The sequence below is a fragment of the Bos mutus genome, chromosome 17, assembly GCF_027580195.1.
Source record: "Bos mutus isolate GX-2022 chromosome 17, NWIPB_WYAK_1.1, whole genome shotgun sequence".
Classification (NCBI taxonomy): domain Eukaryota; kingdom Metazoa; phylum Chordata; class Mammalia; order Artiodactyla; family Bovidae; genus Bos; species Bos mutus.
The window spans coordinates 28,696,774-28,768,862 of NC_091633.1; the positions used below are offsets into that span (position 1 = coordinate 28,696,774).

General features: G+C 38.9%; 1 long non-coding RNA gene across 1 annotated transcript; it reads right to left on the minus strand.

Annotated features, from left to right (window-relative positions):
- Positions 1 to 11,253: 11,253 nt before the first annotated feature.
- Positions 11,254 to 49,619, minus strand: LOC138991441 (uncharacterized). Its single transcript, XR_011467385.1, has 4 exons — positions 49,486 to 49,619; positions 45,341 to 45,460; positions 20,461 to 20,779; positions 11,254 to 12,471 (listed from the first exon to the last, which is right to left on the minus strand). It is a non-coding gene; the product is annotated as an uncharacterized lncRNA (long non-coding RNA).
- Positions 49,620 to 72,089: the final 22,470 nt, after the last annotated feature.

The following is a 72,089-nucleotide window of genomic DNA, read 5'->3' on the forward strand; positions in this document are numbered from 1 at the left end:
TTGGAAGGAATGATGCTAAAGCTGAAACTCCAGTACTTTGGCCACATCATGCGAAGAGTTGACTCGTTGGAAAAGACTCTGATGCTGGGAAGGATTGAGGGCAGGAGGAGAAGGGGATAACAGAGGATGAGATGGCTGGATGGCATCACTGACTCGATGGACGTGAGTCTGGGTGAACTCCGGGAGTTGGTGATGGACAGGGAGACCTGGCGTGCTGTGATTCATGGGGTTGCAAAGAGTCTGACATGACTGAGCGACTGAACTGAACTGAACTGTAGAAGCCAAATTGGGATCATAAGGTGATAAGTCAGAAAACGAACAGTCAATGGGATGTATGTAACAGAGCATAAAAACGGAGAGCCTGGCTTCTGGATGTCTTTGCTGAGCAGCTGAACCAGAGCCAGCCAGCAGCCACCTACCTTGGACAACTCATTACATGGCAAAAGTAAATCACAATCTGTTGAAGTCACTAGTAATAAGGTATCCGTTATGTATTAGGTATCTACACACTTGAAGCAAGTGTGACCTGAGTATGATTATCCACATTACTGGATAATTTTCACATAGGTAAGCTTAAATGGTATGGAATATTTCAGAGCAGATTCACCACAGCTTTTTTTTGTTTGTTTGTTTTTGGTTTATCTGCTTTTAGTGTACTGGAGGTCTTTATATTTTATAGAAAAGAGGGAACACCTCTGTGCATTACTGGTTTCCTGGCCTTAAATCTTTAGGTAACATCACTGACCGCACAATTGCACTCATCTCACACGCTAGTAAAGTAATGCTCAAAATTCTCCAAGCCAGGCTTCAGCAATACGTGAACTGTGAACTTCCTGATGTTCAAGCTGGTTTTAGAAAAGGCAGAGGAACCAGAGATCAAATTGCCAACATCCTCTGGATCATGAAAAAAGCAAGAAAGTTCCAGAAAAACATCTATTTCTGCTTTATTGACTATGCCAAAGCCTTTGACTTTGATCATAATAAACTGTGGAAAATTCTGAAAGAGATGGGAATACCAGACCACCTGACCTGCCTCTTGAGAAATTTGTATGCAGGTCAGGAAGCAACAGTTAGAACTGGACATGAAACAACAGACTGGTTGCAAACAGAAAAAGGAGTATGTCAAGGCTGTATATTGTCACCCTGCTTATTTAACTTCTATGCAGAGTATATCATGAGAAACGCTGGGCTGGAAGAAGCTCAAGCTGGAATCAAGATTGCCGGGAGAAATATCAATAACCTCAGATATGCAGATGACACCACCCTTATGGCAGAAAGTGAAGAGGAACTCAAAAGCCTCTTGATGAAAGTGAAAGAGGAGAGTGAAAAAGTTGGCTTAAAGCTCAACATTCAGAAAACGAAGATAATGGCATCGGGTCCCATCACTTCATGGGAATTAGATGGGGAAACAGTGGAAACAGTGTCAGACTTTATTTTTGGGGGCTCCAAAATCACTGCAGATGGTGACTGCAGCCATGGAAGTAAAAGACACTTACTCCTTGGAAGGAAAGTTATGACCGACCTAGATAGCATATTGAAAAACAGAGACATTACTTTGCCAACAAAGGTTCGTCTAGTCAAGGCTATGGTTTTTCCTGTGGTCATGTATGGATGTGAGAGTTGGACTGTGAAGAAAGCTGAACTCTGAAGAACTGATGGTTTTGAATGGTGGTGTTGGAGAAGACTCTTGAGAGTCCCTTGGACTGCAAGGAGATCCAACCAGTCCATTCTTAAGGAGATCAGTCCTGGGATTTCTTTGGAAGGAATGATGCTAAAGCTGAAACTTCAGTACTTTGAACACCTCATGTGAAGAGTTGACTCATTGGAAAAGACTCTGATGCTGGGAGGGACTGGGGGCAGGAGGAGAAGGGGACGACAGAGGATGAGATGGCTGGATGGCATCACTGACTTGATGAACGTGAGTCTAAGTGAGCTTCGGGAGATGGTGATGGACAGGGAGGCCTGGCGTGCTGTGATTCATGGGGTCACAAAGAGTCGGACATGACTGAACGACTGAACTGAACTGACTGAACATCACTGAATTTGCTAGTGTAAGAATTTGTGGTGTAATTTGCTAGTGTAGGGCTTTCCATACATTTAAGGTAGATAGTTTTATTCAGTATTACTGAAGAAAAAATAAACACTTTCAGGGTTATTAAATAATTTGCTTAAGTCCACAAAGAATATCCAGGACTTAAAGCCAAGCTTTCAGGTTCTGATTGTTTCATCTTTCCATAACATGTACCCCTCTACAGTAAGTCCTAGGGAGTAGCTCATGGAGACACTCAGCTACAGGAGATGTTAAACATGAAATGCTCTTAAAACTTTCCACTTTTCTGTAACTGTGTTTCTCTTTTGCTTATCTCTTAGCCTCCATCTGTCAAACATTTTCTGCTAAGGTCTCCAGGGGATCCAGCCAAGACCTCACTGCTCAGGGTCATCTGATAGATTGCATCTCTCAGAGTATTCATCTTTGGCAGTAGTTAAACTCTGACCACAGAACTCTAGACCACAGGTCTCTGAAATCATTTGAAGGGATCCATGAGATCAAAACTATTTCTATAGCTTATTTGCCTTTTTCACTATGGTTTATCTACAGTGATGGTGTAAAAGCAGTGATAGGTAAACTGACATCTTAGTACAAAGCAAAGCATTGACACCAACATATATTAGTATTCACTGTACATTTTAGTGCCACAAGTTAACTGTTTTTTTTAGAAAAGGTCGGCTTCATTTAAGAGTGTCCTTGATGAAGCAATAAACATTTGATTAAATTTCAATCCTCGAGGGCAAGTTTTTTTTTTTTTTTTTCCTAACATTCTGGATGACAAAATGGCAAGGTCCCATAAAAAACTGCCTGCATACCAAAGTAGAATGATTTTCTTTAGAAAAAGCCCTTGTGTGATTAAGTTGTAAGCTGAACTAGCTGCTTCTTTATTAGTAACACATTTTTACCTGGCAGAATACCTGTCAGAATAACTGACAAACTCTGGCTATTCACACTTGGGTGTTTGACAGATATTTTTGTGAAAATGAGTCAAGTGAACTAAACAGTATTGTTGTCAATGATAAAGATTTTAAGCAAAAACTAGAGTTTTTGAAAACTCAGAACCTGAGAGCTTGGCATCCTCTTAATTGTTAAAGACTTTTCTGATGAGATTGATGATGATATTAGTGACCATGATGTTCTGATATTGTATATTGAATTTGGAAGATCCTTATAAGTTAGCAACCAGTGTTTTTCAAATGATCAGTACATATATTGAATTATGAAATAAAGCAAAAGAGAAGATCCATTCAAATTACAACGTAAAACAATGGATTTTAATGGATCAGAATACAAAAGTTACTAATATGACAAACTCCATATTGCAGTGGCCTTTAAAAAATGCAGGTTGCTAAGTTTTGGCATAGTATCAAAAAGAATATCCACAATTATCTGAAAGGACTATTAAAATACTCTGTTTCTTTCCAACTAAACCTGAGAGAGGTCAGATTCTCTTCAAGTGCTTCAACTAAACAGCACATTAAAATAGATGGAGTACAGAAGTAAATATGAGAACACGGCTATAATCAGATCAGTCAGACACTGAAGACATTTATGAAATGTAAAGCAATTCCACACTTCTCAGCAATGTTTTGTTTGGAAAATGTATTTTTCATAAAATATGTTATTTGTCAATACTTACCATGTTTGTTATTATTTAAAACACATTAAGAAATATTTTTCATGGCTGGCTGCATGAAATTAAAAGATGCTTGCTCCTTGGAAGAAAAGTTATGATCAACCTAGACAGCATATTAAAAGGCAGAGACATTACTTTGCCAACAAAGGTCCGTCTAATCAACGCTATGTTTTTTCCAGTAGTCACGTATGGATGTGAGAGTTGGACTATAAAGAAAGCTGAGCACTGAAGAATTGATGTTTTTGAACTGTGGTGTTAGGGAAGACTCTTGAGAGTCCCTGGACTGCAAGGAGATCCAACCAGTCCATCCCAAAGGAAATCAGTCCTGAATATTCATTGGAAGGACTGATGCTGAAGTTGAAACTCCAGTACTTTGGCCACCTGATGCGAAGTACTGACTCATTTGAAAAGATCCTGATGCTGAAAAAGATTGATTGCAGGAGGAGAAGGGGATGACAGGATGAAATGGTTGGATGGCATCACTGACTCAATGGACATGAGTTTGAGTAAACTCTGGGAGTTGGCAATGGACAGGGAGGCCTGGCATGCTGCAGTCCATGGGATCTCAAAGAGTCAGACATGGCTGAGCGACTAAACTGAACTAAACTGAAGAAATATTTTTAAATTACCTCATTTTTAATTTCTAACATTGTCTCTGTGTATACCCTACATAAACAAAAGTCTTTGGGTTTCTCAAAATTTTTTAAGAGTATAAAAGATTTCTGAGATCAAAATCTTAAAAAACTTGGTCTAGTATATTTGTTCTCCAGGTAACTTGTGTTTTTACTGCCTCCTTTTACTTTTTTTAATCCAAAGTAGAGAATTTTAGCAGTCTTTCAGATATGACTGTGAACACAAGGGAAGTAGTTTTTATTAAAGAATGTTTTAATGCCTCACTGAAGCATCTTTTTCTGCAGAAGCATAAAATCATCCTTTGGAACAGGGCCTTCCTCATCCTCCACTTTTGAACTAAACCTCAGATGAGTAAAGAATCTGACAGGATTGGCCTGTTTCTCTTATAACTTCCAAAAAAGAGATGATAGAAAAGCTAGAGCTGGACTTATATCTACAAATAGAAAGAGACTTAGAGAACTCAGTCCCATTCATTTGCTTTGTAAATACAGTATTCGAAGCCCAAAAGTGCTGTGTGACTCCTACAAAGATACACGACAGTTTGGCACATCGCAAACTAGAGCCCAGGTTCCTTGACACTGTGTCTCTTTCTATTGTAATTCATATTTGCAAAATGACTTTTAAAAAAATTGTGTTTTTGCTTTTCTACATTATGATGGGGTTGACCTTAATCTCATCTCAATTTGATGATTTCACCCTTCACATGATTTCTTGTGGGTAGGATACGACACAATTACTGGTAGTACAGCATACATTCCAGAGCTATTGTTAACTTGAAGTGATGAGTAAGTACAGGATGACCTTTGCTAATCAAATATAGAAACAGAAGACGCTCCTAGATTGTGGGAGTATTTACGCACATCTACATGCCTACAGGTCTGCACAAGCTTTGGGAGTCCCCATGAGTCCACATCAGTGCTTAACTCAAGGAACTTGTGGCTTGACTTAACTTTTCTGTGTCCTTCCTTATTTCTGCCCCATGACGTGGTTGAGACTAAAACGTATTTTCTCTACAGAAGCTATGTCACATGCAGAAAGCTATGTTCCATATTACATGTTTGGAAGTCATACAATCTTTATCACTGAGAATATTTAAGGTGCTGAAGAGCAAACTAATTTAATTAAAATAAGAATAATCACACCAACTGGATTTCTTCATAAATAGGTTTATTTTTGCTGTCTTGTGACCATATATTAAGCCCATAACTTGGAACAAATTCTCACAGAAGCATGCAATTGATCATAAAGTAAATAAACAAGAAAGTGTGAACAGAAATAAAGTATATATAAAGCCACAAATGAGGAAAAACAACTCAGAAGTGTATGTTCCAGTATTTATGAGGCCCTAGCAGCAGCCACAGAGAAGGCGATGGCACCCCACTCCAGTACTCTTGCCTGGAAAATCCCACGGATGGAGGAGCCTAGTAGGCTGCAGTCCATGGGGTCACTAAGAGTCAGACACGACTGAGTGACTTCCCTTTCACTTTTCACTTTCATGCATTGGAGAAGGAAATGGCAACCCACTCCAGTGTTCTTGCCTGGAGAATCCCAGGGACAGGGGAGCCTGATGGGCTTCCGTCTATGGGGTCACACAGAGTTGGACACGACTGAAGCGATTTAGCAGCAGCAGCAGCCATGCACACATGCAGCTGAATATAACCACCAAGGAATGGAGTATGCAGCACTATGTGATGTGAAGTTTAGACAACCACCTTTTTAGTTTTATTGGTCTGGACTATCCAATAGTTTAATTCAGAGACAGATTTGCTTTAAGAATCAAAAATACCAGTATCTGGTGTGTGTGTGGGTGAGGTGGTAGTGGGGTGTGTGGTATGTACACTAGAAAATAGCCAGCATGTCACCATATGGTCTCACAACTCAGTTATTTTGAAGAGTTGGGAAAAAAAATCTTGGAACATTCAGGTAGTCAAATGATCTTCTTACACTGCATCTGATAAATTACTTGATGCTATTGTGGGCTTAACCATATAAAAATAACTGGTGCCCCTCCTGCCTTTACTTGCCAACACACAAATACCCATAGAAACTCAATATTATCCTAGGATGAAAACCAACACATTTTCTCTAAGATTATTTGTATTACTTATATGGCCAAATTTTTTTTTTTTGATAAATATCCTTGGTTATTTTTAGTGATCGGCAAGCTCATTCTGTTCTCTGAAAGAATATTTTCTTCAGAGCTCTGCTATCTCTGTTCGATGGATTCCTCATACATTGGAAAGAGGCAATAACATTTTTTCCCCAAAGTAGAGTTTAATAAAGTTAGTATGTCTGGACTCTATTGTAAAGGTATCAATTATCCAAAAGATGAATGAGATTTTTTTTATAAGGCAGTCTCCTCTACAGCCAAAGATAGAATTATAGAAAGGCTTTGAGTATAAGTTGTTAATGTTTCTTTTAAAAATAAAAATTTTAAAGCCGTAAGAATCTTTTTTTTTAAATTCAATTTAATTTTTTTTTACTTTACTTGATGTATGGTTTTGCCATACATCAACATGCATCCACCACGGGTGTACACGTGTTCCCAATCCTGAACCCCCCTCCCACCTCCCTCCGCATACCATCCCTCTGGGTCATCCCAGTGCACCAGCCCCAAGCTTCCTGTATCCTGCATCGAACCTTGACTGGCTATCTTAATGAACACATTTTTTAATTATTTAGGACAAAGATGATAAATAGAAAAGCCTACTCTGATGATATGTTCTTTCCATGCTCATTTATCTGAACACCTCAGCAGAACTGCCAATAATTATATATGTCTATATTTAATATTAATTAAGATGTCTGACCTTTGGGCCAGAAAATGAAAAGAGCTGCTCCATTAGGCTGCTGCTTCAAAGGCTATGTTCTTTCAACCTATGATAGCATTGTTTTGGGTCTTTAAAACTCTCCAACACTTCAATAAACTTGAAGGTAAAAACAATGTTAAAATGAACTATAAAATTTTTATCCTTTGTCACTCACTCATTTGAGCATTTATTGTCCACTTACAGTGTGATAATTACTCTTTTAAGCATTGACATTGATATTTATTTATTGGCTGAGCTGCTAAGCAGGTGGGATCTTGGTTCCACAACCAGGGATCAAACCCAGATCCTGGCAGTGAAAGCCCTGAGTCCTAACCACTGGACCACCAGGGAATTCCCTGATACCTATATATGTATTTTTAAAAGGTATGGCCTCTGCCTTCGAGAGGCTTACAGTCCAGTAAAATTCAGAAGCCTCAGTGGCTAGGGAATTAGCTCCTCAGATGGCTTTGTCAGTGTCTGTGTGTGTGGTATTGTGAATTCTGCCTGGAATGTGTCTAGGGTCAGTTGGGAAGAGCAGGTTGAAGGAAGGTAAAGAGGACTGAACGAATGCATTTATTTCAGTTTTACAAGGTCTGGCCCTCACAATGGTCTCCCCACTGTCTTTGCCCTAAAGTTGGTTAGAAGAAGCCAAAAAGCAGGGAATAAAAGTACATTAAAAAAAATAGCTACAAGAAAGAAATGCATAGCATAATTGCAGGAAGAGGCATTGTCAGGGCACAATTTGAGAAAATATAATTTCAGTCCTGAAGTGATTGCCTTCAGAAGAGCAAGACAACCTACCCATTAAAGATCTTTGACATGAGAAAAACTGAAGTCCTCTGAGGAGAGTTGAATGGTATCTGATATTTTGATTTACTGTTTGAAAGCCGTTTTAACCATAGGAAACAGGTCCCAGAGTAGGCCTACCAAGGACTGGAGTATGACGATTACTAAATGGGAGAGTTGTGTGAATACTGGTCACTGATGTCATCTTGCTCTGAGCCCCTGCTGCATGGTAGCTTCCAGAACCTGGTGTATGTTTCTTCCTCCCAGCCCCCACCCTGGCCACCCCTTCCTTTGTCTTGTCAGTCATCCTTTATGCAATTGTTTAGGTAAAATGAGCTGCTTGGACACTCTCTCAAAGGATTCTGGATGTGGTAAGAACTCTGCTTGGATGATCGATCCTTATATGCTAAAATCCATATATGATTCATATATGATCAATCACATATATGCTAAAATCTTCGTGCAGTGACATCATAGGGCAAGAAACAGATAAACATGAAGATCCCCACTAAACTTCCAGTCCTTGCCTAAAATTAAGAGGATAGTGATAGCAGTGGTGGTGGCCAAGGAGAAGAGAAAATGGGAAACAATGTTTTAAAAAGAAGAAAACATTTCTTGGAGAACACATGTTTATTCAAGGGAAGCTCAGTTTTCAGTTTGGATTCCAAGCAAAAAATTTCTCATTCCCCTGATGATTATGGAATAATCCTCAACACTCTGCCCTCATACAGCATTGCAACACAGAAGCCGTGTTCTTAGGGGCCTGGGGAGTCTGTGATCTGGGATCCCCATCTGCTGGGCTTTGGGGAATACAGAACTCTTTGAAATGTGAATTTTGTGTGTGTAATGTATATTTTGTACTGAAAAGGTTTATAGCTTTTATTAACAGCTCAAGAGACTCTCTGACTCCAAAAAGTTTAAAGTCGCTGTTGCTTATGAAGCACTCTTCATCAAAAAATACAGATACAAAGCAAAGATTCATTACAGCTAAAGACTGTTGCAATACCCCCCAACTAGACATTTTCAGAATACAATTTCTACAGAAATGTCTGGATTAAGAGAAGCTGCTCACAAGGTGACTTTTAAACAATACATGAGCAACTCCTTAGATTCATGAGCTCCTAAGCAGGAATTATTCATAGTTACCCACCAGCAACACACATGAGGGGCTTCCCAGGTGGCGCAGTGGTAAAGAATCCACTTGCCAGTGCAGGAGATGCAAGAGATGTGCGCTTGATCCCTGGGTTGGGAAGATCCCCTGGAGAAGGACATGGCAGCCCACTCCAGTATTCTTGCCTGGAAAATTCCATGGACAGGGGAGCCTGGTGGGCTACAGTCCATGTGGTCACAAAGAGTTGGACACAACTTCTATCTGGGTGCTATTTCTCATTTATGTAAGGGACAAGAAAACCAGGTAAAATTCTACAAAATTCTTGCCCTAAATAATTATACCTAGAAAATATTTCTGTCATTTTAACCGAAAATATCATCCTTTGTATGCATGGCTGTTTTGTGGGAAATTACTTTCAATGAACTGGTTTAAAAATTAAAATATTAATGTGATATATTAAGGGAAAATATGTCAATATTTTAGTTGTGGATAGTATTATAGAAGTATAGTTTGTCACAGAAACTATCCACTTCCATCAAAATAGTCTAAGGAAACAGGTGTAGAATAGATTATATTCCATTTAAAACATTGCTTGCTTTATTGTTTTTAAATAGGCTTATGTGAAACTGTGCCTGCTGGGAAAAAAATGAAATCCGAATGATTCATACACCCAAAGGTCATTGATCTAAAAATATAGGTCCTGTGAAATGGATAAACATATTCTACTTAGTGGAAGTCATCGAGTGAGAGGATTTTAGAATCCTTCCAAACCATTTAAGTCTCTGAGGTTGTTAATTAATTTATTAGGAACAGAGAAGACAGCCACTGTCTAGGGCAGTGTGTCCATGGGGAGCAGAGCAGATGAAAAGTGATCCTACTGAGGGGGGACAGAGATCAAGGGGCTTCCCTTCTCACAGAAGGAAGGGAGAAGCATCTGTGCAAAGGCACGGGAGAGCCAAGCCTTGCTACCTGGGGTTCTCTGTGAAGGTGGACTTAGCAGGTGATCAGGAAATGCTGTGGATGATGTGCTGGGAGGATGCACTTTTGGAGCAGAAAACCAACTGGTGGAAGTAGGCCAGCATGTGTTGCCATCAGGACAGCAAACATGGTCTCTAATGGGAATGAGAGAGTTGAGTGTTCCTCCTGTAGATGCTTCTACAGTTATTATGGACAAGGATGCTGCTGCTGAAGGAACGGGGGCTTCTTGTGCGGAGGGAGGTAACAAGAATGTGCCAGTTTGTCTCTTAAAAATTTTTACTTTGTAACTGAGCCCTAAGCAGGAGATGTTCTCTGATAAATATCAGAGCAAATACTAGGTATGTATTTCAGAGTTTGGATGGCTGCCTTGCTGTGGACGCTAGCAGGGTAAATCTCTTTTACAGGGATGCTTCATTGTGAGAAAACTGTCTTTGGATAATACTGCTTATTGGTGAATAAGTACACATAATAACGTGGAGTTACTTCCTCAGGATTGGTTCCAAAACTCCTGCGGATACCAGAATACAAGACCTTTATGTAAAATGACCCCTGATATCCGGGGTTCCATATATGCGGATTCAACCAACCAAGGACTGTGAAAATGGAGGGCCGATAGTATATGTGTGGGTTTGCACACACACACTCGCGTACAAAGACCCACATGGAGATCTCACTTCACTGAGAAGTTTATTCACATTAAAATTGGGAAAATGACCTTCTCAAGTTCAAGCATGACCTGGTCCAGGGCTCAACACTAGTCTGACAAAAAATCCTATCATGTCATTGAAAAGATAACTGTGAAATATATATTTAAAATGTTATTATTTCTTTTGTAATAGAGTCTTTCCACAGGGTTGATATCTTAAGTCTATGAGGTAAATCTCCAATTAGTAGATGAGAATGTTATGTATTATAGTAACTAATTTTCCCAATGTCATACAGTTAGTAAACTGCAGGGTAGGAAATTTAATTCAAGTCTTCTGAATCTAATAGTTTACTATGAGTATAACAAAATATTGATTTAGTAAAGTTTTATTTTTATAAATTCAGCAATTTTTAAGTAAAATTTTATCATCTCAAGTTAATATAAGTAAACTTGTATTTAGGTATTTAAACTTATATATAGGTATTTAAAATTCACCTCATTTTCTTAGGCACATAGAACAAAGGAAAACAACTATTTTAAAATTGATTTTATTTAAATTCTAGCCAAAGTTTTCTTTGCAAGACATGTGAGGTCTATGAAATTGCAGATGCCCAAAATAGCTTTTCATTTATGAAGACATAAATATAAAATATTTACAGTCACAAGTGTATATGTTCTCTCATGTGTAATTGTGTTTATGAGTGTATGTTTCTGCTCCCTATGATACACTTAATCAGTCAATAGCACATCATCTCTGAGTTGTTAATATTACAGAACTTGTAATGAGTAGAATTCAAGAAATGCATTCTAACTGAGACTACCAGAGGATAATATCTGAAATACCTAATTAACAAATACAAATCTCTAAAATGCTCAGTAATAGGAAATTTGTCTTCAATGTTGAATTCTTTTAGTCTAAAAATGAGTCTAATTTAATTAGTTTTAGAATAAGCATCAGATCAGATCAGATCAGTCGCTCAGTCGTGTCCGACTCTTTGCGACCCCATGAATCGCAGCACGCCAGGCCTCCCTGTCCATCACCAACTCCCGGAGTTCACTGAGACTCACGTCCATCGAGTCAGTGATGCCATCCAGCCATCTCATCCTCTGTCGTCCCCTTCTCCTCCTGCCCCCAATCCCCTCCAGCATCAGAGTCTTTTCCAATGAGTCAACTCTTCGCATGAGGTGGCCAAAGTACTGGAGTTTCAGCTTTAGCATCATTCCTTCCAAAGAAATCCCAGGGCTGATCTCCTTCAGAATGGACTGGTTGGATCTCCTTGCAGTCCAAGGGACTCTCAAGAGTCTTCTCCAACACCACAGTTTAAAAGCATCAATTCTTCAGCACTCAGCCTTCTTCACAGTCCAACTCTCACATCCATACATGACCACAGGAAAAAACCATAGCCTTGACTAGACGAACCTTTGTTGGCAATGTAATGTCTCTGCTTTTGAATATGCTATCTAGGTTGATCATAACTTTCCTTCCAAGGAGTAAGTGTCTTTTACTTCCATGGCTGCAGTCACCATCTGCAGTGATTTTTGAGCCCAGAAAAATAAAGTCTGACACTGTTTCCACTGTTTCCCCATCTATTTCCCATGAAGTGATGGGACCGGATGCCATGATCTTCGTTTTCTGAACGTTGAGCTTTAAGCCAACATTTTCACTCTCCTCTTTTACTTTCATCAAGAGGCTTTTGAGTTCCTCTTCACTTTCTGCCATAAGGGTGGTGTCATCTGCATATCTGAGGTTATCGATATTTCTCCCGGCAATCTTGATTCCAGCTTGTGTTTCTTCCAGTCCAGCGTTTCTCATGATGTACTCTGCATATAAAAATAAGCATAGAGATAACTTTGAATGTATTAAAGGAAACATTGCTTACATAATCATTGCTGTGAGTGGACTCCTTCAAGGTATACAGTCAATGGGAAAAGTGGACAAGTAAACCTGAATCTACTTATCTTTTGGTTCAGTGCTCTGTGAAGAGCCTTGGCAGCATGGGGGAAAGACATTCACACCCAATCAGCTGTCATGAAAAGTTGTCTGATCTGGGTTGTGAAGTTGAGGGTTTCCTTCCTAGAGGAAAGAAGAAGGAGGGAAAAAGCTGTGACTGAGGCAGAGGGAAATATCATAGCTATCATGAAGGCATCATGGAGCCTGGTGAGTCTGGGGAAAACAAGTTGGTTATGGTCATATCATCGGTTGATCAATGAGGAGGAGCAGATGCTAGGTGATGTGGAAAGTAGACAGATCTAGTGTGCTAGGAGAAGGAATTTGAATTTATTTTCTATTTATGGGGAAGTAAGACAAAAGCTGATAATTCTCATCCAAAATCTCTTTCTTTTGGGGTCATTCCCTCTCTCAGAACAGAGTGAGGCCATGTGACTGAGTTCTAGTGAATGGAAAGAGCAGAGATGGATGTCTGTCCTCTGGATGTGTCCAATCTCTCTTCTTGTAGAAGTGTTGGACATTATGTGTTGAAGGTGTGAAGACCTCTGTCAGCCTAATTGCTATCATTAGCACTTGATCTAAGCTATTATGTTACCAGTGCTTGGTCACTACAATGAGTTCTAGATATTACAGAAGTTTGGACAACCCTAAATAAACTGAGTACACTGGAATATTTCAATTTTGGAACTATAACTTTGGCCGCAAGGGGAGGGAATCATTTAGGAGACTACTATAATAGACTTGAGAACCTGGACTCAAAAAGACAAAGTGTTTATCTGATGGACAAAAAGTTTCCCACCCCAGCTGCTATCTCTTCCACCTGTCCCTTCCTCCTTCACTTCTTTTTAAATCTGGGAGATATGATGATATATAAATGCCACACAAAAAGTCAATGGCAGTTAAGATAAATGGAAAACTCACAAACTCAAGATCTTTAGCAGGTAAATTTGTAAGAGCTTGTGATCGATTTGATACGGTAGATGAATTACACAAAGACAGCTAGAATGAGGGTTTCCCTGGTGGTCCAGTGGTTAAAAACCTGTCTGCCAATGCAGGGGACATGGGTTTGATCCCTGGTCTGGGAAGATCTCACATGCCTCAGGGCAACTAAATTCATGCTCTGCAACAAGAGAAGCTACTGCAATGAGAGGCCTGTGCACCTCAGTGAAGAGTAGCCCCTGTTCACTGTGGGTAGAGAAAGCCCAAGTGAAGCAATGAAGACCCAGAGTAGTCAAAAATAAATAAATGAAAGAAAGAAAGAAAGAAATCTATATGACCCACAAGTATAGCTCATGTAAGTGATTAGATACCATGTAGGAAATTTAGAAAAGGAACATGACTAAGGAACAGTAAATAAATATTAAGCACATTGACTTTGATTTGGCTGTAAACCACTGAATAACTGAGGAAGACATGTCTAAAAGGTAAGTCAGTTTGGAGTTTAGCCAAGAGGTCTGGGCTGTTGGTAACTTTGCATGGTCACGTTTGTGTGAAGCAATGAAAACTGGGTGAGGGAATGGCACAAGCCCTCGAGCTGGTGATGGGAAATTTTGATTTAAAGATGGACAGAAGGAAAACAGATGCCCTCAGGGAGTAAAAGGAGTGGTCAGAGGGATGGGATAAAAAACAAAATAGCAGGGGATGAATCACCAAATCTAAAGCAAAAGAGCATTTCAAGTTCCAAAATTCCAAAAGCAATTCGGATAAGGACAAAAAATAGTTCATTAGATAATGCATCAAGAAGGTCATTGTTGACTTTACAAAGAGCAGTTGGCAAGAAATGCTGGTGACAGAAGTCTGATCCCAGTAGACTAGGCCACGGCTGGATGAAGGACAGCACAGGACAGACAGCGCCCCCCTCCCCCCGAAAAGCTGATGACTGGATGATAACCATAGAGGGAGGTCAAGTCAAGACAGAGATTAGTGTTTTTTCACTTTGAATGGAGAAGCCTTTATCATATTTACACTGCAAAAGATAAGAACAGTTTTGCAGATCTGGAAGGAGAGATGACACATGATTGAAGTCTCTAAGGCCAGGCCGGAGAAAGTATGTAGCTTTGACTTGGGCGGAAGTGTTCCTTCTCCATCTACTGAGGGGAGGAAAAGTAAGAACTGAAGTTTATGCACATTATGTAGCAAGACTTTCAAGAGGGGCCTCATTTGAAGGTATCTCTGGGATAAAATAAAATGAATAAAGTGAAAATTAAATGATACAGAAAAGGAAACTGTGAGAGAGAAGTGATGGGGTGGTAGGTCTGGACATTCTGGTCATAATTTGAGAGAACATTCTGGTCATAATTTGAAAGAAAGCACACTGGCAAGGGCATAATGGAATTTGCTGGGTTGCCCTGAGGACTCCGATGCGGCTGGACACCATGGCTTTGTAAGGGCACCTACTCTTGTGTGATTTTCTCCAGGCAGCAGGATAGCTGGAGACATACTACTGAACACCCAAGGTAATAGTTTCAATCCAGAGTGAGGTTTCCAGGGCTTTTTAGATGAATAAACAAGGCAGCAGAAGAGGCAAGTAATGGTGAGTGGAATCTCTGCTAAAATGTCGTGTCCAACTCTTTGCCACCCCACTGACTATAGCCTGCAAGCCCCCTCTGTTCAAGGGATTTCTCAGGCAAGAATACTGGAATGGGCTGCCATTTCTTTCTCTAGGGGACTTTCCTAACCCAGGGACCGAATCTGCATCTTCTGTGTCTCCTGCATTGGCAGACAAATTCTTTACCACTGGAAAGCCTTGTAGTTTATAATGTTGGCTAGTAATTTGCTTTAGATTGTGTTACACATAGTGTGGACATAATGGGTTGGCACACAGTGTGGAAATGCAGTACCAGAGGGACAAAATAAAAGCTTGTTTTAATCACTGACTTTTAGTCCATAAAATTTTATTTGAAGCATAAAGGATTTGCCAATGTATTTTATTGCAGCAGTCTTTAAGTGGGCATTTGGTACTGCCCTAAACTCAGAGTTATGTGTCTAACAACTTCTCCAAAGATGACAGTAATTCCATCCTGATGTGCTGGTTTGCCTTCCTATAAAAACAGCCTAAGTTCCTGAACTTGAAATGGTGATAACATATTTTTGCTTTTCACATGTCATGGGTTTTATTTAGCTTCATCTTGCTCTCAGGAAAGGACAGAGTACCCAAGGGAATACATATCTTTTTGAAAAATTTTCTCTTGGCTTTCTTAGCTGACCTACTGCTCATGATGCAAAATCATTCTATCTGATATAAAATTGTCAGAGTGTAAAATGTCATGATAGAAAGGAGCATGGTGCTAAATTTAAACTGGAAAAGGACTTTATCATCGAAGAGAGATTCTATTTTGTGCTCTTAGTAATAATGGGGAGTGACACGTCTTTGCCACTAGCTGGCTTTTCTGTGTTGCTTCTGTTGCCAATAGCCACACTGCTCTATGGTGATCTTAATGGATGGTGACACATATTGTTGATTATGTTGACATAAATTCTTCTAACGCCCCTTCTTTATGAATAGAAGATGGGGTGGGGATGTTTCTTGTTGTTTTAACTATGTGCCAAACCAAATATCACTTATATTCTTAATGATTTATGTTAGAGTCTATTCACTTGCATGGTATGACTGTTTAGTGTTTCGTGTGTTTATAAATCTCTTAGTTGGATATACCTATGTGTATATGTACATCGGTTTGTGTTCTTTGCAGCTAAAGTCCTAACATTAACTAATTATTTACCACAGTCAATAAAAATAACTGAGCAGTTATTGAGCACTGCTGGACCAGTTGCATCACTAAGTCAGATGCATACGATAGAAACACATTTAAACTTTATTGACATGGAAGCTAAGGCTCGGTCACCTCTCAAAGTAGGTATATTAGGTTCAGAGCTGACCCTAAAATCCACGTTTTAAACATGTACTCAATTATTCTTCTTAAATTGTTCTCAAACTAGCTGGTAGGATTGACTGCAGATAATTGAGCAAAGAAAATGACTCCCTTTCCCCAAGTTGTATATATTTGAATTTTGTAATCTGTGATATTAGGTAACAAAACTTGGTTAACACTTGCCTGCACCAAATTATACAGTTAACCTTGCCTTGGGGAAAATAGCTGTAAGTGCAAGTATAATTTAAAGCTATGTTCTTCTCATTTTTATTTACTTATTATTTCTTGTTGGCTGCCCTGGGTCTTGGTTGCTGCGTGAGGACTTTCTTTATTGCAGCGAGCGGGGTCCGCTCCCTAGTTGTGGTATGTGGTCTTCTCACCGTGGGGCTTCCTTGTTGCAGAGCCCAGCCTCCGTAGCCATGGTGCCTGGCCTTAGTCGCCCTGTTGCATGTGGAGTCTTCCAGATCAGGAATCAAAACTATGTTCTCTGCATTGGCAGGTGGATTCTTTACTACTGGACCGCCAAGGAAGTCCTCTCATTTTTAAATAGATTATTTAATTTAGTTATATGCATCATCTTCATTTGCCTTTTATTTATGATGCATGGTCAAAGATTAAAGAATTTACATGAGAATCAAAAGTCAACAATAATTTAATATTGTCTAGTCAGTTTAACTGTTATGTTGAAGGCTATTGTGTGGGGTTTTAAGATCTTCAAGAGAAGTTACTTTCTAAAAGGGAAATAACGGTAAGAGATAATGCCTACGCTATCAGGTTGATAAAGGGAAATGTTCCCCAGTATACTATGATTTTAAACTATATACTAATTAAGATTTGGAAATGTAGAAAAATAAGGTGATTTAGTTTATAGCCTTCTGACTGGAATGTCTAGGGACATCAGTCAGAAACAATGTTCTGCAAAAAAGAAGAAAAACACTTTTTTCATATGAGGCACTGGACATGTTTGGGTTTTGTTGTTGATTTCATAATCTCAAAGTTCTGTGAACAAGATATTATTGCTCCCATTTTAGGTGAGGAAATTGAGGTTTGAAAAGATTTTGTTCAAGATTACAGAGCAATAACATAATTTGACTCTAAGGTCATGTTTTCAATCCCATGTCCATGCTACCTTCCATGGATTATATAAAAATTAAAAAAAAAACATTTATTGAAATATAGTTGACTTACAATGTTATGTTAGTTTCCAGTGCATAGCAAAGTGATTCCATTATACATATATATATATATATTTATTATTTTTCAGTCTTTTCTTCCATGTAAGTTATTATAGAATATTGAATAGAGTTTCCTGTGCTATTCAATAGGTCCCTGTCATTTATTTATTTTACATACAGTAGTTAGTGTATGTATGTTACTCCCAAGCTCCTAATTTTATCCTAAAATTTACCTTGTTATCATGGATTTGAGAAGTCATGAAAGAGCTTTGATTACCAAGCTCATCAAAATCTATATCAGTAAGGATTTTTATTGTGCTTTCAGAGCTGTCCATCAAAAAGTGTTTTAGTTTGTTTAGTAGTCGTACCCTTGTCACCTTAAAAGTGTTTGCATATATTTTGATGAACCTGATAAAAATTGCTCTTTCATAATTCCATGGTAACAAAGTAATTTTTGATAATTTCATTATCTACTCTCCTTATTAGATGAAGGATGCATGAATCATTTATAAGAGTAAGAATTGGGACTGGATTTATCTAACAATGTTTTATGAATGTGGATCAAACACGTTGGTTTTTCTTTGCCTATTGCCCCTTTGTTAGACAACAATATGTTTCTTTACCGCAAAGCTAAACACCACCTTCTAAACCACCGTGACCATCAAGGATCGCACTGCCCTGTAAGGCTAACTTGCACTGGTCCTTCGACCTTTAACTTCTCTGTCTTTTTAACTCAACGGGTCACATAAATAAATATTGAAAATAGGTTATCATTCATTTTTGTTGGTCAAAAACCAGCTTGAAGGTGTGTGAGAAAGAAGAGTGTGGAGAATTATGCTTGAAGTCAGAGGAACAGGAATCAAACTGTGCCGGACGTGGGTCTCTTCAGATTCAGTTATTTTAGTCATCAGCTCCTCTGAACCAGAATGTCCCAGGACACTGTGAGAAGTTCTTGCTTCTCCACCTAAACGTGTTATTATAGGAACTGAGTATCCTTTAAAAATTGTCATTGAATTTCCTGTTGAAAGTTGACAAATTCCATAAAAAGTATTAAATGCTCTTGCTTATCAAAGTGCCCATTCCTCTGCTAGACAAAATAAGTCTCCAACTCAAATAAAGTTTGAGATGACATTGAAGAGAACTTTTCTAAAATGACCTTAATGATGTGTGGCATTGATTTACTTTCATTCTCCAATTATAAATAAATTGCAAATTTTTTCTCGATAATGGAAGGAAAATAGTAAAGAAAAACAACTGAGTTATACATGCTGGTCCATTTTTATTTCATTTAAGCTGCTGCTGCTAAGTCACTTTAGTTGTGTCTGACTCTGTGCGACCCCATAGATGGCAGCCCACCAAGCTTCCCCGTCCCTGGGATTCTCCAGGCAAGAATACTGGAATGGGTCGCCATTTCCTTTTCCAATGCATGAAAGTGAAAAGTGAAAGTGAAGTCGCTCAGTCGTGTCCGACTCTTATCTACCCCATGGACTGCAGCCCAACATGTTCCTCCATCCATGGGATTTTCCAGGCAAAAGTACTGGAGTGGGGTGCCATTGCCTTCTCCATTTAATGAAGGGCAAATTGGATGGAAAGCAGAGTAAGTTTCTTAAGAATTATCATCCCTAAAGTGACAAGACAGAGTATTTTCACTCTGATCATCATTATGGTCTCTGCTGCAGGGAAGGCTGCAGTGCATCCTGGTGAGAACTCACCAGCTCCCGCACATGCTCACTGTATCATCCTGGCTAAGTTTCTTTTAACATCTCTATGCCTCACTCTCCTTGTCTGTCAGCAAGAAAAATACCAGAGATGCGATTTTTATATGAGTAAACGTTACGGGTTAAATGTTTGTGTTATTGATATATTGGACCCCATTCCCCCTAAGTGAATGTCTTAGGGTATGGGGCTGTTGGGAGGTGATTAGGGTTAGGTGAGGTCTTGAGGATGAAGCTCTCAGGAATGGCATCAGTGCCTTTCTGTTAGGACAGACGAAGAGAGTTGAATTCTTCACTTTCTGCCGTGGGAGGTTAGGAGGAGTCCATCTGTGATCTGGAAGAGGGTCCTCACACAACTCAACCACACTGGCTCTCTGACTGCGGTTTATAAGGCACACAGCTATGCACTTTGTTACAGCGAGCCAGAACTTAACTAAGACAAATGTTTTAGTGTCCTGAATGTGCTCAGGACAGCGCTTGGCACAGAAGGACTGTGCACTGAGTGTGAGATTTTAGCAGCTTTGTTGTTGTTGTTTTTTTCTTAGTAGCTAAGTTGTGTCTGACTCCTTCTGCGATCTCACGGACTGTAGCCCACCAAGTTCCTCTGTCCAGGAAATTCTCCAGGCAAGAATACTGGAATGGGTAGCCATTCCCTTCTTCAGGGGATCTTCCCAGCCAGGGCTCGAACCAGAGTCTCCTGCACTGGCAGATGGATTCTTTACCACCGAGCCACCAGGAAAGTCCATTAATAACTTTTTATCAATAGCAGCTTTACTTCACTGGGAAAAGTACAGAATTTGCCTTTCATTTCCACTTGTCTAGTCATACCATTTTCCTGGAATCAAGTGAGATAAGATGAGCTTTTGTTGTGGCTCCATTTTGCTCAAATCATCTCCTCTGCTGGCCACACCCTCTCTAGCCTCAAGGGCCCCCCTCCCCTCTACTTCCCTGTGAGGCTGTTACCTCACTTTTCCAAAGACCACTTCAAACACACCTCCTCTGTGTCATTCTCACTATTGCTTATTGCAAGGTTGTGTTAATTTCTGTGTTGCTGTAACAAATTGCTAGGAAGTTGGTGGCTTAAGACAACAGAAATTTACCTTCTCACAGTTCTGCAGGCCAGAAGTTCAAAATCAAGGTGTCAGGAAAACTGTGCTCCTTCCAGAAGCTCCAGGGAGAACAAGTCCCTGGTTCAAGAGCTTCTGGTGGTCCTGGTGTTCTGAGGGTCATAGCAGCATGTCTCGAGTCTTCAAGACCAGTATCTTCAAGTCTCTCTCTGTTGGTCATCACATTAGCTCTCTCTTCCTCTGTGTAATCTCCCTCTGGTTCTCACTTGTGATGGTTGAAGACCCACTCAGTTCAAGATAATCTCCCCAAATCGAGATTGTTGGCTTAATCACTTCTGCAAGGCCCTTCTTCCTGGTAAGGCAAGGTTTACACATTCCATTGATCAGTATCTGGTATTTTTATTTTGGGTGGCCATTTTTTGGACTACTGCACAGTGATCCCTTCTTTGAATATGCAAATGTGTTGATATTTTTCTAATAGCACTAATATCATTAAGAAATAATTATATGTCTCACATGTGTAGTTACCTGTTGCCTTGTTTTTGATGTATTCTAAATCTGCTTTTATTATATTCAAGTGCTAGGCCTTAGGTTTGCCAAACCAAGAAGACCAGATTCTTACATGCAAAGAGCTTGTAGCCTAGTTGGAGAGATGGACAAGTGAAGAAATAATTGCAAACAAATGTGAGGGTGCTAAATACGCAGAAAAATCAGAGAGCGGCAGTCCCCTGGGGTCATGTACCTGTTCAGAGCACGTGGGCCTAAAATTGCTTCGAATATAGAGGTTATATCCAATTCATATATTTCTGAACACTAATTACTAGAATCTTGATTGAGGACTTTCAATATTACTAACCTGAAATGTGCACGATATGTAATTAAAAACCTTTTAGTGACTGTGACCCTAATTCTTTGAGGTATTATGCAGAATAAAGGCCTCTACACTGTCTCCTTTTCTTTAAAAACATAATTCCATTTGACTACAATTTCTTGTTCTTTGCTAAGATGATAGGGAAGCATCTTATATCTTGGTCTATTGACTTATTTATCTCCCTCCATTTTGAAATAATTGCATCCTCAAAGGAAAGTAGGATTGTCTTACAATCTTTGCTCAACCTTCTGAACTAACCCTTAAGCTAATATCTAAGTGGCATGAAAGAGCTTTGATCTCTTCATTCTGATCCTCTGGTGATTGGCCCTCTGATGTGGAGGAATAAGTGTAGTTGCTCCTCTCATGATCCACCTTTTAGGATTTTTTTCCTCCAAGGGCCTCAAGGACATTGACTTTAGGTCAGAAGTGTTGCAGAGTTATGAAAGTTACAGTCTGGTTACAACTACATGTTCACTTATGACAATTTTTTCTTCCAATAATTTATTCCCACCTGTGTAAACAACAAGGATGATCTTTTTATTTGTGTGGTTTAGTCTTAATAGAATTATTACATCCTGATTTTCATTACATTTTATAATACTTCTACTCCCTTCACTCAAAAGCATCTTCTGTTCTGTGTGTCTCCCTGATAAAAAATTCTCACTTTAGCCTAGATAACCATAACTACAGTAAACTGGCTTGTTTGAACATACAGAAAAATTTTCTATGACATTTAGTAAAGAGAGTAAAGAAGACTTTATTCAAGAGGGGCTCCTGAACTAGACAGCAGGCTCAGCTTCTGAATAAATAAAAGTAGGAATTCATAGCCAGGAAACAGGGTGAGGGGTAATGAGCAGAAAATCACTAAAAGGAAGCAGGAAATTCTGGGGGGATGAACCAGCCTGAAAGGATTCCTGCTGAAGGTGGGTTAGAGTAATCAGCTGTCCAAGGTGGGGATGAGGAATTTGATCTGACATGTAGGGTGGTCAGATATCAACAGTGGATGATTCTGGCTGAACTGACCTAGTGGGATCCTTGCTAAAATTGGACCCTACAAGGATGGAGACAGGAGCCCCAGGGAGACTTTGGGTGAGCAGACATCTCAGAGGGGTAAGATGAGAATTTGATCCAAAAGACATTGTCTTTTCTGAACATTCATGAGGACATTAAAAATATATGAGAAAATCTTTCACCATCCCATCCTGGAAGGTAACTTATGCCTGCAGATACTATGTGTTTCATGCACTGCAGCCAGCAGTTATTGCCATTCTTGAGTTAGATATAAGGACACTGAGGTTCATATTTGTAATTTATAAATATATGACATCATTAGGGCTTCCCCAGTGGCTCAACAGTAAAGAATCCACCTGCAATGCTGGAGATGCAGGAGACATGGGTTCAATGTCTGGGTGGGGAAGATTCCCTGGAGGAGGGCATGGCAACCCACTCCAGTATTTCTGCCTGAAGAATCCCATGGACAGAGCAGCCTAGTGGGCTACAGTCCACAGGGTCATGAAGAGTTGGACACGATAGAAGTGACTGAGTACAGCATGTGACATCATTACTTTCTGGTAAATATATGTAAAGTAACATTTAAGTGAAACAACAACAACAAAAAAGAACACTGGGGCTCAGAAAAGCTAGGTAGACTTTCCAAGACCCAACAGCTAGGCAGTGCTGAAATGAACTAGTTTAGGATGACCTGGGATCACAGTGCATAATTACAATGGAGAAACTGGGAGTTGGAGAAGGTAACCACATGGAGCAGGTCATCTGCTGTGATGGAAGGGACCTGGGGCTACAGTGGTCTGGCTCCACCCTCTTCCTGCCCCCAGCTTCCTACAACAACTTCCACTGGCCTAATCCATCAGGAAGGTAGGGGACAAAGGAGCTTTTCGATGCAGTCCACATGGGACATGGCCCAGAGTGGAGAAGAGGGAGCTGATATAGGGGAGCAAACAGGAGTTATCCATTTGAGGGGTGACAAAGTTAGGGTAACCTGTGTTCTGGGTTCAGTGTTTGTATGTTAAAGCCCTCATATCCAGTAGCTCAGGATGTGGCCATATTGGGAGACAGATGTTTAAAGAGGCAAAGTACTTTTAAGAATGTGGCGATTAGGTTGGACCTAATCTAATTTGACTGGTATCCTCAGAAGAACTTTGAACACAGATAAGAATAGAGGGATTATGACATGAAGATTCAGGGGGAAGATAGCCATTTGCACACTGTGGAGAGAGGCCTGGAGCAGGTCTTTCCCTGATGGCCCAAGGTAGGAGCCAACTGCGATGCCTCAATCTCAGACTCCAGGCTGTGATAAAGGGAAGTTATTCTGTTTACTTCACTCAGGCTGTGGTACTTTGCTGTATCAGTCCTCAGTTCAGTTCAATTCAGTTCAGTCACTCAGTCACGTCCAACTCTTTGCGACCCCATGATTCACAGCACGCCAGGCCTCCCTGTCCATCACCAACTCCCAGAGTTCACACAGACTCATGTTCATCAAGTCAGTGATGCCATCAAGCCATCTCATCCTCTGCCATCCCCTTCTGCTCTTGCCCCCAATCCCTCCCAGCATCAGAGTCTGTTCCAATGAGTCAACTATTTGCATGAGGTGGCCAAAGTACTGGAGTTTCAGCTTTAGCATCATTCCTTCCAAAGAAATCCCAGGGCTGATCTCCTTCAGAATGGACTGGTTGGATCTCCTTGCAGTCCAAGGGACTCTCAAGAGTCTTCTCCAACACCACAGTTCAAAAGCATCAATTCTTTGGCACTCAGCCTTCTTCACAGTCCAACTCTCACATCCATACATGACCACTGGAAAAACCATAGCCTTGACTAGACAGACCTTTGTTGACAAAGTAATGTCTCTGCTTTTGAATATGCTGTCCAGGTTGGCCATAACTTTCCTTCCAAGGAGTAAGCGTCTTTTAACTTCATGGCTGCAGTCACCATCTGCAGTGATTTTGGAGCCCCCCAAAATAAAGTCTGACACTGTTTCTACTGTTTCCCCATCTATTTCCCATGAAGTGATGGGACCGGATGCCATGATCTTCATTTTCTAAATGTTGAGTTTTAAGCCAACTTTTTCACTCTCCTCTTTCACTTTCACCAAGAGGCTTTTTAGTTCCTCTTCACTTTCTGCCATAAGGGTGGTGTCATCTGCATATCTGAGGTTATTGATATTTCTCCTGGCAATCTTGATTCCAGCTTGTGCTTCTTCCAGCCCAGCGTTTCTCATAATGTACTCTGCATAGAAGTTAAATAAGCAGGGTGATAATATACAGCCTTGATATACTCCTTTTCCTATTTGGAACCAGTCTGTTGTTCCATGTCCAGTTCTAACTATTGCTTCCTGACCTGCATATAGGTTTCTCAAGAGGCAGGTCAGGTGGTCTGGTATTCCCATCTCTTTCAGAATTTTCCACAGTTTATTGTGATCCACACAGTCAGTCAACAACACAAGAGAAGACTCTACACATGGACATCACCAGATGGTCAACACCGAAATCAGATTGATTATATTCTTTGCAGCCAAAGATGGAGAAGCTCTATACAGTCAGCAAAAACAAGACCAGGAGTTAACTGTGGCTCAGATTGTGAACTCCTTATTGCCAAATTCAGACTTAAATTGAAGAAAGTAGGGAAAACCACTAGACCACTCAGGTATGACCTAAATCAAATCCCTTATGATAACACAGTGGAAGTGAGAAATAGATTTAAGGGACTAGATCTGATAGATAGAGTGCCTGATGAACTGTGGATGGAGGTTCATGACATTGTACAGGAGACAGGGATCAAGACCATCCCCATGGAAAAGAAATGCAAAAAAAGCAAAATGGCTGTTTGGGGAGGCCTTACAAATAGCTGTGAAAAGAAGAGAAGTGAAAAGCAAAGGAGAAAAGGAAAGATATAAGCATCTGAATGCAGAGTTCCAAAGAATAGCAAGAAGAGATTAGAAAGCCTTTTTCAGCGATCAATGCAAAGAAATAGAGGAAAACAACAGAATGGGAAAGACTAGAGAGCTCTTCAAGGAAATTAGAGATACCAAGGGAACATTTCATGCAAAGATGGGCTCGATAAAGGACAGAAATGGTATGGACCTAACAGAAGCAGAAGATATTAAGAAGAGATGGCAAGAATACACAGAAGAACTGTACAAAAAAGATCTTCATGGCCCAGATAATCACGATGATGTGGTCACTCACCTAGAGCCAGACATCCTGGAATATGAAGTCAAGTGGGCCTTAGAAAGCATCCCTACGAACAAAGCTAGTGGAGGTGATGGAATTCCAGTTGAGCCCTTTCAAATCCTGAAAGAGGATGCTGTGAAAGTGCTGCACTCAATATGGCAGCAAATTTGGAAAACTCAGCAGTGGCCACAGGACTGGAAAAGGTCAGTTTTCATTCCAATCCTAAAGAAAGGCAAATGCCAATGAATGCTCAAACTACTGCACAATTGCACTCATCTCACACGCCAGTAAAGTAATGCTCAAAATTCTCCAAGTCAGGCTTCAGCAATACATGAACTGTGAACTTCCAGATGTACATGCTGGTTTTAGAAAAGGCAGAGGAACCAGAGATCAAATTGCCAACATCCGCTGGATCATCAAAAAAGCAAGAGAGTTCCCGAAAAACACCTATTTCTGCTTTATTGACTATGCCAATCAGAATGGCCACCATTAAAAAAATCTACAAACAGTAAATGCTGGGGAGGATGTGGAGAAATGGGAACCTTCTTTCACAGTTGGTGGGAATATAAATTGATACAGGTGCTATGGAGAATAGAAAGGATATTCCTTAAAAAAATAGGACTAGAACTACCATATGACACAGCAATCCTACTACTGGGCATATACCCTGAGAAAACCATAATTGAAAAAGACACATGTACCCCAAGTTTCATAGCAGCACTATTTACAATAGCTAGGACATGGAAGCAACTTAGATGTCCACAAATAGATAAATGGTTAAAGAAGATGTGGTACATATATACAATGGAATACTGCGTGTGTGCTAAGTTGCTTCAGTTGTGTTTGACTCTTTATCATCCTTATGGATTGTAGCCTGCTATGCTCCTCTGTCCATGGGATTCTCCAGGTAAGAATAATGGAGTGGGTTGCTATGCCCTCCTCTAGGGGATCTTCCCAACTCAGGGTCTGAACCTTCTCTTCTTATGTCTCCTGCATTGGCAAGCAGGTTCTTTATTGCTTGTCCCACCTGGGAAATCCACAATGGAATATTACTCTGCCATAAAAAAGAACAAATCTGAGTCAGTTCTACTGAAGTGGATGAACCTAGAGCCTATACAAGCTGAAGTAACCTATACAGAGTGAAGTAAGTCAGAAAAACAAATAATGTATATTAATGCATATATATGGAATCTAGAAAACTGTTATTGATGAACCTATTTGCAGGGAAGGATGGAGACTCAGATGTACAGAATTGACCTGTGGATGCAGTGGGGAAGGAGAGAGGGGGATGAGTGGAGAAAGCAGCATCGGCATATATACACTACCATATGTAAAATAGATAGCTTGTGAGAAGTTGCTGTATAACACAGAGAGCCCAGCCTAACACTCTGCGATGCTCTAGAGGGGTGGGAGTGGGGAAAGGAAGGGAGACTCAACAGGGAGGTGATATATGTTTAACTATGGCTGATTTCCATTGTGGTACATCAGAAATCAACACAACATTGTAACGCAATTTTCCCCAATTAAAAGTAACTTAAAAAAATAAGTGAAAGTTGCCCAGTCATGTCCACCCATTTGCGACCCTATGGACTATACAGTCAGTAGAATTCTTCAGTCCAGAACACTGGAGTGGGTAGCCTTTCCCTTCTCTAGGGGATCTTCCCAACCCAGGGATTGAACCCAGGTCTCCTGCATTGCAGGTGGGTTCTTTACCAGCTGAGCCACAAGGGAAGCCTAAAATTAAGAATTAAAAAAAAAAAAAAAAAAAAGGAAAGAAAAAGAAAAATGCTAAATCCCTTAACTTGGGATATCTGTGTTTTTTTTTTAATTTACAATAATTTTTTGATATTCAGACTACCTGCCTTTTGTTGCAAAACTTCTATATAACCTGGCTCCTCCCCTCCCCTCCTCAGAGCAGTTCTCTCAGGGTTGCTTGAGGTGCTGTCTCCTGGACTTGAAGTCTCAAACATTCCCATTGAATAAAATGTAACCCTCAACTTTAAGATTGTGAGTATTTTTAAGTCCACATCTCTTTGCCTTCAAACAACGATTTATTAGCTCTAGAAACACCACTGTCATCACTCTCCTCTTCTGTCTCTCACCATGCTTATTGATAGTCCTTAGTGAAAGCTCTAATCAGCTTTTGTATGCACCTCCTACAGGTAAAGGTAAACTTTCAAAGGCAAGTGGTCTATTCAAATATGTTACTATAATTAATTTCTTCCACCATGAACTGGCCACCTGAACCATAGTTTATTAAACACTAAATAGTTCAACACAATATAATTGAATATTTTTAATATAGGAATAATAAAAATGATGTATCCCTCTTACTGGCAAATCCTTGGTTTAATAAACATAAAGACAAAGGAGAGCACAATTTTGAGAGCTTGTATCTAGCATTTAATATTTTGTTTATATGAATGAACTTCTTTATAAATTTGTCTTTCCTTGAAGTTCAGCTCCATATTTAGAGTTAAGGAAGTAAACTGAGATAGGTGTTATGACTGGAAACTAGATGACTTACAATTTTACTATTTAGAAATGCTCTCTGTTCTAAACTAATTTTTAATATGATGCTTTATGAAGATGAAAATAAGAGTGGTACTCAGGTAGATATGCCCCAAAGCAGAGCTGTGTAAACATTTCCCTGATGTTGGCTCTGGGAGCATTGACTTTATTCTAAACATTCAAGTTTGGCGTTACTGAGGATGGCTGGAAAGGCTAGAAGTTCTCAGAATGTGGTTTCAGATTTCACTTCTCATTTATCTCAAAGTGAAACCAAACATTGCAGAACATGCTCTCACAAATAGACCTTTTAACATTTTGAATTAAAAACGTGCAACCTGAGGCTAGAAACTGGTTTTGAAATACTTGTCCCAGAAAAATCAATTGCTTATTTTCAGTTAAAATCTAGAAACAGTTTAAAGTGGAAAAGTTTAAGCTCCATTACAAGAATCAGAGTTTTCTTTGTAATTAATTGTCAATCTTTACTGTTACATTAATGAAATCATTTCCCTAAAGTATAAGGAAGTATAAAGACTTCTATCTATGGATGCCAAGAATAGACCTGTATGGTCCAAAATAAAAAATAAATACAATTATCATTTAATGCATCAGTCCCTTTCAAACTTGTCATTTTCATTTGTGGTATCAAAGATAGAATACTCATAGTTTTTTTTTTTTTTTTTTTTTAATCTACCTATATAACAATCACAATGTAATCAGCCTGGTAATTCAGAAATTGCTATCAATGTTACAATAGCTTTTTCAACATTTAATCATGCTTTTGAACTTTACACAGGTGACTTCAAATTGTTTTAAAAATTAAAACCTTTTTTTGTTTGTTTGTTTGTTTAAAAGAAAAATTCAGGAAGCAAATGGTAGACATACAATACAAATGACCTTTTGGGAAGTTTTAGCTCAAATGGAGAAATAGTAAAATGACTGCTGGTTGGTGGAGAAAGTGGGATCAAAATAAGATTTTACTTTTTTTTTTTTTTGAAGATGAGAGAAGTAATACGTGCTTGTATGCTCTTGGAAATACTTCAATAGAGGGAGAAAATTTGGGGAAGCAGAAAATAGCAGGAAGATTGCTGGTGAATAAACTTAGTACACACATGGAGGAATGAAATTTAGATAAAAACACTGGTAGTTCAGTGAAGGCAAAGCTTATAGGACAGTGCTGGTGAGTGGAAGATATGAAAAGGGACTCTGGAGATTCTTTTCTGATGGCTTCGGTTTTGTCAGTAACAGAGAATGAAGGTTCCGGACTGGGAGTGATGAAGAAGGAAGTGTGGGAAGTCTGAAGAAAGGAAGTAGGGAGGGTCCTTAAGGGAGCAGCAGAGGGAATACCTCCAGCTTACTCTCCCGTGGGGTCCATGGGCACATGATTTCCTGTTTTCCATCAACCACATTCAAATGCTTTGCTGTAGGTGTGTAATGGGTGGAGAGTTGGATTAACTGCTGTTGTGATTTGCCAAGTGAGAGAAAGAGAGCTGAGGATGATTTCATGGGAGTGATTAATGACAGTGGAATTTAAGCTGAATAAGGAGCTTTAAAAAGGAAATGAAGAAGATGAAAGTTAGTGAAAAAAGGTAGGATCATGGGATTAGACATTGCAGCAGGTTTTTAAATCAGAGAACTACTGAGAATGTGCGGGAAGAAAAGGAAAGGAGATGGTGGTAAAAAGAGTTGAGTGAGGGGAACAGAGATCACAGGAGGGCTGTGTTTATTAGTGTTGACAAGGCCAGGGTGGTTGAGAAATGTGGAAGAGGAGAGCTACAGAAGAGAGAAGTTTAGGAATTGGGAGCCCAGGGACTTGGAAGAATCTATGTGTAAGTTGATAACCAAGAACTCAGACAAGATACAGAATCAGGAGCAAATATTGGAGATACGTGGGCTTGAGAAACCATTTCTACAGATGACAGCCTCAGTGAGGAATGAGATTTAAAAGTGCAGGATTGTCCACAGAAGGGAGGAGGTTTGATCTGAAAGCCACATCAGGAACAAGTAGAACACCTGTTCCAGTTCCAAGAAGATGATGGTTAGGGGGCTGCAACGGGTAAACAAAACACAAGCCATCATGCTTGGAGAGGGCTGTAAGGACATGGTTTCTCAAGGGATAACACTGAAGAGCAAAAATAAAGTTATGATCTTTAATGAAACTGTTAACTCATTAATTTTGACAAGGTTCATAGCATGTAGCACAGTGCATTGTGCCTAGTAGGAAGTCTTTGTTGAATGTTTTATCTTTGTCTTTAATTTTTGTCATTTTTATCCCTATGCATCTTATGTCTCGGTGTGTTCCTCCTAGGGTTTATGCTCCCTGGGATCCTCTGGGATCCTTCCTGGACTTAGTTAGCTATTTTTTCCCCCCATGTTAGGGAAGTTTTCAGCTATTATCTCTTCAAATATTTTCTCAGGTCCTTTTTCTTGCTCTTCTCCTTCTGGGAGCCCTATAATGTGAATGTTGGTGCATTTAATGTTATCCCAGAAGTCTCTTAGGCTGTCTTCATTTCCTTTCATTCTTTTTTCTATACTCTATGTTGAGGCAGTGATTTCCACCATTCTGTCCTCCAGGTTATTTATCTGTTCGTCCACCTCAGTTATTCTGCTATTGATTCATTCTAGTGTATTATTCCTCTCTGTTTGTTTGTTTTTTAGTTCTTCAGGGTCTTTGGTAAACATTTTTTGCATTCCTCCATTGTTTTCCTGAGATCCTGAATCATCTTCACCGCTATTATTCTGAGTTCTTTTTCTGGAATATTGCCTATCTCCACTTCATTTAGATGTTTCTCCATGACTTTAGGAACCTGGAATGTTAGGTCCATGAATCAAGGCAAATTGGAAGTGGTAAAACAGGAGATGGAAAGAGTGACATTTTAAGAATGTTGACATTTTAGGAATCAGCGAACTAAAATGGGCTGGAATGGGTGAATTTAACTCAGATGACCATTATATCCACTACTGTGGGCAAGAATTCCTTAGAAGAAATGGAGTAGCCATCATAGTCAGTAAAAGAGTCCGAAATGCAGTACTTGGATGCAGTCTCAAAAACCACAGAATGATCTCTGTTCGTTTCCAAGGCAAACCATTCAATATCACGGTAATCCAAGTCTATGCCCCAACCAGTAACGCTGGAAGTTGAACGGTTCTGTGAAGACCTACAAGACCTTTTAGAAATAACACCCAAAAAAGATGTCCTTTTCATTATAGGGGACTGGACTGCAAAAGTAGGAAGTCAAGAAACACCTGGAGTAACAGGCAAATTTGGCCTTGGAGTACAGAATGAAGCAGGGCAAAGGCTAATAGAGTTTTGCCAAGAGAACGCACTGGTCATAGCAAACACCCTCTTCCAACAACACAAGAGAAGACTGTACACATGGACATCACCAGATGGTCAACACCGAAATCAGATTGATTATATTCTTTGCAGCCAAAGATGGAGAAGCTCTATACAGTCAGCAAAAATAAGACCGGGAGTTGACTGTGGCTCAGACCATGAACTCCTTATTGCCAAATTCAGACTTAAATTGAAGAAAGTAGGGAAAACCATTAGACCATTCATGTATGACCTAAATCAAATCCCTTATGATAACACAGTGGAGGTGAGAAATAGATTTAAGGGACTAGATCTGATAGACAGAGTGTCTGATGAACTATGCACGGAGGTTCATGACATTGTTCAGGAGACAGGGATCAAGACCATCCCCAAGAAAAACATGCAAAATGGCTGTCTGAGGAGGCCTTACAAATAGCTGTGAAAAGAAGAGAAGCCAAAAACAAAGGAGAAAAGGAAAGATATACCCATTTGAATGAGAGTTCCAAAGAATAGCAAGGAGAGATTAAAAAGCCTTCCTCAGTGATCAGTGAAAAGAAACAGAGGAAAATAATAGAATGGGAAAGACTAGGGATCTCTTCAAGAAAATTAGAGATACCAAGGGAACATTTCATGCAAAGATGGGCTCAATAAAGGACAGAAATGGTATGGACCTAACAAAAGAAGAAGATAATAAGGAGAGGTGGCAAGAATACACAGAAGAACTGTACAAAAAAGATCTTTACAACCCAGATAATCACAATGGTGTGATCATTCACCTAGAGCCAGACATCCTGCAATGTGAAGTCAAGTGGGCCTTAGGAAGCATCACTATGAACATAGCTAGTGTAAGTGATGGAATTCAAGTTGAGCTCTTTCAAATCCTGAAAGATGATGCTGTGAAAGTGCTGCACTCAGTATGCCAGCAAATTTGGAAAACTCAGCAGTGGTCACAGGACTGGAAAAGGTCAGTTTTCATTCCAATCCCAAAGAAAGGCAATGCCAAAGAATGCTCAAACTACCACACAATTGTTCTCATCTCACACGCTAGTGAAGTGATGTTCAAAATTCTCCAAGCCAGGTTTCAGCAATACGTGAACCATGAACTTCCAGATGTTCAAGCTGGTTTTAGAAAAGGCAGAGGAACCAGAGATCAAATTGCCAACATTCCCTAGATCATTGAAAAAGCAAGAGAGTTCCAGAAAAACATCAATTTCTGCTTTATTGACTATGCCAAAGCCTTTGACTGTGTGGATCACAGTAAACTGTGGAAAATTCTGAAAGAGATGGGAATACCAGACCACCTGATTTGCCTCTTGAGAAACCTGTATGCAGGTCAGGAAGCAACAGTTAGAAGTGTACATGGAACAACAGACTGATTGCAAACAGAAAAAGAAGTACATCAAGGCTGTATATTGTCACTCTGTTTATTTAACTTATATGCAGAGTACATCATGAGAAACGCTGGGCTGGAAGAAGCACAAGCTGGAATCAAGATTGCCAGGAGAAATATCAATAACCTCAGATATGCAGATGACACCACCTTTATGGCAGAAAGTGAAGAAGATCTAAAGAGCCTCTTGATGAAGTGAAAGAGGAGAGTGAAAAGGTTGGCTTAAAGCTCAACATTCAGAAAACTAAGATCATGGCATCTGGTCCTGTCACTTCATGGCAAATAGATGAGGAAAAAGTGGAAACAGTGGCTGACTTTATTTTTCTGGGTTCCAAAATCAATGCAGATGGTGACTGTAGCCATGAAATTAAAAGATGCTTACTCCTTGGAAGGAAAGTTATGACCAACCTAGATATATTAAAAAGCAGAGACATTACTTTGTCAACAAAGGTCCATCTCGTGAAGGCTATGGTTTTTCCAGTGGTCATGTATGGATGTGAGAGTTAGACTATAAAGAAAGCTGAGCACCGAAGAACTGATGGTTTTGAACGGTGGTGTTGGAGAAGACTCTTGATATTCCCTTGGACTGCAAGGAGATCCAACCAGTCCATCCTAAAGGAAATCAGTCCTGGGTGTTCACTGGAAGGGCTGATGTGAAGCTGAAACTCCAATCCTTTTGCCACCTGATGCGAAGAGCTAACTCATTTGAAAAGACCCTGATGCTGGGAAAGATTGAGAGCAGGAGGAAAAGGGGACAACAGAGGATGAGATGGTTGGATAGCATCACTGAATCAATGGACATGGGTTTGGGTGGACTCTGGGGTTTGGTGATGGACAGGGAGGCCTGGTTTGCTGCGGTTCATGGGGTCGCCAAGAGTTGGACACGACTGAGTGACTGAACTGAACTGAACAGAGGGATCAGAGTGTCCAACTTATTGTTCCCATACAAATTGCTAAGCTATTTTAAATAGCTTTTTAAAATATTTTCAATAGGAACAGATGTGTCACTTAGAAAGAGAATTTTACTATTAATCAGTTTGCCTTTATAATCTATTTTCTACAGTAGATTTGCATGCAAACATCATACCAGGAAACCCTAGAAGATACTAAAGCTAATTAATTGCCAAGTCTTTGGGCAGGTGATATCTGTCTAAGCTTAGAAGTGACAGTGATCACAAAAGAAAAGGACAGATTGGACTCTTTAAAAATGGAAAAATTTTGTCTGTCATAAATTATGCCATAAACCCATAATCAAACATATCCTAAAGCAAAATGAAAACAAAAGAACTAAATAGACATTTCTCCAAAGAAGACATACAGATGGCTGACAAACACATGAAAAGATGCTTAACATCACTCATTATCAGAGAAATGCAAATCAAAACCACTATGAGGTACCATTTCACACCAGTCAGAATGGCTGCGATCCAAAAGTCTACAAATAATAAATGCTGGAGAGGGTGTGGAGAAAAGGGAACCCTCTTACACTGTTGGTGGGAATGCAAACTAGTACAGCCACTATGGAGAACAGTGTGGAGATTCCTTAAAAACCTGGAAATAGAACTGCCTTATGATCCAGCAATCCCACTGCTGGGCATACACACTGAAGAAACCAGAAGGGAAAGAGACACATGTACCCCAATGTTCATCGCAGCACTGTTTATAGTAGCCAGGACACGGAAGCAACCTAGATGTCCATCAGCAGATGAATGGATAAGACAGCTGTGGTACATATACACAATGGAGTATTACTCAGCCATTAAAAAGAATACATTTGAATGAGTTCTAATGAGGTGGATGAAACTGGAGCCTATTATACAGAGTGAAGTAAGCCAGAAGGAAAAATACCAATACAGTATACTAACGCATATATATGGAATTTAGAAAGATGGTAACAATAACCCTGTGTATGAGACAGCAAAAGAGACACTGATGTATAAAACAGTCTTATGAACTCTGTGGGAGAGGGAGAGGGTGGGAAGATTTGGGAGAATGGCATTGAAACATGTAAAATATCATGTATGAAAAGAGATGCCAGTCCAGGTTTGATGCACAATACTGGATGCTTGGGGCTAGTGCACTGGGACGACCCAGAGGGATGGTATGGGGAGGGAGGAAGGAGGAGGGTTCAGGATGGGGAACACATGTATACCTGTGGTGGATTCATTTTGATATTTGGCAAAACTAATACAATTATGTAAAGTTTAAAAATAAAATTAAAAAAAAAGAATGATAAAAATCATACAATGAATAGTTAATTTACTCAAAATATAAAAATAGAGAAGAAAAAATTTAAGTATGAACAATCATGTTTGAACATTCATTAACGATACATAAAACTATTAAAGAAACATTATTTGCTAGTACCATACTAGTCAAAAAAGACATACAAATTAAAGCATAAATGTGGGAGCATTTTCACCAATTAAATTAGCCAGGCATATCAATAAAAAAATAACCAATGCTAATCATTAGTGATAGCTATATTTTCATACCAAGGGAACATTTCATGCAAAGATGGGCTCGATAAAGGACAGAAATGGTATGGACCTAACAGAAGCAGAAGCTATTAAGAAGAGATGGCAGGAATACAAAGAAGAACTGTACAAAAAAGATCTTCACGACCCAGATAATCACGATGGTGTAATCACTGACCTAGAGCCAGACATCCTGGAATGTGAAGTCAAGTGGGCCTTAGAAAGCATCCCTACGAACAAAGCTAGTGGAGGTGAGGGAATTCCAGTTGAGCTCTTTCAAATCCTGAAAGAGGATGCTGTGAAAGTGCTGCACTCAATATGGCAGCACATTTGGAAAACTCAGCAGTGGCCACAGGACTGGAAAAGGTCAGTTTTCATTCCAATCCCAAAGAAAGGCAATGCCAAAGAATGCTCAAACTACCACAGTTGCACTCATCTCACACACTAGTGAAGTAATGCTCAAAATTCTCCAAGCCAGGCTTCAGCAATACGTGAACCGTGAACTTCCTGATGTTCAAGCGGGTTTTAGAAAAGGCAGAGGAACCAGAGATCAAATTGCCAACATCCGTGGATCATGGAAAAGGCAAGAGAGTTCCAGAAAAACATCTATTTCTGCCTTATTGACTATGCCAAAGCCTTTGACTGTGTGGATCACAATAAACTGTGGAAAATTCTGAAAGAGATGGGAATACAAGACCACCTGATTTGCCTCTTGAGAAATTTGTATGCAGGTCAGGAAGCAACAGTTAGAACTGGACATGGAACAACAGACTGTTTCCAAATAGGAAAAGGAGTACGTCAAGGCTGTATATTGTCACCCTGCTTATTTAACTTCTATGCAGAGTACATCATGAGAAACACTGGACTGGGAGAAACACTGGACTGGAAAAACACAAGCTGGAATCAAGATTTCTGGGAGAAATATCAATAACCTCAGATATGCAGATGACACCACCTTTATGGCAGAAAGTGAAGAGGAACTAAAAAGCCTCTTGATGAAAGTGAAAGTGGAGAATGAAAAAGTTGGCTTAAAGCTCAACATTCAGAAAACGAAGATCATGGCATCCGGTCCCATCACTTCATGGGAAATAGATGGGGAAACAGTGTCAGACTTTATTTTTCTGGGCTCCAAAACCACTGCAGATGGCAACTGCAGCCATGAAATTAAAAGACACTTACTCCTTGGAAGGAAAGTTATGACCAACCTAGATAGCATATTCAAAAGCAGAGACATTACTTTCCCAACAAAGATCCGTCTTGTCAAGGCTATGGTTTTTCCTGTGGTCATGTATGGATGTGAGAGTTGGACTGTGAAGAAGGCTGAGTGCCAAAGAATTGATGCTTTTGAACTGTGGTGTTGGAGAAGACTCTTGAGAGTCCCTTGGACTGCAAGGAGATCCAACCAGTCCATTCTGAAGGAGATCAGCCCTGGGATTTCTTTGGAAGGACTGATGCTAAAGCTGAAACTCCAGTACTTTGGCCACCTCATGCGAAGAGTTGACTCACTGGAAAAGACTCTAATGCTGGGAGGGATTGGGAGCAGGAGGAGAAGGGGACGACAAAGAATGAGATGGCTGGATGGCATCACTGACTCGATGGACGTGAGTCTGAGTGAACTCCGGGAGTTGGTGATGGACAGGGAGGCCTGGCGTGCTGTGATTCATGGGTTTGCAAAGAGTCGGACACGACTGAGCGACTGAACTGAACTGAACTGAACTGAGTTGGTATAGCACTGCTTAGAAATCAACATTATAATATTAACAGCAATAAAAAAGACATACTTGACATAGCCATATCATTTCTGGAAATCTTTTCTAGGAAAGTAATTACAAATAAGGAAAGTTAGGTCCACAAAATGCTCATTTTGCATCCTTGACCTACTGTAAAGTGTACATGTGCGCATGCACTTATGTGTATGTGTATGTATATGTGTGCCTGTGTGCACAAAAAAGACAGTGTATAATAGAAAAAGAAGAGGGATAAATGAAAGGTATTCAAAAGACAAATTTGCTCTTTACCTAATGGGCTAAATTAGGTAAAATATGTATTCTATGAAAAAATCTATATGATTTGTTATATTTAAGTGGAAATAAGGAACGATAATTTAAGTGTTTTGCCAGAATACAAAATAATATATTAAAATTGGAAATCCCAAATGTCAGATTCCTTATTTGGATAATTATGTAAATTATGATAAAGCACAGAATAGAAATGTAACTTTTAAGTATTATAAGTAACATATTTGTGAATGAAATATGAAAAAATTGATAAGATAAAAGGCTTATATGGATAGTATAGTGAGTATATATTTTGTAGAATCAGAACCAATGGAATCAAGGGATTAATAAGTTTTATATTTTTTATTTATTTTAAAAATTAATTAATTAAACATATATATATTTTTTCTGTGCTGGGTCTTCACTGCTGCATGTGGGCTTTCTCAGACGGTCGGCTGTCAGTCTGTGGCGCACGGGCTGCCACTGCAGTGGCCTCTCTTATTGCAGAGCATGGTCTTCCACAGTTGTGGCATGCGGGCTCCGTGGTGGTGGCGTGGGCCTAGCTGCCCTGCAGCATGTGGGATCTTTTTGGACCAGGGATGTAACAGGTGTCCCCTGCATTGCAAGGCGGATTCTTAATCATTGGACCACCAGTTGAGAAACACTAATCAGATTTTCAAGTGGTATAAGAAGGCAGAGGCTGTCAGTATTCTTTTTAAGTGTTTGTATATTAAGGACTAAAAAATGTGACCAAATCCAGATTTGGTAAAACAGATTAGAATGAAAGATATATAAAGCTCCATTGGTTGGAGTGTGGTGAAACTAGGACTCTTCTGCTGGTAACAGTAACTTTGGGGGCAATCTGCCAAAACTGTATTAAAATCTACATACTCTTCAATGTAACAAGTTCAGTTTTAGAAGTTCATTCTAGTGTTATATGCCAACCAATGTGTAGAATTTATATATAAGGATACTGTTTTTTGGTGCATTGTAAATAGTTTAATTTCAAAATCTGGTGCATCTATTACCTTAAATATTTTACATTATTTTAAAAATTCATAGAACCGTAGAGAATAGTGTATCCATGTGTATGTTGGTGGGTTTTATTTTTTCATTTTATAGCTTTATTGAAAACAGTTCATGCACCATGCACGTGTGCTCAGTCCATAAATCCACTTATTTAAAGTTCACAGCTCTGAACGTTCTGGTATATTTACACAGTTGTTCATCCATCACCATGGTCTAATTTTAGAACATTTCCAGCACTCACCTAAAACATCCTGTACACATTAACTGTCTTTCCCCAGGCCCCCAACATCCCTCCCCCAGGCCAGAGCCCAAGCAATCACCAAATTCTATCTCTGTGGATTCACCTATTCTGATTATTTCATATAATTGAAATCATAGACTACATGGCCCTTTATCACTGGCTCCTTTCATTGAGCATAATATTTGTAAGATTTATTCATGCTCTAGCATGTATCATGACTTCATTCTTTTTTATTGATACATAGTATTCATTATATGCGCTTCCCTGGTGGCTCAGACAGTAAAGAATCCACCTGCAATGCAGGATACATGGGTTGGATCCCTGGGTTGGGAAGATCCGAGGGCGTGGTAACCCACTCCAGTATTCTTGCCTGGAGAATCCCTATGGACAGAGGACCCTGGATGGCTACAGTCAATGGGATCACAAAGAGCTGGATACGACTAAGTGAGTAAGCACAGCACAGCACATTCATTATACAGATATACTGTATTCTGTTTATTAGTTTTGCTGAATTTTAGCATGTGGTGATAGTCATTCAGTCATGTCCGACTCTTTGCACCCCGATGGACTGTAGCCTGCCAGGCTCCTTTGTTCATGGTATTCTCCAGGCAAGAATACTGGAGTGGGTTGCCATTTCCTTCTCCGTTTAGCATGTAACAGCATACATAATAGGTTGTTTTCTGCTAATTTAAATAAGATCATTTTTATCTATCCTACTTACATGTGAAAAGAGCATATTTTAGAAAAATGCTTTAAAATAAACAGTTCCCAGAATTTTCTAAAGCTGTGAGCTTTTATGAAATCAATGAGAATAATTCATGATGACTGGGAAGAAGAAAAACTAAGGGATATGTTGGTAAGAAAAAGAAACAAAGAAATTATTTGCTCTTATATTCTGTGAAATTTTCCTTTAAATTAATTCTGGGGTTTATTGTGTTAGAAGTTTACATTTTAATGAAACTAGGGAGCTTTCCTGTCTCCATTATTTCTTTAAGATAACAAAGGAAAAATTGAACATAAATGACATTTTCCTAATAATCCCTAAATGTCTTGGGACACATTTTAATTTCCTTCACTGTGGCTAACGAGTTAATTTCTAGTCTCCTCCCCAGCTTACTTTTTAGAAGAGAGTTTTATGAACAGTGTAAAAGTCAAATTATAGTGGAGCTTATGTGCAAAATGTAAGGAACATTCATTTCAAAAGGAATCATGTACTTGAATATATTCCTCTTTCAAGTCTCATTTAATTTTGGTAATCTAGTGAATAAATCTAGAGTATACCATATTATCGACAACTAATTTTTAGTTGGAAACAATATACTGCATTGTACTTATATTTAGGTAGTAGTATCTGAAGTTCTGTACCCAGTGGGGAGAGTTTTTCCCACATCACCAAGCAATCCTCTGACACCAGTCCCACAGGACTCCCCCCATCCCTCTTCAGATGCCAATCACAAGCCCAGGTTGTCACATGTGCTTCTGACTAGCTGGCTATAGACTGGAGATTTGATTTACTAAAGCAGCTCACAGAACTCAGAGAAACATTTTACTTTCAAAATGACTGATTTCCTATTTAAAAAAAAAATATGACTCAGGAACAGCTGGATGGAAGAGAGAGATGCACAGGGCAGGTGTGGGGGAAAGGTGTGGAGTGTCTTGGTCCCTCTTCTAGCATACTACCCTTCCCAAATCAGCATGTGCTCACCTACCTCACACTTTTTGGGTTTTAAGAAGACTTTATTACAAAGGGAAATTGATTAAGTTATTGTCCATTAGCAATCAATTCAATCTGTAGCTCCTCTCCCACCCCTGAAGTCAGGGGATGGGGCTGCAAGTTTCCATTCTCTGATCATATGGTTGGTGTTCTTGGTAACCAGCCCCCATCCATAGGTGAGGTCCAAACCACCCCACTAACAAAGCAGGACACTTTTGTCAATTTCACCTCTTAGTAAAAATTCCAATGGTTTTAGGTGTTCTGTTTCAGAATCAAAAAGACAGTATATTTCTTAGTATAAATGACATTACTACAGTACTTCATTTTAAAGTACTTCATTTAAAAGTCTCTCATAATAGTTCTACTACGTCTACTTTTCAATGAGAATATATCAGAGCAATACCAAGACATGTAAAAATCATTCTATAAATTAATTCATAATTAGAGTATTAATCTATCATAGGTTAATAAATAAGATAAAAGAGAAACAAATAATTATGAAAGATAAAGGAAACAATGCGGATGAATAATTTGTAGTCAAAAGTGTCCAGAACCACAAAACACTTACTTTTAAAAAATTTTGAAACATCATCATCAACAACAACAAAACTATCAGGTCATGGACCATGTTTATAGACTTGCTCAGTATTTGCCAGTTCTCAAATGCTGTGTCTAATGTGGTAGAATTTATATTATTCTTCCTTTATGACACACACTACTTCATATGCATTGGAAAATCTCTTCATATGGCTTCCTCTTCCTATTATATATGTCTATGACCAACCTAGACAGAATATTAAAAAGCAGAGACATTACTTTGTCAACAAAGGTCCATCTAGTCAAGGCTATGGTTTTTCCAGTGGTCAGGTATAGATGTGAGAGTTGGACTATAAAGAAAGCTGAGTGCTGAAGAATTGATGGTTTTGAACTGTGGTGCTGAGAAGACTCTTGAGAGTCCCTTGGACTGCAAGGAGATCCAACCAGTCCATCCCAAAGGAGATCAGTCCTGGGTGTTCATTGGTAGGACTGATTTTGAAGCTGAAACTCCAATGCTTTGGCCACCTGATGCGAAGAGCTGACTCATTTGAAAAGACCCTGATGCTGGGAAAGATTGAGGGCAGGAGGAGAAGGGGACAACAGAGGATGAGATGGTTGGATGGCATCACTGACTCAATGGACATGGGTTTGGGTGAACTCCGGGAGTTGGTGATGGATAGGGAGGCCTGGCGTGCTGTGGCTCATGTGGTTGCAAAGAGTTGGACACGACTGAGTGACTGAACTGATGGGTGAAGATTCATCTTTAGAGCCCTAGCCATCAACGTGCCACCCATATTTTAGGCAGTCAATAAGGGATTACAGAATAGAATGTTGTGTGGGAAGAACTCTGAATAAGTCCTCAAGAGATTCAAGTTTCAGTGTGAAATTTTGAATTTGTGTCTGTGTTTCTTCACATCATTTATTTCATTCCATATCTGAAAAATAGAAAAGTGCACTGAAGAATTTAAAGATACCTTCAGGTTCTAAATTTGAAGCCCTTTTTCTACACTGTTTACATTCTTTTGGAAGCCTTTCTGGACAGACTGTTTCTCTTGCTAGCTTTACTATTGCTTTGAGTACACATATCTTTAAACAAAGAGATGGATTCTGTGTATATATTTTTTATCATTTGTAATTGTCTGTGTTTAGTCTCTCGTGTGGGGACCTGGTACCAAAATTATAAGCTTTCATTCTCAGCCTAGTATTTATGCAACCTGTAAGTATGAGTAAATGTCAGTTGCCTTGAAAATCTAGTTTGTTAGTTACCTCTTTATTTTTTTCCACTAAGGGAAGGTTTCTCTAACTTGTTCCCAGGAGAATTTAGTATTTCAGATGGCAACTTTCTGAGAGCAGCTCCTCTTCTTTATCACAGACTTCACTTTGGAAAACCAACATTTTCAGAGCCTGTTCTAATACTCAAATTGATAGGGAGAAGCCTGATGCTCCCTGATCTAGTGTTTCTATCTGGCATTGTGATGATCTGTGTAGTGGACCTGTATAACCAGAGTATGCTAAGAGCTGGAAACTGCCAGTGGGGTTTTTTTCCCACTGATGAAAAAATAAACAATGTTCTCCTTGGTGAAAGCAAAAATTTTTTGCACACACAGTATTCTCTAACTAATTTTCATTCCACTTTCAGTTATAAAGTGTGTCAAACCATTAGCTTACATCTTAAAAATATAATCACTTAGAATTATACAAAGGATTATATATATATATATAATATATACACACACATACATACACATATATATGTGTATACACACAACACACAAACACACACATGTGTATTTTTTTTATCTTCTCCAGGACTTTTGAATGTATTGGGGAGAAAAAATTTCCTCTACTCTTCTAGGTCCTTCTGGATGATTATTAAATTGACATGAAACAGATTAATGGGAGAAAATAGAATTTTAATTTCATAAGTACTAGAGTTTACAGAAATATGAGACTCAAAGGAGTGACCAAAGCACACAGATTTTAGACCTTTTAGATAAAGGAATAATAAATTTGAGAAGAACTGAGAAGACAGACAAACTTAAGCTTGGGTATTAATTAGTGAAGAACTAAGCAGAGTTTGTTTATGTAGCCTTCTTGGCCCTGAATTCCTGATCTCCAGCAATAAGGCTGCTTGTTTACCTCCTGGTGGGAGGAGGATATCTTTCACTGGAAGATGTATTTCATACTTCCAGGGGGAACAGACAAGATGGTCAGAATATCCTTCTTGCTTTTGCTTAAGTAATTTTATTCAAAATAATGAATCTGCCAAGAGGCACGTTTTGAGCTGGGCTTTTCATTTTCTTTTTTAAAATTTATTTTTAATTGGAGGATGATTGCTTTACAATGTTGTGTTGGTTTCTGTCATACATCAACATGAATCAGCCATAGGTATATATATGCCCTTTCCCTCTTGAACCTCCCTCCTACCCCATCTGATCCCTCTAGGTTGTCACAGAGTGCTGGGTTGAGCTCCTTGTGTCATACAGTAAATTCCTACTGGGGAGTATACATTAAATATGTAACATTGTACAGAAGGAAGTGACCAAACCATCCCAAAGAAAAAGAAAGGCAAGAAGGCAAAGTAGTTGTCTGAGGAGGCTTTACAAATAGCCAAGGAAAGAACAGAAGCAAAAGTCAAGGTAGAAAGGGAAAGACATACTCAACTGAGTGTTGAGTTTCAGAGAATAGCAAGGAGAGATAAGAAGGTCTTCCTAAGTGAACAATGAGAAGAAATAGAGGAAAACAATAGAATGGGAAAGACTACAGATTTTTTTTTCAAGAAAATTAGAGATACCAAGGAAACAGTTCATGTAGAATTGGCATGATAAAGGACAGAAATGGTAAGGACCTAGCAGAAGTAAAAGATATTAAGAAAAAGTGGCAAGAATATACAGAAGAACTATACAAAAAAGGTCTTAATGACCCAGACAACCATGATGGTGTGATCAGTCACCTAGAGCCAGACATCCTGGAGTGTGAAGTCAAGTAGGTCTTAGGAAGTATTACTGTGAACAGTGGAGGTGACAGAGTTCCAGCTGAGCTATTTGAAACCCTAAAAGCTGATGCGATTAAAGTGTTTCATTCAATATGTCAGCAAATTTGAAAAACTCAGCAATGGCCACTGGACTGGAAAGAGTCCAGTATTCATTCCAATCCCAAAGAAGGGCAATGCCAAAAAATGTTCAACTACTGTACTATTGCACTCACTTCACATACTAGCAAGGTAATGCTCAAAATCCTTCAAGCCAGACTTTAGCAGCAAGTGAACCGAGAACTTCCAGATGTACGAACTGGGTTTAGAAAAGGCAGAGGAACCAGAGATCAAATTGCCAACATTAGTTGGCTCATAGAGAAAGCAAAGGAATTCCAGAAAAACGTCTACTTCCACTTCGTTGACTATGTAAAGCTTTTGACTGTATGGATCACAACAAACTGGAAAATTCTGAAAGAGATGGGAATATCAGACCACCTTGCCTGCCCCCTGAGAAACCTATATGCAGGTCAAGAAGCAACAGTTAGAATCAGACATGGAACAACTGACTGGTTCCAAATTAGGAAAGGAGTATGACAAGGCTGTATATTGCCACTCTGCTTATTTAACTTATATGCAGAGTACATCATGTGAAATGTCAGGCTGGATGAATCACAAACTGGTATCAATGTTGTTGGGAGACATATCAACAACCTCAGATATGCAGATGATACTACTCTAATGGCAGAAAGTGAAGAGGAACTAAAGAGCCTTTTGATGAAGGTGAAGAGGAGAGTGAAAAAGCTGACTTAAAACTCAACATTCAAAAAACTAAGATCATGGTATCTGGTCCCTTCACTTTATGGAAAATAGAAGGGGAAAAAGTGGAAGCAGTGGCAGATTTCTTAATCTCCAAAATCACTTTGGATGATGAATGTAGCCATGAAATTAAGATGCTTGCTCCTTGGAAGGAAAGCTATGACAAGTCTAGATAGTATATTAAAAAGCAGAGACATCACTTTGCCTTCAAAGGTCTGTATAATCAAAGCTATGACTTTTCCAGTAGTCATGTATGAATGTGAGAGTTGGACCACAGAGAAGGCTGAGTGCCAAAGAATTGACACTTTTGACTTGTGCCAGAGAAGACTCTTGGGAGTCTTTTGGACTGCAAGGAGATCAAACCAGTCAATCCTAAAGGAAATAAACCCTGAATATTCATTGGGAGGACTGATGCTGAAGCTGAAGTTCCAATACTTTGGCCACCTGATGCAAAGAGCTGACTCATTAGAAAAGATCCTGATGCTGGGAAAGATTGAAGGCAAAAAGAGAAGGGGACAGCAGAGGATGAGATGGTTGGAGAGCATCACTGACTCAATATTGGGATAAGAATTTGAGCAAACTCTGGGAAATGGTGGAGGACAGGGAAACCTGGTGTGTTGCAGTTCATGGGGTTGCAAAGAGTTTGGACATGATTTAGCGAGCAAAAAACAACAATAAATGTTGTATATGTTTCAATGCTGATTTTTCAGTTCATCCCACCCTTTGTCCACAGGAGATCCCTGCCTTTGTCCACAAGTTTGTTCTCTATTGCTGCCCTGCAAATAAGTTTGAGCTAGCCTCTTCTGAACCTCATCAGTTTCCTCTTCTGAAACTTCCCTGAAAGTTTCATACTTACAAGTTGAGCTGGTAGCTGTGAAGCAAGAATTAGGCTAGTAGCTGAGTTATTGATTGTTCCATGCTTCTTTTTTTCCATAGATTGTTCCATGGTTCCATGCTTTAAACCAAAAATTCAGTCCTGAGAATAGATTAGTTCAGTTAAACAGTTGTGATTCATAACACGGGGCACATTTTAAGACAGTATTATATAACACCAATAACCCAATCTCACTGCCATGTTTGAGGACCTCAAGAGCCAAAATTGCAGCAAAAATAATCTTAAGGGACAAGAGATTCAACTTTAAATTTGTACTTGATATAAATTTACCAACTGCTTAGATGGAAGTTGAGGCAACTGAGTGAAAAGAGCAGACCAGTCCAAATAAAATTTTTTTTTTTTTTTTAGCAAATGAAAAAAAAAATTAAGGTACAGTTTTATGTAAAAATACTATTGACATTAAAGCTTATTTTCAAAAGCCTTATAATAAATTTATTCAATTGTATTCACCTTGAACATACGTAAAATTACTTTCCCAAGATTTCTTTTTCACAAACCTATAAATTTTCATGTCCACTTTGGTTTGTCCTTGATTTTTTCAGCCTCTTCAGAAATAATAAGCTTTACTTTAAGAAAAATTACTTTCTGTTTCCTCAGAAAAATGTATCTCCATTCTTCATACCCTTTCTTAACAAAAAACATATGGTCTACTTTTTTTTTCCACACACACATTTGTTTCCTTCATTAGTTCTAGTAATTATAATCAGATAACTCATTAGGATTTTTTAATCTTAAATACATGAACTTCCAGTGATATCTAAGAAGTAAGCAAATGTGAACTGTCAATTTTTTCTATACCAGCAGTCTTTATATTGGCAGATTTATGTGTTTATGTGCTTCCTGTAAGTACAGTTTTTCAGTGTGGCATAAGTTATGTTTCCTAAGAAACCCAAGCATCTTTAGTCTCTCTAATAAGAGGTCAAAAGTTGTTAAACTTAGATGTGTTTAGCATTTAAGATTTCATTATCTTATCTTACTTAAAATAATCTGGACTTTCAATGAATCTCCATCATTTAATTAACTTAGGAAATGTCTAAGGTTGGAAGTGACCAAAGAGATTTGGGAAACTATGTAAGGAGATAGATCATAAAACAGTCATTGCTAAAAATCTACCTTAAAACTCTCATCTTGCTTATATCTATTTAATTCATCTGTTTTTAACAATTATGCTCATGAACACTTGATAAGATATTAAAGCAGTTAGCCATCCTTTTATATTATTTTTCTTGCTGACAAATTTTGTAACAGAATTAGCATGAGCTTATTTGACTTTTAGTGAACCTATGGTAGGATAAAAGTATTATTCTTCATGTTGATTACTCTAAAGCCATACCTGTATTACTTAAACCAACAAACTACTTTCTATTTACTGAAAATTATTCTACAAAACATGAACTTCGAAAACATTTAAGTTGATTTCTATTATATCTCTGAAATTTAGAAATACTTAATTCATAAGCATTTATTTTTAAGCCAAATAGAGCCCTTTCTCAAATTAATATTGGTAATACCGTCCAGAGGTAGAGAAGTACCATAACTCTAATGTGTATACATAGATGTACATACAAACACAAAGCTCTTATAGCTTTTGTTGTAAAATTTTAGCCATGAACCAAGTATAACAATATAAAACTCATGAGTCTGTAAGTAACAGTTGAAATAAGTTGTTTATCTATTCATCTGATTGAAGCTTTCCTCTATTTGCGGAGGATGTTTTTAAGAATCATATTTGTCTTTGATATCAATCATATTGGTAATTACCAGTCATACTGGTAATATTAAGGAAGCTGTGAACTGGATTTTGAAAAAAGACCTTTCCAGCAGTTTGTATTTTAAAAGGCTAGATTTCCTCTTCTTCTTTTCTTTTTTCCCTTCAGACTTTACTGACTGAGCTAGCCAGACTCAGTTGCAGGCAACTGTGAGAAGGAGTGTTTATATTTAAAAACATGGTACAAGTTATAATTTTAAGGGACAGTGGAAGAATGAATTTTTCTGAGCTCCCTAAATCTGGTAAAAATCCCCTGAAGTGAAGGTAAAAGGGTTTTATAATTTAAAGAGTCTGCTGCTGTCCAGGGATGTAAATTCTTTGGGGGTCTAAGACTTATTCACAAAAGATACTGCATAGGAAAGTCTGAAGCTGGCAGGACCTGATTATAGAATCCAGGAAAACAGATCTTATGGTTGAGACTTAATGCTTGTTCTGAATGTTTCTGTTAAATTTATTTCCTGACTGGTAATATTTACATGAATGACCTGTATATCCTAGGTCTAGACTTTAGGCTGTTGTGTTCTCTGTAAATCCTGTAGTGAAGCGAAGTTAAAATAGCAGCTGGGTGTTTATTGTTTTTTTCTAGGGAAAATTTAGGAGTTTGGGGAGTTAAGGGAATTTGCTAATGAGATGTGTTCGGATTTCAACAAAAGGAATTTATATTGAATGGGGACTTTAATTTTGTTCCAAGTTTTATTTTCTGTTTTTGTTTTTGTTTTTTTTCCACGTTGTTAAGAGAGTTCCTAAGGCTAGCTTTTACATTTCTTTGTGTCCTCTTTCTAATTTGGCCATCCCATTTGTACCAATAAGACAATTTTTGAGAACAAGAGCTTTCCTTTTCAAAAAATATTTATTTATTTGACATCTTAGTGTCAGCATGCAGGGTCTTTAGTTGCGGCATGAGAACTCTTAGTTGTGGCATGTGGGATCTTGTCTCTGACTAGGAATGGAACCCAGGTCCCCTTGCATTGGGAACATGGAGTCTTAGCCACTGGACCACCAGGGAAATCCCAGGTGTGTGTGTGTGTGTGTGTGTGTGTGTGTGAGTCACTCAGTCGTGTCCAACGTTTGCGACCCCATTGACGACAGCTCGCCAGGCTCCTCTGGATGAGAGCTTTCTAAAAATGTTTTCTTTCTTTCTTAAATATAATCAATTCAAAGAATCTATCATCTGGCCATTGACAAGTCAGATCTTTTAATCTCAATAGTGACTCAAACTGATAAGACTTTTTATGGCTTAACTAAGGGCACAAGACAGAGAAGGCAATGGCACCCCACTCCAGTACTCTTGCCTGGAAAATCCCATGGATGGAGGAGCCTGGTAGGCTGTAGTCCATGGGTTCGCTAAGGGTCAGGCTTGACTGAGCGACTTCCCTTTCACTTTTCACTTTCATGCATTGGAGAAGGAAATGGCAACCCACTCCAGTATTCTTGCCTGGAGAATCCCAGGGACGGGGGAGCCTGGTGGGCTGCCGTCTATGGGGTCGCACAGTGTCGGACACGACTGAAGCGACTCAGCAGCAGCAGCAGCAGCAGCAAGGGTTCAAGAGGAGTCTGGGCTTCCCAGGTGGCTCAGTGGTAAAGAATCTGCTTACTTTGCAGGAGACACCGGTTCGATTTCTGGGTCAGGAAGATCCTCTGGAGAAGGAAATGGCACCCACTCCAATATTCTTGCCTGGGAAACCCCATGGACAGAGGAGCCTATTGGGTTACAGTCCATGGGCCTCACAAGGGTCGGACACATATTAGTGACTAAACCACCACCACCCAAGAGGGGTCCACTATAAAATGCAAGAGCTATACCCTTCACAAGAGCCATTCATTTCACTCCCAAAGATAGCCTAAGAAATCACAGGCTTTGTCATACAGGTGGTAAGGATGCTGTAGAGAAAACAATGTCTTCAGCCCCACATAGGAAGTTGTAAAGCCTCCAGTTACAGGCCTGCTAATCTCTAACTGGGGCAGATGCTACTGGAGTGGGGATTTTTCTAGCCTCAGGAAATGAAGGTTGAGACTATAAAGGTCTCTTATGGACCTGATGTTCTCACAGGTCACAAAGCCAAACTCTTAAGACAAAAAACAAAGCAAAAGGAAAACTTCATCTTATAGTTTTCCTCCTTATGACAAATGACACAACAGACAACAAAACGCATGGAAAATGGTCAATAGAAAACAAAAATTCTCAATTTTTTACCAGAAGCCAAATTAGCTAGTTGGACAAATATTTTCTCCTGCTAATCTAAATTTAGCAAAAGGAAAGAAAAGAATTCTCACCATTCTCATTTCCATGGGGCCCTGCAGGCAGAGATTTAGGAGACCGACAGGTGTGAATCCTTACCTTCAGCCTGGGCTCCTCAGAAGTCCCAGGTTTCTCGGCTGCAGTAGCCTCAGGGCAAACAGCATTCAGCTAGTGAAGTTTATCCTGCTGACTGTTTATCCAGCTGTTGGGGAAGAAAATTTTTTCTCTACACTTCCGAGTTCTTCTGGCTGGTCTAACAATTAAATTCACATGAGACAGATTACAGAGGAAAATCAAATTTTAATTTTGTACTCTCAGTTGTTTATAGAAATATGGGACTCAGAGAAATGATCAAATCAAGCAGCTTGCATACAGTTGACCCTTGAACAACACACATGTTTTAACTATATGGGTCCACTTACACACCAATTTGTTTCAATAAAAATTTGAAACAAATTTTTTGTTGGCCGTCTTTTTCAAATTCGTGGGTTTTGCATACATAGATTCAACCAACCACAGACCAAAATTTCAAGCCATGGTTGGAAGAATTCATGGGTGAGAAATCTACAGATATGGAAGGCTGTCCCATTTTATACAAGAGACTTGAGCACTCATGGATTTTGGTACACACAGTGACTCCTGGAACCAATTCCAATGGGAATATCAAGAGACTACTGTAACCTTTTAGACAAAGTAGAAATTAAATTTTGAAGAACTGACAAGACGAAGAAATTCAGGCCTGAGTACTAGTTAGTAAAAAAGCTGAGCAGAGTTTGTTCATGTAGCCTTCTTGGCCCTGAACTTCTGATCTCTGGCAGTAACGATGTCTATTTCTGGTGTGAGGAGAGTACCTTTCACATGAGAAAATTTTCCTTCTCTCAGGAGGATGGAGGCGGGTCAGAGCATCCTCCTGTCACTAGCTGTTTTTTTGTTTTTGTTTTTTTTTTTAAGTAACTTTAATTCAAAATGATCAATATGCCAAAGTGGCATATTTGGGGTGGCCTGCTCTGACCCCCATAAAATGTCTCTCATTTTCTAGAGATGAATGGGTCTAACTCTCTCTCCCTCTCTCTCTCTCTCTCTCTTTTTTTTTTTTTTACATAGAATGCCTAAAGAGAAACTAACGAAATTGCCCTTGATTGCCCTTGAGGGAAATGGTGATAAAGGAAGTACAGGAAGGGAGCAAAAGAGAGGCAAAAAAGTGAGGAAGGAAGGAAAAGATTTATAACTATTTACAAATACATGGTAAAGGTGATGTAAGGAAGACCTAACCCTGGGGAAATAACTGAAGTTTGGAAGTCTCAATAATGAGTAGTTACATTCTTCAATCCTAGGGAAATGATAATTGCCAAAAACGACTACTTTCTAAAAATCTCTTACATTCTTATATATAAATGTAGCACTCGTATATATGTTTTTTAACTGATGATGTTTATAATCATGCTTTTCATTAATACACTTCCAACTCCAATTCTGACACTGCTCAAAATAAAAATTTGTTATTATTTTAAGCTCACAAAGTGGATATCCACAGTAAGCTTTTAGGTAATATGGAGTTCCATGATTTAATTTAGAAGTACATTTAACTCTCCTCCTCCCCCCAGAGGCCATTTTAATGGCATCACATTGATGTCATTTAGCCTTTTGGAGGTGAGAAAAAGACATCCTTAATCTCTAATCCTAGAAAGTCAGCTCAGTGACCTAGGCTGATGGAGGTTTGGGAAGGGTGGCTTGTAGACATCATACAATTTTTTTAATCAGATATAAAAATCCTGAGTGATTTGGGATTGTTCAGTTATAAAGTGTTTGGTGTCTTTTTGTGGGTTGAAAGAGAAATCATGGTTGTTCAATGAACCCTAACCTCAAAATGAAGACACTTGATAAGCAAAAAACTGAATGAACAGAAGCTTCACTTTGTTGTTTCAGAAATTTTATATTCAAGAAGTACATTAAAAATATAAATGAACAAATATGGAACCAAAGAGAATTTTCAATATACCTTGAAGATTTGTGTCATATTTGCATTATGGTTAAGAACTCTTCCTAGATTCTTGTTTTTAAGTTTCATTTGTAAATTAGTATCATCTTCTCCCTTTAGTTTATGCCTCTAAGATACCTGGCTCAGCCCCTCCATAGTCTAGAACACAGAGGCCATGTAGAAGTACATCCCTTTTCAGATATAAGTATCTTTTCTTACCATATCTCCTCCTTCAGCGCCAGAAATCTAAGACAATACTCTAGGGGCAATCTGGCAAATTTGTCTCTTTGTATGCCATGGCTGCGCGGGCACAGGAGGGCCTAGAGCAGCTATCCCACGTTGAAGGTCAGGAAGGGTGGCAGTGAGGAGATACCCCTCGTCCAAGGTAAGGAGCAATGGCTGCACTTTGCTGGAGCAGCTGTGAAGAGATACCCCATGCCCAAGGTAAGAGAAACCCAAGTAAGATGGTAGGTGTTGCAAGAGGGCATCAGAGGGCAGACACACTGAAACCATACTCACAGAAAACTAGTCAATCTAATCACACTAGGACCACAGCCTTGTCTCACCCAATGAAACTAAGCCATGTCTGTGGGGCAACCCAAGATGGGCAGGTCATGGTGGAGAGATCTGACAGAATGTGGTCCACTGGAGAAGGGAATGGCAAACCACTTCAGTATTCTTGCCTTGAGAACCCCATGAACAGACGAAAAGGCAAAATGATAGGATACTTAAAGAGGAACTCCCCAGGTCAGTAGGTGCCCAATATGCTACTGGAAATCAGTGGAGAAATAACCCCAGAAAGAATGAAGGGATGGAGCCAAAGCAAAAAGAATACCCAGCTGTGGATGTGACTGGTGATAGAAGCAAGGTCCGATGCTGTAAAGAGCAATATTGCATAGGAACCTGGAATGTCAGGTCCATGAATCAAGGCAAATTGGAAGTGGTCAAACAAGAGATGGGAAGAGTGAATGTCTACATTCTAGGAATCAGCGAACTGAAATGGACTGGAATGGGTGAATTTAACTCAGATGACCATTATATCTACTACTGCGGGCAGGAATCCCTCAGAAGAAATGGAGTGGCCATCATGGTCAACAAAAGAGTCCGAAATGCAGTACTTGGATGCAATCTCAAAAATGACAGAATGATCTCTGTTCGTTTCCAAGGCAAACCATTCAATATCACAGTAATCCAAGTCTATGCCCCAACCAGTAACGCTGAAGAAGCTGAAGTTGAATGGTTCTATGAAGACCTACAAGACCTTTTAGAACTAACACCCAAAAAAGATGTCCTTTTTATTATAGGGGACTGGAATGCAAAAGTAGGAAGTCAAGAAACACCTGGAGTAACAGGCAAATTTGGCCTTGGAATACGGAATGAAGCAAGGCAAAGACTAATAAGGTTTTGCCAAGAAAATGCACTGGTCATAACAAACACCCACTTCCAACAACACAAGAGAAGACTGTACACATTGACATCACCAGATGGTCAATATTGAAATCAGATTGATTATATTCTTTGCAGCCAAAGATGGAGAAGCTCTATACAGTCAGCAAAAACAAGACCAGGAGCTGACTGTGGCTCAGACCATGAACTCCTTATTGCCAAATTCAGACTCAAATTGAAGAAAGTAGGGAAAACCACTAGACCATTCAGGTATGACCTAAATCAAATCCGTTATGATTATACAGTGGAAGTGCGAAATAGATTTAAGGGCCTAGATCTGATAGATAGAGTGCCTGATGAACTATGGAATGAGGTTCGTGACATTGTACAGGAGACAGGGATCAAGACCATCCCCATGGAAAAGAAATGCCAAAAAGCAAAATGGCTGTCTGGGGAGGCCTTACAAATAGCTGTGAAAAGAAGCGAAGTGAAAAGCAAAGGAGAAAAAAAAAAAGATATAAACATCTGAATGCAGAGTTCCAAAGAATAGCACGAAGAGATAAGAAAGCCTTCTTCAGCAATCAATGCAAAGAAATAGAGGAACACAACAGAATGGGAAAGACTAGGGATCTTTTCAAGAAAATCAGAGATACCAAAGGAACATTTCATGCAAAGATGGGCTCGATAAAGGACAGAAATGGTATGGACCTAACAGAAGCAGAAGATATTAAGAAGAGATGGCAAGAATACACAGAAGAACTATACAAAAAAGATCTTCATGACCCAGATAATCACGATGGTGTGATCACTGACCTAGAGCCAAACATCCTGGAATGTGAAGTCAAGTGGGCCTTAGAAAGCATCACTACGAACAAAGCTAGTGGAGGTGATGGGATTCCAGTTGAGCTGTTTCAAATCCTGGAAGATGATGCTGTGAAAGTGCTGCACTCAATATGGCAGCAAATTTGGAAAACTCAGCAGTGGCCACAGGACTGGAAAAGGTCAGTTTTCATTCCAATCCCAAAGAAAGGCAATGCCAAAGAATGCTCAAACTATCGCACAATTGCACTCATCTCACACGCTGGTAAAGTAATGCTCAAAATTCTCCAAGCCAGGCTTCAGCAATATGTGAACCGTGAACTTCCTGATGTTCAAGCGGGTTTTAGAAAAGGCAAAGGAACCAGAGATCAAATTGCCAACCTCCGCTGGATCATGGAAAAAGCAAGAGAGTTCCAGAAAAACATCTATTTCTGCTTTATTGACTATGCCAAAGCTTTTGACTGTGTGGATCACAAGAAACTGTGGAAAATTCTGAAAGAGATGGGAATACCAGACCACCTGATCTGCCTCTTGAGAAACCTATATGCAGGTGAGGAAGCAACAGTTAGAACTGGACATAGAACAACAGACTGGTTCCAAATAGGAAAAGGAGTACGTCAAGGCTGTATATTGTCACCCTGCTTATTTAACTTCTATGCAGAGTACATCATGAGAAACGCTGGACTGGAAGAAACACAAGCTGGAATCAAGATTGCCGGGAGAAATATCAATAACCTCAGATATGCAGATGACACCACCCTTATGGCAGAAAGTGAAGAGGAACTAAAAAGCCTCTTGATGAAAGTGAAAGTGGAGAGTGAAAAAGTTGGCTTAAAGCTCAACATTCAGAAAACGAAGATCATGGCATCCGGTCCCATCTCTTCATGGGAAATAGATGGGGAAACAGTGGAAACAGTGTCAGATTTTATTTTTTTGGGCTCCAAAATCACTGCAGATGCTGATTGTAGCCATGAAATTAAAAGACGCTTACTCCTTGGAAGGAAAGTTATGACCAACCTAGATAGCATGTTCAAAAGCAGAGACATTACTTTGTCAACAAAGGTTCGTCTAGTCAAGGCTATGGTTTTTCCTGCGGTCATGTATGGATGTGAGAGTTGGACTGTGAAGAAGGCTGAGCGCCGAAGAATTGATGCTTTTGAACTGTGGTGTTGGAGAAGACTCTTGAGAGTCCCTTGGACTGCAAGGAGATCCAACCAGTCCATTCTGAAGGAGATCACTCCTGGGATTTCTTTGGAAGGAATGATGCTAAAGCTGAAACTCCAGTACTTTGGCCACCTCGTGCGAAGAGTTGACTCATTGGAAAAGACTCTGATGCTGGGAGGGATTGGGGGCAGGAGGAGAAGGGGACGACAGAGGATGAGATGGCTGGATGGCATCACTGACTCAATGGACGTGAATCTCAGTAAACTCTGGGAGTTGGTGATGGACAGGGAGGCCTGTCGTGCTGCGATTCATGGGGTTGCAAAGAGTCGGACACGACTGAGCGACTGATCTGATCTGATGACTAATATTAGAGATATTTCTATATTTTAAGTCGAAGCGAGCTTTGTTATAATTTCCACCCTTAGGTTTTGCCAAAATCATGGAAAATGATTTTAATCTTTCATCTAGACTACTAATCTTCAAATATGAGGGCAATAGGCTTCTATTTTTATGTTATATACAGTCATATAGATTAGAGTAACCCCAATTTCCTTGACCATTCTCCGTAAGGAAAATTTTCAAATTGTTACTGTTTACATCCAGAAAACAGCCTCTTGAGCAGGTGGTGCTCTCAACATGGATGGAATGTCAGTTACTCTCAGCCTATGTTTATCAATAAAGCCTGAAACAGCATTTGCTTTCTGGAGAGCTTCTTCATTACAGTAATTTATTTTAAGCCTAAAATAAAATGTCTCTAATTCTTTGTCACAAGTTGTACTCTTAGATAACTTTTCCTCACTCTGTATTTATCCAGAAGATTTTGTGACCTAAATGTAGGGTTGTGCGTTCATCCATGCACTTCTTCCTGATTTCATTTTCTTTGTTTCAGCTACCATCTCAAGCTGTTTGTTCAGTGGTGGTGAACCTACAAGTGACTTCCTACAATGTATTACAGTAAAAATTGCAAACCTCCCTGTGGATTAGTGGCAGGAGGTGGTTACCCGTGATTTCTTTGGTTCTTTGGAGATTAGTGCACAGTTGGTGCCAACAGCTATTAGGCAGCATGAAATAACATGATTTAATTATTGAAAATGTTTGGATACAGACTAAAAGTTTCTTGTCTAGTGTTGTAATTGAATTCATCAATGCCTAAAAATAAAATAACAGTTTGTGAGCTTTCAAGTTTTGTCTTTTCATGAGATTTTATAAGAATTACTTTTTCCCATTACTTTCATGAATTTATTTTACTGGTCTGATACTCAAAGCTGAATTGTATATTGTAGAATTATGGGATGGCTCTGCTGACTCCTGACTCATGCCCTAAATTAAGGGATGGCTCCAAATATTTTCTCAAGGGTAACGTCTGCTTCTGCATTTGAACTACAAATTAAGACAGGCTTTGAAGAAAGATGCTAGGGCTTGAAGAACGTTTTCAAGGACGGAAGTGTAAAAAGACAAGCTGTTGTTGATAGATTCAAAATGAGATGCAAATACTGGCCTGCAGAGAATTTGTCCCTCATAGGAAAAAGTTCAGGAAAAAATCCTCTGTATTCAAGCAGACTCTAGGGAAAGTTGCAGGATTTTTCTCTTTTTCTATCTCACTTTCAGCATTTTTAAAATGCCTTATGGTCCTGACTTCAGTCATATTAATTAAAGCATCTCACCTGTAGTCTTGACTTAGTTTCCTTTGCTTTGATCTGAGAATTCAAAAGGGATTGTGTGAAAGCGGAGGTTTGGCACATTTTTTTAAATTTTATTTTATTTTTAAACTTTACATAATTGTATTAGTTTTGCCAAATATCAAAATGAATCCGCCACAGGTATACATGTGTTCCCCATCCTGAACCCTCCTCCCTCCTCCCTCCCCATACCATCCCTCTGGGTCGTCCCAGTGCACTAGCCCCAAGCATCCAGTATCGTGCATTGAACCTGGACTGGCAACTTGTTTCTTACATGATATTTTACATGTTTCAATGTCATTCTCCCAAATCTTCCCACCCTATCCCTCTCCCACAGAGTCCATAAGACTGTTCTATACATCAGTGTCTCTTTTGCTGTTAAGCATCTCTTGTGTTTAAATCCTTCCTTCAAAACCCAGCAATGGAGAAGTTGGGCAGGTTGTGAAATTTAGTTCTGAAAATTTAGTTTTCTCCATGTAACATGGGCTTTTCTGTGAGTAGAAAATAACATAACACATTTAAGTCACCTGATAGAGTGTCTTGTATATTGCAATCATTTGCAAATTTTTGTCCTTTTCTTCTAGGTTCAAGCATTCTTACAACACTCTTCTATTTTACCCCCGTACATGAATATAAGAGTTTTGTTTAAGAGAGCTTGTTATAAAATATTAACAAGCTTACTATAATATCAGTGAAGATTCTGTTTAAAGTAGCACTGGTATTCCAGTCCATATTTCTTAGATGTTTTAATTTGTTTTGTTATCATTGTTTTTATTGCATAATTTTGTTTCTCAATAACAGGAAGAAAATTAATCTGCCCTCTTTGAAAACTAAAAGAATATTTTGTCTGACTAGAACTAGAAGTCTACTTACATTGAAATGATTTAGATGCTGTTTTAGAATATCTGATAAAAGGAAAATACCTTCTCTTTGGAAGGAGGAAAACAATAGGGTTAATAACAAGGATAATGGCTGTTCATTGATGATAGAGGATATTTATTGATGTGACTCTACTTGGGAAATAGAAATGACCACGGATTTCTGATACCTTTTAGTGGAATAAGGAAGAGAGAAGAGCTGCCTACCAGGGTTTTTATTATTGTTAGGTTGAAGTCCAGAAAAGGCGGACTCAGTATTTGCCTTCCCAGTGAGGTATCTACAAAAAAGTTTTAAATATGCTAAAATTCACTTCTTTCTGAGTTTTGAAATATAAATTAAAGATAAAATTAGACACACTGGTGACAAGTGACATTCTGTAAAAGCTACTTAATTATAACTCTGTAAGTTCTAAGACTAATTTTTAAGATAACACTATTCTAATATTTTTCATCACCAAAATAAATTCCTTCTTCCCTTGCTATATTTTCTGTCCATATTCCAAAACCAAGACCAGGCAGCATTGTATATGCTCTGATCTCAACCTGTACACACTTGCCCTGTCTAGTTTCCCAGAAGAAAGGTTCTGTCCTTGACTAAGAAGTAAAGGAAGCTCTTTACATGCCCTCAAAACCTGAACAAAAATAAACACAGAATGGCTTAAAGACTTAAATATAAGACAAGACACCATAAAGCTCCTAGAAGAAAGCATAGGCAAAACATTCTCTGACATAAATCATAGCGATGTTTTCTTAGATCAGTCTCCCAAGGCAAGAGAAATAAAAACAAAAATAAACAAATGAGACCTAATCAAACTTACAAACTTTTGCACAAGAAAGGAAACCATAAAAATGAAAAGACAGCTTACAGAATGGGAGAAAATATTTGCAAACGATGCAACGAACTAAGAGTTAATCTCCAAAACGTAAAAACAGCTCATACAACTCAAACAACCAAAAAACCAACCCCATGGGAAAATGTACAGAAGACCTTAATAAACATTTCTCTAAAGAAGACCTACAGATAGCCAACAAGCACATGAAAAGATGCTCAGCATCACTAACTACTATAGAAATGCAAATCAAAACTACAATGAGGTACCACCTCACACCGGTCAGACTGAATAACATAAAAAGTCTATAAATAACAATTGCTGGAGAGGTTGTGGAAAAAAGGGAAGCCTCCTATGCTGTTGGTGGGAATATAAGTCGGAGCAGCCACTATGGAGAACAGTATGGAGGTTCCTTAAGAAATTAAAAATAGAGCTACCATGAGATCCTTCAATCCCACTCCTGGGTATATAATCCCAAGAAAACCATAATTTGAAAAGATACATACACCCCCATGTTCATTGAAACAGGAATGCTTCCAGGTTGCTTCCAGGACATGGAAGCAAGCTAAATGGGGGAGAGGAGGGAGGGAGAGGGCTGTTTTAGGAGATTGGGATTGGCAGTTGCGAACTATTGTACAGAGAATGGATAAACAGCAAATCCTACTGTTTGGCACAAGAAACTATATCCAATTTCCTGAGATAAACCATAGTGGAAAAGAATATTTAAAAAAGAATGTATGTATGTATGTATATAACTGGGGTTCCCTGGGGTTCTAGGTAAAGAATCTGCCTGCAATGCAGGAGACCCGGATTCGATTCCTGCATTGAGAAGATCCCCCGGAGAAAGAAATGGCAATCCACTCCAGTATTCTTGCATGGAAAATCCCATGGACAGAGGAGCCTGGCAGGCTACAGTCCATGGGGTTGCAAGAGTCGGATATGACTTAGTGACTAAACCACCACACATATATAATTGAGTCATTCTGTTGTACAGCAGTGATTGGCACAATACTGCAAATCAACTATAATTCAATAAAATAAAAATAAAAATATTTTAAAAAGAAGTAAATGAAATTCTTTAAAGAATTTCAAGGTTTTCCTTTGTCAAGATATGATTAATAAAAGACACAGAAGGACTGATGCTTGCACATGATTGAAATCAGTATGATCTTAATCACTGTTCAGATTCTCTATGAAACAGAAATGACAATAGTTATACAATTAGAGGGTTCGGGCCCTTTTGCGTCCTTTTACTTCTCTGTGATGGTCTTCAGTGCCCATTGCTCTGGTCACCCTGCTCCAGTACAAATCTCTCAGGACCAACTTGACAAATTCATTTTCAATGGATAATAAAGCACTGGTGTGGGGAAGAGATTTGCATTTATATATCACCAAATGTCTATTAAATTTAACTCATTGTGAAGCATTAACAGGAGGGCATATTTTTTAGGTTAACAATGGATCTGCCTCTCACTAGGGAAAGTAGTGGAAAGGCAGTGCTCCAAGAATGTCAGGGTCAGTCCCACAAATTTACCTGCTCCCCTTGGTTCTGAAATGCCCCTCAGCTACATCAATTCTGTAAACTGTTAAAGAACTTGCAAGGGCTCTGTTTACTCTGAGTGAAGTTTACTCTGCCTCCTAGAATTTAGTAGGATGCTTTTTTTTTTTTTTATCAGCTTAACCCAAATAAGCAGTGCTTCTTAACCTTTCTGAGCGATGGACTCCTTTTTAAAGGATACAGAAATTATAGAACTTTTCTTCAGAAAAATAGTCACACGCTCATACATGATATTGTTCTGAATTTCACATTATCAATGGACTATTTAGAGTATGGCAAAGAGACTTGAAAGAAATGATGCCTCAAATATTTCGGAGTCCTGGAGAGCCTGGATCTAGGACAAAAGGTTTAACCAGCTTCCCTCGGGGAAGATGGCGGCTGATGAGCAGACGTGGGGTAGGGTGGGCTGTTCACCTTCAGTGTCTGTTTTGATTGCCAGGCATCTGTTCTGATAGAGCCTGATTCTCACAGTGCCTTGCCTTTCTATTTTGGGGTGTGTTAATTTTGCCCCTTTATAAGGGAAACATCTTTGGATGAAGGAGGTCAGGGAGAAAGGCCAAAGATGAGAGAGTGTGGTGGGTACCATGGAGGATGAAGAGGAATTAGAGAGGGTATCACAGCTCTCAGTCCACTGGGAATTGCCCCAAAACCCAGCTTGGGTCCAGTGACTCACCGTTCAGGAGGAGTGAGCATTACATGCTGGGCTGCAAGTCCCAGGTGGGCTCTACTGATTTTGAAAATACCCTTCCTCTCACTCCACCCCCACTCTCTGCCACATTTATACTCTTTGCAATATGATTTTTCTGCTTTTTCAATCATGAAGTAGAATCTATTTTTAATACTCTGAAACTGGCGTGAGTTTATGACTTGCTTTGGCCAAGGGCATGTGGTAGAAATGCGCATGTGCCAGTTTTGAGGCTAAACTTCAAGCTCTGTCTCCATCTCCTCCTCTCTCCATCCCCCCCTCTCTCCCTCACTCTTCTCTTTCCTCTATCTCTGCCAAGAAAATATCCTCAGATGAGCCTGCTGGAGGAGGCACACTGGCCAGATGTCCCAGACCCTGTATGGGAAAGAATGTGAAAACCTGCTGCTGAGATGTGAAAACCTGCTGCTGACCATGGACATCTGAACAAGGTTTGTTGAATCGAGTTGGGATCTCTAGCAGCACCCAGGCAACTTGTATATACATGACCTGAAGTAAATATTTGTTACAACTCATGCTGGTGAGGCTTTCTGGTCCCATGTTATGCAGCATTACTACAGAATTAAATAACTCATACATCCAGGCTGGTTGGATATAGATCTGAACACTCAAGAGGATCTTCAAATGGACTCATCTTCCTCATAAGGCTTGATGTCGTGATCATGTCATATGGAAAATTGGGATCATTTTTTTGAGAAGAGCAGTCCAGGCTTGGCACAGTCAAGTAGAGCATCCACTTAACATGATCATGCCAGGAATTGCATTTGGCTTTCAGGACAAGATGGTGGTGGGGGGCATGACTAGTTCTGGTTATCTTTTGGTGGAGCTGGGCTCAGGTTTACTTCAGGGCTTTAGTCCTGCTTTAGGAAAGCCAGTTGTTATTCCTTAGACATTGTGCCTGTTCTATTCCCAACCAGAATTGTACTTCACAGGCATTTCTGGAAGATTCTACTGGCAGTAGTTCTGGGTGGGAACAAAGCTGTATGAGTGTAACCTCTTCGGAAGCTTTACTCTTAACCTGAAAGTGAACTCCAGCAAGAAAATCCCTAAAAGGAAAGAAAAAGCTGCCAACTATTTGATGGTTTGACAAACTTGTGGTTATATTTCTGGGCTATGATTTATTTACATTTTGTTAGCTCTTATCTTCTTTCAGGTTTTAAGCACTTGGATGATGATTCACATGAGGTCAAACACTGTTTCTTCCAAAACACAAAACTCTCGAGTGGAAGATGGGGGAAGACTGAGTGTCGGGTTTTCTGATCTTTGGTCCAGTACTCTGCCTCTGAGTTGTGTCATTCAAGGCGAATTATTTGACCTCTTTGATCTGGTTTCCTCCTCGGAGACATTTCTTTAATGATGATTTGATTGCCTCATACAAGGAATCATGGAGAAAACAATGCTGTTGAGAACTTTGAGAGTTCTGTCTCACTCTAAAAAATAATGCTACTTTCTCTAATATTAAATTGAGTGTTTTTTTTTTTTTTTAAATCTGTGGAAATAAATGGCATAGAGACTTCTCTGGTGGTCCAGTGGTTAAGACTTCCCCTTCTGATGCAGGGGCCTCAGGTTAGATCCTTGGGTCAGGGAGCTAAGATCCTATACAACTTGGGGCCAAAAAACCCAAACATAAAACTGGAGCAATATTGTAACAAATTCAGTAAAGACTTTAAATGTGGAACTTGCCTGGTGGTGCAGTGGTTAAGAATCCGCCTTACAGTAAGGGACACCCGTTTTATCCTGGTCCAGGAAGATTCCACATGCCTCAGAGCAACTACTGAGCCCATGCCCTGCAACTACTGAAGCCCCTGTGCCCTAGAGCCTGTGCTTTGTGTCAAGAGAAGCCACTGCAATGAGCAGCCTCACACGACAGTGAAGAGTAGTCCCCACTCTTGGCAACTAGAGAAAGTTTTAGTGCTGTGATAAAGACACATCACAGCCAAAAAAAAAAAAAAAAAAAGACGTTAAAAGTGGTCCACATAAAAAATCTTATAAAATTAATTCAGAAAAAAATAGAAGTTAATGCCACAGACAGCTGGTTTGACTATCCAGCTCTCATTAGGTAGGAATGGCAAACACATAACACACAACACATACACATGTACACACACTTCTGCTTGCCACTAAGCACATCTACATTCATTTAAAAATTACATTTATTTTCTTTCATTTATATTAATGGAATGGAATTTGTGAATGGAATGTGAGAAGAAATGTGGAGGGCTTGAGTTTCCTGGCATCCTTCAGGATAAGGTAAGTCCACCGGGAGCACGTGTGATCATCAGAGCTGCATGCCACACCTTCTGATAACACTTTAAAAAGCAGGAAGTCTTGGTTTATCACCATTCTTAACTTAAATATGTGATGAAGTTCACTTATAGGCTTTGAAATGGCACAGATGAAAAATGAGTATGCTAAAATATTGTTTGTCTGTAGTTATAAATAGGTAACATGCAAACAACAAAAATAGAAAATCTGGTTTATGATATGTGCCAGTCAGGTCCAGAGAAGCAGAATTAAAAGGCTATACAGAGATATTTATACAACAGATTTGTGATAGAAATTTGATCACAAGATTATGGAGGCAACAAAGTCCCAAGATCTGCAGTTTCCAAGCTGGAGGACCCGGAAAGCTGTTCAGTTCAAGTGCAAAGGCATGAAAATAGGGAATCCACATTCAAGGGCAGGAAAATGTGAATATCTGAGCTCAAGCAGAGATAGGATCTGTCTGTCCTTCCCCCACATCTTCCCTCTATTCAAGCCCTCAGTGTATTGGATGGTGCCTGCATGCAAGGGTAAGAGCCATCTTCTTAATCTACTTTTGGAACGCTAATCTTGTCTGGAAACCCCTCATAGCCACACCCAGGAACAATGTTTCACCAGCTCTCTGGGCACCCCTTAGCCCAGTCAAGGTGGCCCTTAAAATTAACCATCACACTATGTTCTGTCTTGATTCTGGACAATGAAAAACCATTTTTTTGGCCCAAATTTCTTATCTACAATAGGGACTTGGGGCAGGGCATTACTATTTTTTTTTTTTTTTTTTCCTGCTATGGTTCTTTTTTGAACTAAATAGTCATGCATTGCTAGAAAATGTCAGGATTTTCGGTCTTCATGTAATTTTTAACTTTTGACATTAATTGAACTTACAGAATGTAATATAAGTTTTTCCCCATCTTGGTATTTTGCAGCATTAAGAATGAAGAAGAAAATAAAGGGAAAACAAAAGACTATGAGAAGCTGTTTTAATCTGGATAAACTCAGTATCACAGCAAATGTCATTTTCATACGACCTTTCTTATTGAACAGAAAGCTAATGAAAAATTTACTAGATGTCACTGACATTTGATTTCATTTTAACTATGAATAATTGGTTTCTGGGTGCTAGATTCTTTAGCACTTAGGTTTCACACTGTGTTTTTCTGATCATGAATCAATTGATTTCACATTATATCCCAAAATACATAGACTCCATGGTCAAATATAGAATTTGTGTCCTCTGAACAGAGCAACATTAGACTAAATTCCACAGCTCTACAAAATGGTTTGTTGCAAATTCATAGTTTTCAAACTCAGCTGAGCATTTGAACTACTTATCAGATATGGTGACCGGGCAGAACATTTGAAATCCAGACTCTCCTAGAATATCTAGGAAGAAGGTCAAAGTTCAGTGTACGGTGTGAAGATATGACAGCTGTCAAGAATTCTATGTTGAGTGAGGTTGCCAGAGATGAGATCTTTTTTTTAAATTAATTTATCTTTTATTGCAGGATAATTGCTTTACAGAATTTTGCTGTTTTTTGTTAAACCTCAACATAAATCACCCATAGGTATACATATATTCCCTCCCTTTTGAAACTTCCTCGCATCTCCCACCCCATGCCACCCTTCTAGGTTGATACAGAGCCCCTGTTTGAGTTTCCTGAGCCATACAGCAAATTCCCGTTGGCTATTTATTTGACATATAAAGTTTCCTTGTAACTCTTTCCATACATCTCACTCTCTTCTCCCCTCTCCCCCTGTCCCTAAGTCTATTCACTATGTCTGTTTATCCACTGTTGCCCTGCAAATAAATTCTTCAGTACCACTTTTCTAGATTCCATATATATGTGTTAGAATATCATATTTATCTTTCTGTTTCTGACTCACTTCACTCTGTATAATAGGTTCTCGGTTCATCCACCTCATTAAAACTGACTCAAATGCGTTCCTTTTTATGTCTGAGTAATATTCCATTGTGTATATGTACCACAACTTCTTTATTCATTCATCTGTTGATAGACATCTAGGTTGCTTCTGTGTTCTAGCTATTGTAAACAGTGCTGCAGTGAACAATGGGATACACGTGTTTTTTTCAATTTTGGTTTCCTCGGGGTATATGCCTAGGAGTGGGATGCTGGGTCATATGGTGGTTTTATTCTTAGTTTTTTAAGGAATCTCCATACCGTCTCCCATAGTGGCTGTATCAAATTACATTCCCACCAACAGTGCAAGAGCGTTCCCCTTTCTCCACACCCTCTCCAGCATTTATTGTTTGTAGAATTTTTGATGAGGGCCATTCTGACTGGTGTGAGGTGATATCTCATTGTGGTTTTGATTTGCATTTATCTAATAATGAGCGATGTTGAGCATCTTTTCATGTGTTTGTTGCTGCTGCTGCTGCTGCTAAGTCGCTTCAGTCGTGTCCGACTCTGTGCAACCCCTTAGACGGCAGCCCACAAGGCTCCCCTGTCCCTGGGATTCTCCAGGCAAGAACACTGAAGTGGGTTGCCATTTCCTTCTCCAATGCATGAAAGTAAAAAGTGAAAGTGAAGTCATTCAGCCGTGTCCGACTCTTTGCGACCCCATGGATTGCAGCCTGCCAGGCTCCTCCATCCATGGGATTTTCCAGGCAAGAGTACTGGAGTGGGGTGCCATTGCCTTCTCCCATGTGTTTGTTAGCCATCTGTACATCTTCTTTGGAGAAATATCTGTTTAGGTCTTTTTCCTATTTTTCAATTGGGTTGTTTTTCTGGTGTTGAGTTGTATGAGCTGCTTCTATATTTTGGAAATAGATCCTTTGTCAGTTGTTCATTTGCTATTATATTCTCCCATTCTGAGGGGTGTCTTTTCACCTTGCTTATAGTTTCCTTTGCTGTGCAAAAACTTTTAAGTTTAATCAGGTCCCACTTGTTTACTTTTGTTTTTATTTCCATTACTCTAGGAGATGGGTCATGGAGGATGTTGCTTTGATTTATGTCATTGAGTGTTCTGCCTATGTTTTCCTTTAAGAGTTTTATAGTTTCTGTTTTTACATTTGGGTCTTTAATCAATTTTGAGTTTATCTTTGTGTATGGAGTCTTATAATTTCATTCTTTTACATGTAGCTATCCAGTTTTCCCAGCACAATTTATTGAGAGGCTGTTTTTGCCCCATTGTATATTCTTGCCTCTTTTGTCAAAAATAAGGTACCCATAGGTGCATGGGTACCATGGGTTTATTTCTGGGCTTTCTATCTTGTTCCATTTGTCTATATTTCTGTTTTTGTGGCAGTACCATACTGTCTTCATGACTGTAGCTTTGTAGTATAATCTGAAGTCAAGAAGGTTGATTCCTCAAGCTCCATTCTTCTTCCTCAAGAAAGCTTGGCTATTCGGGATCTTTTGTGTTTCCATATGAATTGTGAAAATTTTTGTTCTAGTTCTGTGAAAAATACCATTGGTTCTTTGATAGAGATCACATTGAATTTGTAGATTGCTTTTGGTAGTATAGTCATATTACAGTATTGATTCTTCCTACCTGGGAACATCTGTTCCTGTCATCTTTGATTTCTTTCATTAGTGTCTTATAATTTTATGTGTACAGTTCTTTTGTTTCCTTAGGTAGGTTTATTCCGAGATAGTTAATTCTTTTTGTTGCAATGGTGAATGGGATTGATTCTTTAATTTCTCTTTCTGAGTTTTCATTGTTAGTATATAGAAATGTAAGTGATTTCTGTGTATTGATTTTGTATCCTGCAACTTTGCTAAATTCTCTGATTAGCTCTAGTAATTTTCTGATACTGTATTTAGGGTTTTCTATGCATAGTATCATGTCATTTGCAAACAGTGAGAGCTTTACTTCTTTTTTTCCGATCTGGGCTTCTTTTATTTCTTTTTCTTCTCTGATTGCTGTAGCTAGGACTTCCAGAAACATGCTGAATAGTAGTGGAAAAAGTGGACACTCTTGTCTTGTTCCTGATCTTAGGGGGAATGTTATCAGTTTTTCACCATGGAGAATAATTTTTGCTGTAGACTTATCATATATGGTCTTTACTATCTTGAGGTAGATTCCTTCTATGCCCATTTTTTTTTGAAGCGTTTTAATCATAAATGAGTGCTGAATTCTGTCAAAGGCTTTTTCTGCACCTATTGAGATTATCATATGGTTTTTATCTTTCAGTTTGTTAATATGGTGTATCACATTGATTGATTTCCATATATTGAAGAATCCTTGCATCCCTGGAATAAGCCCAAGTTGATCATGGTATATGAGCTTTTTGATGTGTTGCTGAATTCTGTTTGCTAAAATTTTGTTGAGGATTTTTGCATCTATGTTCATCAGTGATATTGGCCTGCAGTTTTCTTTTTTTGTGTTGTCTTTGTCAGGTTTTAGTATCAGGGTGTCCTGATAGAATGAATTTGGAAGTGTTCCTTCCTTTGCAATTTTTGAGTTTTAGATGGATAGGCATTAATTCTTCTCTAAATGTTTTGTAGAATTCTCCTGTGAAGCTGTCTGGTTCTGGGCTTTTGTTTTTGGGGAGATATTTTATCACAGCTTCAATTTCAGTGCTTGTAATTGGGTTGTTCATAATTTCTATTTCTTCCTGGTTCAGTCTTGGAAGATTGAACTTTTCTAAGAATCTGTCCATTTCTTCCAGGTTACCTGTTTTATTGCCATATAGTTGTTCATAAAAATCTCTTATAATCCTTTGTATTTCTGCATTGTCTGTTGTAACCCTTCCTTTTTCACTTCTAATTTTGTTGATTTGATTCTTCTCTCTTTTTTTTTCTTGATTAGTCTGGCTAAAAGGCTTGTCAATTTTGTTTATATTCTCAAAAAACCAGCTTTTCGTTTTATTAATCTTTACTATAGTTTCTTTCATTTCTTCTTCATTTCTGCTCTGCTCTTTATGATTTCTTTCCTTCTATTAATTTTGGAGTTTTTTTTTCTTCTTTTTCCAGTTGTTTTAGGTGTAAAGTTAGGTTGTCTATTTGATGTTTTTCTTGTTTCCTGAGGTAGGATTGTATTGCTATAAACTTCCCTGTTTGAATTACTTTTGCTGCATCCCATAGGTTTTGAGTTGTCATGTCTTCATTGTCATTTGTTTCTAGAAATTTTTTAATTTCCCATTTTATTTTTTCAGTAACCTATTTGTTATTTAGAAATGTGTTGTTTAGTCTCCATGTGTTTGTGTTTCTGACACTTTTTTTCTTGTAACTGATATCTAGGCTTATAGCATTGTGGTTGGAGAAGATGCTTGGTATGATTTCAATTTTCTTAAATTTATTGAAGTTTGATTTTTGACCCAAGATGAGGTCTATCCTGGAGAATGTTCCATCTGAACTTGAGAAGTAGGTGTATTCTTCTGCATTTGGATGGACTGTCCTGAAGATAGCAATGAGATCCATCTCATCTAATGTGTCATTTAAGACTTGTGTTTCCTTATTAATTTTCTGTTTTGATGATCTGTCCATTGGTGTCAGTGGGGTGTTAAAATGTCTTACTCTTATGGTGTTACTGTCAATTTCTCCTTTTATGTCTGTTAAAGTTTTTCTTATGTATTGAGATGCTCATATGTTGGGTGCATAGATATTTACAATTGTTATGGCTTCCTCTTGGATTGATCTCTTGATCATTATGTAGTGTCCTTCCTTATCTCTTGTAATCTTCTTTATTTGAAGGTCTATTTTGTCTGATATGAGGATTTCTACTCCAGCTTTCTTTTGCTTCCCATTTGCATGGAATATATTTTTCCATCCTCTCACTTTCAGTCTATATGTGTCTTGAGGTATGAAGTGGGTTTCTTGTAGACAGCATATATATGGGTTCTTGTTTTTGTATCCATTCAGCCAGTCTGTGTCTTTTGTTTGGAGCATTTAATCCATTTACATTTAAAGTAATTATTGATATATATATATTCCTATTGCCATTTTCTAATTGTTTGGGGTTGATTTTGTAGATATTTTTTCTTCTCTTGTATTTCTTGACTGTGTAAATCCCTTGAATATTTGTTGTAAAGCTGGTTTGATGGTACTGACTTTTAACTTTTACTTGTCTGAAAAGCTTTTTATTTCTCCATCAATTTTGAATGAGATCCTTGCTGAGTAGAGTAATCTTGGTTGTAGACTTTTCCTGTTTAGTACTTTAAATATATCCTGCTAGTCCCTTCTGGCTTGCAGAGTTTCTGCTGAAAGGTAGCTGTTAAGCATATGGGGTTTCCCTTGTATGTTACTTGTTGCTTCTCCCTTGCTGCCTTTAATATTCTTTCTTTGTGTTTAGTATTTGTTAGTTTGATTAGTATGTGTCTTGGCATGTTTCTCCTTGGGTGCCTCTTGTACTTGATTGACTATTTCCTTTTCCATGCTGGGGAAATTTTCAACTATAATCTCTTCAAAATTTTTCTCATACCCTTTCTTTTTCTATTCTTCTTCTGGTACCCCTATAATTTGAATGTTTGTGTGTTTGATATGGTCCCAGATGTCTCAGACTATCCTCAACTCTTTTCATTGTTTTTACTTTATTCTGTTCTTCAGAAGTTATTTCCACCATTTTATTTTCCAGCTCACTGATTTGTTCTGCTTCAGATATTCTGCTATTGATTCCTTCTAGAGTGTTTTTAATATCAGTAATTGTGTTGTTTGTATGTTTATTCTTTAATTCTTCTAGGTGTTTGTTAATTGATTCTTGCATTTTCTCCATTTTGTTATCAAGGTTTTTGATCATCTTTATTATCATTATTCTGAATTCTTTTTTATGTAATTTGCCTATTTCCTCTTCATTTATTTGGATTTCTGTGTTTCTTCTGTGTTCCTTCATTTGTGCAGTACTTCTCTGCCTTTTCATTATTATTATTTTTTAAGTTATTGTGTTTGAGGTCTCCTTTTCCCAGGCTTCAAGGAAAGTTAAATTCTTTCCTTGAAGAAGGTTGAATTTTTTCTTGCTTTTTGTTTCTGCCCTTCTAAGCTTGGTCCAGTGGTTTGTGTGAGCGTAGTATAGGGTGAGGAGAAGGCAATGGCAACCCACTCCAGTACTCTTGCCTGGAAAATCCCATGGATGGAGGAGCCTGGAAGGCTGCAGTCCATGGGGTCGCTGAAGATCAGACATGACTGAACGACTTCACTTTCACTTTCATGCATTGGAGAAGGAAATGGCAACCCACTCCAGTGTTCTTGCCTGGAGAATCCCAGGGACAGAGAAGCCTTGTAGGCTGCTGTCTATGGGGTCACACAGAGTCAGACACGACTGAAGTGACTTAGCAGCAGCAGCAACAGTATAGGGTGAGATTTGTGCTGAGCTCTGTTTGTTTGTTTTTCCTCTGATGGGCAAGGCTAAGTGAGGTGGTACTCCTGTGTGCTGATGATTGGGTTTGTATTTTTGTTTTGTTTGTTGTTTAGATGAGATGTCCTGCACAGCATGCTACTGGTGGTTGGGTGATGCCTGGTCTTATATTCAAGTGGTTTCCTTAATGTGAGTTCTCACTGTTTGATATTCCCTAGGGTTAGTTCTCTGGTAGTCTAGGGTCTTGGAGACAGTGCTTCCACTCCAAAGGTTCAGGGCTTGATCTCTGGTCAGGAACCAAGATTCCACAAGTGGCTTGTTATGGCATATTAAGTGAAATTAAAACAAATATCCAAGAATGAGAAACCAAAGAGGAACCCCAGATAAATGGCAGTTACAAAATCAGACAAATAATAATTAAAATAATGGAATATACACTTATGCATATATATCCATGAGCAAAGTGAAAACAGTCCAACAAAAATAAAGTACAGAGAATGACTGGGTGAACAAAGGAAATAAAAAAATTATATTTACCAGTTAAGAACAAAACTAACTTAAGCACAAACTGGAAAACAAAACTAAAGCAAGATGCCAAGTGGGGACTAAAGCAATGAAAGCAAAACTAACAAATATGTTGAGTGGAAAGGAAAGAAAGAAAAGAAAGAATAGATATGCAAAGTTAAATAGAAGTAGATGAAGAAGATTTATATACATTAAAGATTAACTGCAAGGGGAAAAGAACAGTAGGAAAGACAAACAAAGGAATAAATGTAGACAAAATATAATAGGTTTAAAGAATTAAAATTTAAAATTATAAAAAAGAGGAAAGAAAAAATGGAAGAAGAAAGAAAAAAAAAAAAAAAAAAAAAGAAAACTCCACAGAACTGCAAAAGCCCAACGTAGAGGCAGAGGTTTATAACAATGGAAAGTATGACTGAATATACACATATACATATACATCCATAAGCAAAATCAAAACATAAGCAAAAACAAAAATAAAGTACAATAGATTGACCTGGTGAACGAAGGAAACCAAAAATTATATCTACCAGAATAAAGCTAATTAAAGCACAAAAGGAAAACAAAACTAAAGTAAGATGTCAATCGGGGAATAAAGCAATGAAAATAAAACTAACAAATATTTTGAGAGGAAAGGAGAGAAAGAAAAGAAAGAAAGAATAGATATGCAAAGTTAAACAGAGGTAGATAAAGAAGATTTATATACATTAAAGATTAACTGCAAGGGGAAAAGAACAGTAGGAAAAGCAAACAAAGAAATAAATGTAGAAAAAATAATAATAGGTTTAACAAATTAAAATTAAGAGAAGACAAAAGAAACAAAAGAGGAAAACTCCACAGAACTGCAAAAGCCCAATGTAGAGGCAGAGGTTTATGACAACAATAAAAAAATGTGACTAAGAAAAAAAAATTCAAAAACTTAATTGGACTTCTTAGTGCCAATAAAATTGACAACTGCAATAGAGGAAGGGGAAAGAAAAAAAATTTGAAAGAATCTACAGAATAAGTCAAAAAATAAGAATAATAAATGTTTTTCTTGAGTAACTGCTGTCAGAGTCCTTTCCCTTGCTGGGAGTCACAGACCACCTCACCTCCCTAGGATGCGCTTCAACACTCTGCTGATCTCTGGACGTGCTGTGGGGGCAGCTCAGATTCTAATCTGGTCCTACTCCTGTGTGCTCTTGCCTCCAATGTCCACAGCTATCAAAGCTAGTGTGTTTTCTTCTGTGGGAGCTCTCAAAGGCCTTTTATATATTCCATAGACACAGAGTTGCCTTAGTTGATCATGTGGATTTAATCTGCAGCTTGTACAGCTGGTGAGAAGGTTTTGGGTCTTCTTCCTTAGTCACACTGCCCCTGGGTTTCAATTGTGGTTTTATTTCCACCTCTACATGTGGGTCGCCCACTGGAGTTCAGCTCCTGAGGCTGCCCTGGAGGGCTTGGGTTTGACCCTGAGAGGGCCAGGTGTGGAGGTGGTGCAGCTCCTTTGGTCACAGGGGTTCTGGCAGCACTGGCTACTCAGGGGGCTTGGTGGCTAGGGCAGCAGAAAATATAGTGCTCTGGAAAGGTATGACAACCAGTATTGGCCAATATGCTCCAGTATTCTTGCCTGGAGAACCCCCTCTCTGACAGAGAAGCCTGGCAGGCCACAGTCTACAGGGTCACAAAGA